A 70,586-nucleotide genomic window follows, 5' to 3' on the forward strand; every position below is an offset into this window, starting at 1 on the left:
CCCCAAGCTCACATGGACACTCTGGAAGCTGCTGTCCTCTGTTCTGAGCATTTGCTAGATTGTTGTAAGAAGCCAAAGAAACAAAATGCAGAAAAAAAAACTTTCAACATGTTGATCTGACAAAAGCAGGAAATCCATAGTTAATGCTGCTGCTTGGATTTTCAAGTTGTTTATTTTGTCTTGCACTGTAGGAATCTGAAGTGTGTGAGATCTCACATGCTGTAGGTGGGTGGATTATGGGTGCAGTTTCCTCTTCCCTGGCTGTGTGTGCCTGGCAGATTGGTACCATGTGGCTGTTCTATGAAACTGGAAAAGGCAAATGTATTAGGCTTATAAAACTTGATCCTAATTTTATGGCAGGTTTATGATTCCAGTGCTGAATGACTCAGAATAGGCAAATCAGATTTAATGCTGACATCATCTGAGGCTGTGGAATAAATGGCTTCTTCCTCCTCTCATTTGCTCCTCCAGGGATGTAGTGTTTTCTGGCCCAGATGCGTGTGCAGAAAGGAGAGCTGCTGGAGAGATTATCAAGTGCAAGGAATTTTTCCAATTTGGACAATGAAGAAAACTATTTTGCAGCAAACAGAGCAGCAAGGCAGGTGAGCGAGACCAACCAAAGGGCTGCACAGACCCTAGTGTAATGTATCTGTGTGGTTTTCCCATTTTAGTAGCAGTACGAATTCTTAGCACAGATATAATGCTTGGCATTCAAACACAGTCGAACTGAAATAACTCTTTTTTCCTTTTTTTGATTTGGGTTTTTTCTTCCCCATGTTTTCTTTCCCTTTTATAAAATCTGAAATATGTTCATTTTGATTCCATTCACTTCAACTCAGCATGAAAGATATATTTTTAATTTGAATTGCTTTCTCAAAAAATTAGAGGATTTCGGTACATTTATTTATTTTATTTTTTTAATTTTGTTTGAAAATTTTCAGGGAAAAGAGCTTTTTGCGGGGGATGGGGGGACCACCTCTAGATCCAAGCTTAAAAATACTAGTTTCTTAATATGATACCTTAAATTGCCTTCTCCTGCCTTTGAAAGCTAGTTTATAACTGTGTAATTGCCTTATCAGCTTTACTGTCTATCTTTGTTTATGATTCTGGATAAGATGGAGTTGTTATCCTCCAGGTTCTGCACCAGCTAAAGAGACTTGGCAAAGTATAGCAAGATGTGCTTCCGATCAACATCTACTGCAAGGCTATGGGGACATTACTGAACACAGCACTCAGCGAGATCATTAATAGAATCAGTGCCCTAGAGGTAAGGGAGGATTGCATGTGCTCTGCATACCAAGGATCAAATGTTGTTGTAAGGGTATGGCTACACTCAAAACTTCAAAGCGCTGCCGCGGGAGTGCTGCCGCAACAGCGCTTTGAAGTGTGAGTGTGGTCGCAGCGCCAGCGCTGGGAGTGAACTCTCCCAGCACTGCACGTACTCCACATCCTCGTGGGGTTTAGCTTGCAGCCCTGGGAGCCGCACTCCCAGCGCTGTGGCACTGTTTACACTGAGGCTTTACAGCACTGTATCTTGCAGCGCTCAGGGGGGTGTTTTTTTAACACCCCTGAGCGAGAAAGTTGCAGCGCTGTAAAGCGCCAGTGTAGTCAAGGCCTAAATAAGGCACTTGTTTACCTTACAGATGAGCTTTCAAGAACCAACTTTCAGGGCCACTCTTGACTTTCACTGATATCTAGGATCCAGTGCAACAGAAATACTTCAAGCTTCCATCATCCAGAACCAACTGAGACCACACACACACACAAAATGAAATCCTGGCACCATTGAAGCCAATGGAAAAACTCCTATTCACTTTAGTGGAGTAGCTGGATTTCACCTTTTAGAGTTGAATTGAGTGTGTGGTGCACCTTAGGACTTGGCAAAGCTTAGTAGGATGATGGAGTTTGTAATGTGTTCGCGAAGTTTCAGAGTGGTTTATCTGAGTCTTGCTTAGAGCAGATTTAGTCATTTTGAAATTTCCTGCAAACCAGGGAATCTGAAAATTTTTGTTTCAGAAACATCAAAAACACAAGGATTCCAAAATGAAATATACTTCTGGGATCTCCAGTAAAAAGAGCATATTAAATCGTTTAAAGGAAATACCATTTTGTACCAAATGACTGAAGTGTGTTTATCCATCTGATCCAATTGTGATCTGTACACAAGTCTACCTGAAAAGAATTAGACCGATAATTCATCTCTTCTTTGTATGAGCTTCTTTACAGGAAGATTGCTATGGCTGCGTCTGCCAATAAACATAAAGCTTACATTTATTAGGCCGGCATAGTCTGAGCGATTTCCCTCTAAAGTGTTCAAGCCTTTATAGCAATGTTCCTTGCTTCTCAGCAAGATGTTCTGCATTCCATTAAGACGTATGTGCTCTTTGAAGCAGACACAGATACTGTGCTGAGCAGATGCCAAGAGCTTGTTGAAATGCACACATTCAAAAGTAAGTCCTTTTGGGCTAGGAAGAGTGGCAGATAGGAAGCTGAAGAAACCTAGTGTCTCCCGTGGTATGTTTAGTATGGTTCAGATCACTGATTTATCTTCACAAAGCTTTCTGGTCCTTTCATGTCACTTTCTGCTCTAAGCACCAGAAAATGCTTAATTGTTCCTTTGAATAGGGCTCCCCATTTGTGCAATTCCAGGATATCTCTGCTGAGGATGCCGACAGATTGCACTCCCTGTGCAGGATCATGCTGGAAGAAGGACCTCTGGTGTTCACTCCATTACTGGAAGAGAACAAAAATAAGAAATACCAGGAGGAGGTTCCAGTCTATGTGCAGAAATGGATGATGTTCAAAGAGCTGATAATTATCCTGCAGGCCAATCTCCAAGAAATAGTAGATCGGTAGGTGTCTTTCCTTTCTTCTAATACCCGCAGGAATTCTTTCACAAATGTCTGGGGTTGATCGATAATGCAGTGTTCTCAGTTGAAGGAACGCTGTCCGCTTGAAATCGAGTTAGTTTTAATAAATGCATGTAAAGTACTTTTGGGTATTGCACCTGCCAATATTCCCCCCTTTTTGTTTTTTGTGATTTTTGTGTGTTTTCCTTTTGTTGTTTCTTTGCAAAAGACCAATCCAAATGGGAAAATGACGGACTGTGCAGGGGAGGAGTGAAAGTGACTATCCACAAAATACTGCCCAATGCCCGAAGGCAGAAAAGTGTAAAACTTGACCAATATGTTTCTCTCTATTCTCTCATAAGTCAGCGTAATCTTAGGCCTGCCTTGTGTATCTCATTGCAGCCACCTCGGCACTCTGCCCGTCACTTGTGATGTTATCTGTGCCTACTTGCTGTTTACTGCAGTTTTACCAAAGAGTCAGGCTTTCCTGTCTGGCCAGTTTGAACTTTCAAATGCCATGGCTTGCTCCTTTAGACTGGCATGGGAGACTCGCATGCATTTTACATGAGGGTGGGGCCCACGTACCTCTGAGTGCAACACTAACTGGCTGTAGATGTCTGGAACCAGACAGTCCCCATCCACACTTGTGCTACAAGCACCTTGGAGGGGTGTGGATCGCCTGCTGTCTTGGGCAGCCTTCGCTTAGAGGCCCAAAGCGTGTGGAGAGCAAACAGAAAAATCAGCTTCTCCCCTGTATCAGAGAGCTCTGTCACAGCCTGCACTGTGAGCTACTGACAGCTGCTGTCGGAGCAGGTGGAGATATTCGGGAATGCTCTGCTTCCACCCCAGGCCTTTTCTGTCCCGGGAGATGCTGACTTGGTCGGACCCAGTAAATACATGCAGAGCAGGCTGTGAGTTTATTCTGAGCTAGATGCAAAGCAGAGAGAGCCCTGTCTGTAGTGAAAACCCCCCAGAGCAGCTCCTGCCGTTCCATCGGGTGCTCTATAAATATGACTGTTTTAATAGTGGACCGGTGGGCAGCGGGTCAGTAATCAGATACATTTGAAGCTGTTGGAGCAGGCAGTGGCTCATTGCCCTAGAATTAGTTGTAACAATACCCAAACTTCACTAGGGTGAGAGGAAGTTCTGCAGGTGAGAACTGTGCTTGTAAACTAAGCAGAGTTGAAATATTCAGGAGTGTAGGACTGGTTGTGGGGAGCAAGATCCGGAGAACTGCATTGGTTTCATTAAAGGGGTCAGAAGAGCGGTGGTAGAAATAGATCTTGGTATTAACCTGTAGTTATATAGCTCAGGCAAACGATTGCCTTTTCCTCTCTTCCAGATGGGCGGCGGCAAAGGGCCCCTTGCAGCTGAATTCTCCCCCACTGAGGTAAAGAGTTTAATCTGAGCCTTGTTCCAGAACACAGAGAGGAGAGCAGCGGTCCTTGCGAAAATTAAATAGTCTTGTGTTTACTCCTGTGCAATAGACCTTTTCCTGGGAAAGCCACAGTAAATCAGGTTTCAAACTCTTATTTGGATTTAACCCTTTTTTCTAATCAGTTTAGCTTTATGAAAGCACTTCCTAAAGGCCTGGCGAATGGGAAAAAAACTTCATCCATTCAGCATCTATACAATAAATGTAGCAATTTAATGCAGCTTGGCCTCCAAAAGCAAAGGAGAGTAACTCCTTGGCACTAACCGGTGCTACTTCGTCCACTACCCAGAGAAGTAGTGTGCTGTAAAACTCTGGCTCCTGACATGTAGTCTACCAGCCCGGACCCATTTCGGGCAATACTGAGTAACGTATCAGCTAGACAAATTTCATTGCTACCCTGTTAAGCACTTTTGTGGAGTTCATCACTGTGGTGGCGGTAGATTCCGGAAGCGGCGCAGATTTTCTAGGTCATACAATGTTTAAATTGGACCGGGCACCAAATTTGTAAACATCTGAAAATCACAAGAAGGGCCGTAACTCAGATACATAGTTTAATTTTGACCAAAACCGTCAGTCTTCTAAACACAAATCGTACTGGTTTGGGAGGTTTGGGAAACATTTAACCCCAGGTGGTCAGTTTTCTGCATGTTCCTGTACTCTTTTACCTTTGGTTAAAGCAAGTCTGTAGTCACACGACAGTAAGAGCTTGTTTGTACCATATAATACATCAAAATATTTGTCATTATCTGTAGAATAGACTGATCTGAGAAGTTTTTTCTGTCTGCTATTTTTATTAAGTTATACAGATGACAAGATCCCCACCCTCTAATAATAAAACATAGATTTATGATGTTCTCTGCTCGGCCAGAGACATAAGCCTAAAGCACACATGGTACAAATATAATTTCAATAATATTACATGTAAACTCCTTATAGAGCAGTAAAGACTCTTAGTAGAAGGGCTGTAGAGTGTTGTTTGAATATGTCATGTGAATACCAAACTATAGCCATGTGCTGTCAATGTAACCCCTACATCTAACGATGGGCTATTGAATGCCTAATGCAGCACCCCTTTGAGCTATATTTACTCACAGACATAGTCTCAGTAATTTGCAGATAGTTGAAACATTTCTGCTCCCCCCAGAGTCTCCACTGTGTTCGATACTCTGCTGCTACACTCGTGCCTGTCACGGCTGCACGCATGAGAGCACAGCAGATCTTCCCTGCAGCGGTCACATCTCCTTGTTGCATGGGCACTCTCACAGTCTCGCTGCACAAAGGGAAGGTGGCTTTTGAAGCTGGCAGCAGCACCACCATGGTAGGGACGACACATCCCCTGCTGTCTGTCACCCATAGGGAGTGCCCTAATGATTGGGTCTGGGGCTGCTCAATAGTGCCTGTTGAAGCTGTTCCACTTTATTTAAATAGCACTGGGGTGAGGTGAGGTGAAACGCGAGGCTCCCTCTCTAATCCAGTGGTTGGGCTTCTCCTGGGGGCTGTGAGAGCTGCTGGTTCAAATCAGCCTTTCTGCCACCCCCCTGAAAGGGGTGTGCGGGAAGAGCGACCTGCTGCAGCAGCCCAGGTATGTGTCCTGGTTATACAACTAGAGCGATGAAGGCTGTGCCCCTTTCATTAAAGAGCAACTGGGAAAGGTATGTACTGTGAATTCCTCTCTAGTTCAGTGGCTTGGGCACTTACCCAGCATGTGGATGATGTAGGTTCAACTGCTTCCTCACTTTGCTGAGAAGGGACTTGAACTCTTGGCTCCAAAGTGAACATGCAGCTGCTGGACTAAAAGGGCTTCTCATTGGGGTGTGGTGGCAGCATCCAATTTTTCTGCTGCAGTTGTTCCACTTTCGTTACATATTTATTGAGTCGCAAGTTTAGCAAGCAGCCCTGTATGGTCTAGTGGTTTGGGATTATGGCAGATTGGGATTCAAATCCTGGTTGAGATGGGATTTGAACCTTGATCTCTTAGTGAATGGCCTAAGCGGTGGGCTTAGGCAGTATTCTGCCTCTGGGGCTCCCTTGCTCTTTTCTGTTGAAGTCGCTGCACTTTCATTACATGTTCATTGGGCCAAAGCACACACAAGCAGACCTTGTCTACATAAACCTTTGACCAGAAGCCATGAGTGGACAACCAGGTGGAGTTCTCCATAACTGCCTTGTTCTATGCACTCTCCTCTTGAATGGGCCATGGTCAGAGACAGGATGCTGGGCAAGGTGGACCATGGTCTGACCCAGTCTGGAAGCTCTTATGTTCTTTGAGGCAGGGGCCATCTTTTTGTTCTGTGTTTAGCAGAATGGGATCCTGGACCACGACTGGGGCTCCGAGGTGCTACCATAACACAAATAATAAATAATAGTTCTTCCCAGTCCCTCCCTAAAAGACCGAGGGGTACAGATGGTGTTAGTTCTTTTATTGTTGCTTCTCATTTAGGGCATGTTGCAAACATGAAATGAACAATTGACAAGGGTGTAGGTTGGATGTCTTTTTTTAACCCAGGCTTGAGTACATCCAAGAGTTCTCTTCTCCAGTGGCCACCATACTCTGTGTCTTACAGGTCCTATCTCCTTCCATGATCAAGTTTGAGTTGCAACATCACGTTGCACTTTGGGGGCGGAGAGGGAGATGAGACAGAGCAGCAGAGGGTGGAACTGGGGAGGGGATGATCCTGGAAGCTCTGGGATGAGTGACAACAGCAGGGGGCACATTTGGGCGGAAACCTTTATATTTTTCTACGCAATGCCCATTGGAGTTGCCAAATGGAGAGAGATTCTAAATTAATTATGCATGCCACTTAGGTCCGTCTTGCCAAGGCTTGAAAATGTTAGTCTCTGAGATGCCACAAGTACTTCTGTTCTCTTTTCTTTGTAACCATAACAGCGAGGGAGTTTTTTTTTTAAAGTGAGATTCTGGAGAACAAGATACTGTAGAACCTCAGAGTTACAAACACCAGTTACGAACTGACCAGTCAAGTACACACCTCGTGTGGAGCTGGAAGTATGCAATCAGACAGCAGCAGAGACAAAAACAAACAAAAAACCAAAAAGCAAATACAGTACAGAACTGTGTTAAACCTAAACTACTAAAAAAACAAAAGATTTGACAAGGTAAGGAAACTGTTTCTGTGCTTGTTTCATTTAAATTAAGATGGTTAAAAGCAGCATTTTTCTTCTGCAGCATAAAGTTTCAAGCTGTATTAAGTCAATGTTTAGTTGTAAACTTTTGAAAGAACACCCATAACTTTCTATTCAGAGTTGTGAACATTTCAGAGTTACAAACAACCTCCGTTCCCAGGGTGTCCATAACTCCCAGATTCTACAGTAGTAGCTTTAGAAAGGTATGAGTGTATGGGTGCACGCTTGATGAGAGCTCTGCTGGAAAACATAAAGGACACTGTCAACCTGAAAATCATGCTTTGTTTGAACATTTTGACTTGCTCTTATTACAGGTCCCGCCTAAGGGTCCTATAGCTCAGAGAGATCAGGGGAAAAATACATTCCCCCCTGTTTTCAGTGTGTTATTTTGTACACATGCCAGTGCTGTGGATAGCATCATTTTCCCCTGTTGTTTGCAGGCCTGCAGACAGCAATTCTGGGCCCCAGAGGCATCCCTAGGGGGGTGCAGGGCCTGTGGCAGAAATGACGAATACGTCACTTTCAGGACCAACCGTAGGTGCCTAGGAGCCCTGTGGCCCGTCAGGCGCAGCAGTGGTGGCCAGGAGCCCTGGGCCCTTTTAAATCACCTGGGCCTCTGGGCAATTGCCCCCATTGCTGCCACATTGGCAGGCCCGGTTATTTGTGTGAGTCTTTCACACAGGACCAAGGAGGAGAGAAACCTTTACAAATAGGACACTGATGGGAAAGACCCACCCAGACAGGGGCAAGGGGTAGTGGTGTGGGGAAGGCAGAGGATGTAAGGGCTCCTTTTAATGCATGTTTGAAGGTGACAAGTCTCTCTCAAGGCCTGGTGTGTCACAGGAGCTCATGCCCCTGGGGCAGTGGGAAGGGAGATGGGGAGCACTGAGGGATAGGGGTCCCTGAGAGGCAGGAGACAGGGGTCGGGATGGGAGTCCCTGGGGTGAGGACAGGGTCACTTAGGGGCAGGAGAGGGAGGCGAAGGGGGTGTCTGATGTGATGAGGCTGGGGCTAAGGAGGGAGCAGGCACTGAGGGGGGGATTCCCAAGGGGCAGGGCAGGGGGATCACTGGGTGCAGGGCAGGGCCAAAGGAGAGTCCCGGAGGTGCAGGAAGCAGGCGTGCTGGGGGGGGGTTTGAGGCAAAGGAGGCGGGTCCAGAGGCGGGATGGGGGGGTCCCCGAGAAGCAGAGCAGGAGGTGTGTGTGTGGGTGCCTAAGGAGCAGGGGGCGGGGACAGGGCTGGAGGCGGGGGGGGGGCCCCTCAGGAGCAGGGGGTGGGGCCAGAGGCGTGTGGGGGGGGTCCCCGAGGAGCAGGGGCCAAAGGTAGGGGGATCCCCGAGGACCAGGGGCCAGGTGGGGGGTCCCATCTCCCCGAGGCGCAGGAGGAGGAGCCAGAGGCGGGGGGGTTCCCCGAGGAGCAGGGGAGGTCCCTGAGGCGCAGGCTGCGGAGCCGGGGGGGGGGGGGTCCCATCTCCCCGAGGCGCAGGGGGCGGGGTCGAGAGGCGGGGGGGGTCCCTGAGGCTCAGGGGGCGGGGTCGAGAGGCGGGGGGGGGGGCTCCCCGAGGCTCAGGGGGCGGGGTCGAGAGGCGGGGGGGGTCCCCGAGCCGCAGGGGGGCGAAGGCGCAGGGGGGTGCCCGAAGCGCAGGGGGCGGGGCCAGAGGCGAGGGGGTCCCCGAGGCGCAGGGGGCGGGGTCGAGAGGCGGGGGGGTCCCCGAGGCGCAGGGGGCGGAGCCGGGGGGGTCCCATCTCCCCGAGGCGCAGGGGGCGGGGCCAGAGGCGGGGGGTCCCTGAGGCGCAGGGGGCAGGGTCAGAGGCGGGGGGGGGGTCCCCGAGCCGCAGGGGGCGAAGGCGCAGGGGGTGCCCGAGGCGCAGGGGGCGGGGCCAGAGGCGGCGGGGGTCCCTGAGGCGCAGGGGGCGGGGCCAGAGGCGAGGGGGTCCCCGAGGCGCAGGGGGCGGGGTCGAGAGGCGGGGGGGGGTCCCCGAGGCTCAGGGGGCGGGGTCGAGAGGCGGGGGGGGGGTCCCCGAGGCTCAGGGGGCGGGGTCGAGAGGCGGGGGGGGTCCCCGAGGCGCAGGGGGCGGGGCCAGAGGCGGGGGGGCCCTGAGGCGCAGGGGGCAGGGCCAGAGGCGGGGGGGGGGTCCCCGAGCCGCAGGGGGCGAAGGCGCAGGGGGTGCCCGAGGCGCAGGGGGCGGGGCCAGAGGCGGCGGGGGTCCCTGAGGCGCAGGGGGCGGGGCCAGAGGCGAGGGGGTCCCCGAGGCGCAGGGGGCGGGGTCGAGAGGCGGGGGGGTCTCATCTCCCCGAGGCGCAGGGGGCGGGGTCGAGAGGCGGGGGGGGTCTCATCTCCCCGCGGCGCAGGGACACTAACGGCCCCGCGGCGGGCGGGGGGAGGAGGGTGCCCCGGGATGCCCGGATGTAGGGCCCGTCCGCCCTCCCCACGCAGGCGCCGAGCCGGCCGGTCCCCTCCGTCCCCCGGTTCCCGGCCCCGCTGCTGCGATGCCGCCTCCCCCCGCCGGGACCCCGGCCCGCACCGCGCGGGTCTCCCGCTGCCTCAGCTTCAGCGCCTGCCACCGGCTGCACAGGTGAGGGGCCTGGATCGGGGGCCCGGCCCCACCCCCATCGCACTGGGTCAGGGGGGACCCCAGGGTGCTCCCCATCGCACTGGGTCAGGGGGGATCCCAGGGTGCCCCATCGCACTTGGTTGGGGTGGTTCAGTCACTGCGAATCTCCCAGCAATGACAGCTCATAGCGACCTGCCAAGAGGAGACCCTGCCCCTCCCCATGGACTCAGGTCAATTCCCAGGTTAGAAATCCCCAGTGTGTTGGGAAGGGAGGGGTTATTCATCCTGGGGGAGCTATCCCTGGTTCTTACCTGGGGCTCCTTAGTTCCTATCCCATGTGGACAGGAGAGCCATTTGCTCTCCGGTCTGGCAACGTGTCCAGCGATATACTGGATCCAGAATCCAGATGGTCCCCGTATCTAAGAGCTCACACTGTACAAGGGGGAGACAGAGAAAATGAACCTCAGCCTGCAGCTGGCTATGCCTTGCTCTCCCAGCTGCTGGGAAGGTGGGGTCGCTCCCTTTTCAACAGCCCATGTGTTTGGGGCTGTTTCTTGTTATTTTTATTACAGTAGCACCTAGAGGCCTCAAAGATTGTGGCTCTGTTGTGCTAGGCACGGTACATACCACTTAGTAAAACAGTCCAGTCCTTGCCCCAAAGAGCTTACAGTCTGGTCATTGTTATTAGAGATGACAAAGGATAGGCGAAGGGAAGGAAAATACTGTAATCCATCTGTTTCCCTCACTCCCTCATCATCCTGCACATTTCTTCTGCTCCCTTTTGGGGGCTTTCTCCTGCCTCTCCTTCCCCCTTGCTGTCTTGAGTGCAGCTCTCTCACCTCATTTTTTGGTTCTCTCCTCCCCCTGTACCACTTGCCTGGCTAATGTTTTGTGTGCGCTTGTGCTCACCAAACCACCCCTCCACCAGCAAAAGTGAAGTTGATGCAAGTCAGTTCAGATTCAGTACCATTCAATACCTTGGGAATGGCAGCAGTGAAGTTGGTCAGAGCTCAGAAAATTCTCCTGCGGATGGAGGCTCTGGGAGTGGAGAGTAGGGGGAGAGAAAAAGGAGTGACTCCCCTTCCTTTCCCCAGCGTGCCCTACTAAACAGGAGCATTTTTAAACAACAGCAGAATGAAATTGGGACAAGACTCCGGTTAGTTTCAAGATTATGCTGCAGGCAAACCTGATTCTGACCAGAATCTTGTCTATTTCACCCTGAGTAGCATGAGGTTTTTCATGGCTGGTGGATGAGAACAGCAGCACCAAAGGCAGTTTTCAAGCTCTGTCTGTGAGACCAAAAATCTGACTTCTTTGTTCAGTGGACAGCTATGGACTTTGATAGATTGTACTTTACACACTTAAGGTCAAATCACTTATTTCCCCAGCAATTATCTAAGATGCTTCATCTCCTGCTTTTCCTGAAGCAAAGGGGACTTGATGGTAAGTGGTGTCTTCTGTTTTCACGTAAAATGTGAATCACATATTTCAGATGTGCCCTTCTGCCTGGCCTACACTGATCACCACCTATTCATCCCTAGACTTCACATCCTTTGGGAGAGTTGTTGGTACAATGTGAAAGTCAGAAGGGATGACAGTAAACTTAGCGATGGTCCCACTGATCTCTTAAATATCTCCATGATCCTGGATACTACAGCCTGCAATGTTTGTGTTCAGAAACTAGGTGGTTCTACCAGACATCCGGTCCCTTTTGTGAACAGCTGGAACTCTTGTGGTGTTTCAAACTCTGATTGATACACTTTTCACAGTAGGAGTGAATACTTGGCAACAGTACACAGTCCTGTACTGAGAAGTCAGGATACTACAATGAAACGATCAGCAGCATCCAGACTAATAGACCCCAAATCTCGTAACTGGGCTCCTTCAACTCTCCAATGCCATTTCTTTAGCCAGTAATGCTTTACAGAATCTGTAGAGAAACACAATACCTGGATGAATGTTCATTATAATAGAGTAAAAAAAAATGTAATCGTACTTCCCCAGTCTAATCCATCTGTTTAAAAAGGAGAAAGTGACTAGAGTACATTATGTTGGATCACTAGTACACACAGTAATGTATTAACTTTTAAAAAACAAATTACATAAAATGTTTAAGGATTCGCCACCTGCTTTTCAGGGCTTGTTATAGACAAGGATAGGCTATGGGTAATGTCTTGATCCAATGAATAATGAGACCACAAACTAAAAAGTGAGTGGAGGACAAATCTTTCATGCACAGGGCCTGGACTAACTCAGGCAGTGGGTACAGAATCTGAGTAGACAGTCTGTGAATGAGATGTTTCTTTGCTGTGCCTACTAAGGAGATCAGGGGGAGCTAAAAACCAGTCCCAGTTGAAATGAAAACCTAAATGTTTGTAATTGGCCCTCAACTGCAGTAGTTAATTTCTTTTACAGTAAGTCACTGAGTGATGAAGAAAACCTGAAACTCTTTGGGAAATGCAACAATCCAAACGGACATGGACACAACTATAAAGGTGAGGGGCTGACTGGCCTGAGTGCTATACTTATTCATCCAGACCCGGAGAGAATTAGTTCACATGGTTGTATGAGAGAGACATTTGGATGGGATCGACCCTTAGCCATGTTACTGCGAACACTTATGTAACTGAGAGCAGAATCTGGAGCGTTTGTTTTTTTGATGACCGATGGTGCAAAGAGAAATAAGAGTGATCATCAACAGGAGACAGTGCAAACTGCAAATCTGCCTTTTAGGCAATTACATAAAGAGTAAATCTTATTTTAAAATGTTACTGAATGAACCAAATCTGCTTATACTCAAGATGATAGTAAATCTTAATGGTGGTTTCCACTTGGCAAACAAATGTTATCGAAAACGAACAAACCTTCTTCAAGAGATTGTCCACATGGATTCCATTCTTAGTGTGCATGGGCCCCATGCATGCAAGACTGGATCCTTTTGGTCAGTGTATCTGTCAGGGCCATGCCTGCTCCTAGGTGCCCTGACACCTCCCATCTGAGGGCATAAAGGACAGAGCGACCCAGGTGTTCCTCAGTTTCTTCTGAGTGCCCTTGAGAGTCAGGCAGTACCCCGCAGCGTCTGCTTACTCTGTGTCCTGTGTGATTTTCCTTAGCCTTGCATATAATAATTAGATAGTCAAGTTAGTGTGATTAGTGTAATTTTTTCTTTTATGTGCCCAATGGGCAAATATATAATGTTTCTGTTAGCTTAGACCCCCACCGCCCAACTACCCCACAGAGAACTGGCATTACAGCAGACCAGCATTAATGCCATTAGTGATGGGCAATCCTGGTGTCTGCTCTCTCTGCAAGGAGGGCATGTCCTGGGTCGGGGGAGTTCTGTCTGTTGTTCTTTCTCTGAGTGCACTCAGAGAGCAAGGTAGGTGCATCTGAAGCTGTTCCTTCTAAGAGAAGGTCACCAAATGAAATGAATAGTTAGCAGGTTTAAAACAAATAAAAGGAAGTATTTCTTCACACAACGCACAGTCAATCTGTGGAACTCCTTGCCAGAGGATGTTGCGAAGGGGGTCCCCGAGAAGATACATTCATGGAGGATAGGTCCATCAAAGGCTATTAGCCAGGATGGGCAGGGATGGTGTCCCTAGCCTCTGTTTGCCAGAAGCTGGGAATGAGGGACAGGAGATGGATCACTTGATGATTACCTATTATGTTCATTGCCTCTGGGGCACCTGGCACTGGCCACTGTCAGAAGACAGGATACTGGGCTAGATGGACCTTTGGTCTGACCTGGTAGGGCCATTCTTATGTTCTTAAGAGATTGATGCAAGCCTCCATGGACACCAAGAGGAGAGCTGCAATTAGGGCTCAGCCATCATATCAGTCTCTCTCTGTTAGACCTATGATCCCACTCTGAGCACCCAGGCCGCATCCACTCAGAGGCCCCACTTGTCCATCACTTCATCTGCATTGACATCTGATGGGCACAAAGGAGCGGTGCTCTAAAGATGAGCCTAGGCACAGTTCGCTGTCCCTGACACCTAGCAAATTGAGATCAAAGGGTCATCGGCCACATGACTAGTCATTCATCCAAGGGCCAAAAGCCTAAGAAGGCCCGTTCATGTGCCCTGGCACTGACTTCCTAGTCAGTTCATGCAGTATCCTCTAAATCAGCACCTCCGGTGCCCTCAGTTCTGATCCTTCAGCACCAACACCGTACCTGGTACCTGGAGCCCCTCAGCATTGAGTGCCTCTGTGGTCATACACCCTGATACAAATTACCTTCTTGGTACAGATTAGGGTACCCACTCCTTGGCACTAACTGTCCTGGCACCTAAATCATAACGTGGTGCTGAATGACTTATCGGTGGGCCCAGTACCAGAGTGACCTCTTCTGGTGATGACATCCAAGCCACCAGCTTCAGGTCATTGGTATCCTGGGTTAGAGAGGTGTCCCTGGTACTGAACTGTTCTCTATAGAGATGGGGCACACCGGACAGAGCGGCCCTTCCCTTGGAGAAGGTGTGCTCCTTTTCAAACCCCCAGGTTTCAGTAATACCAACCAGATCAAACGAATGCCCATAAATGAGCAATTCCATTTCCTCATTTGTTACCCAAGCTTCTAGCATTGGGTATAGGCAAGTAAAGAGTTTCTTCTCTTCAGGTCCTTTGGTTTTTTCTCAACATCTCAGATTTGTGCTAAATGAGTACTCATTTCTTCCCTCTTTTCACCTCCTCCTTTGTTATTAGTTTAATGCCCTGAAGCTAAATGGAGGAACTTTTCTATTTGGGCATCTGTCTCCCTCGATGTTTGCAGTCTCTACAATACTGGATTATTTGCTAGCCCTGAAACAATCTGCACTTTCCATCAGCTCCATAAGGGTCCATCTTGAAGCAATATCTGCTCCTCACCCTCCTATCCAGGGCTGTATTGAATTTCCTATGCTGTAGAGGCAAAATTCCTGAAGGGCCCTGTCTCAGCTCAGAGCAACTGTACCTGTCTTCCCCCTCTGGGGTCCATCAGGGGCACCCACTGCAGACTCCCAGCTCCTCAGCCATCAGATCTCTTAGACAGGGACTCGTATCTCTCTTCCTCTTGTCTGGGTTTTTTCCCAAGGCTGCACAGTTCTCTGCCAGCAAGCCAGACTGCCTTAACAGGCCAGTTTGTGCTTTCCTTCCGCTCCAGGGATTATGAACAACTATAATTGCCAGCAGTGACAAGTCACCACACAGCCCCTTGCAAGCAAGCACATTTAATCTTAAAGCAAAAGCATTACATTAAAAACAGATTAAAAACAACAAAAGAACCTGCATGCATGCTAAAAAGCTAATCAGAGATCACCCTGGCTCCCACAGGGGCTCTGTTAGGAATCAGTCCTTCAAACCCCACAGTGGGGTTTTTCTGTGGTTACAAGTTCCTATGAGCCTTAGCTCAGAACAAGCTCAGATCCCTCAGTAGCTCTGTCTTTCTTTTATACAGCCTGGGCCTTTGACCTTGAGACTCTGGGAAGAGATAATCGGCAGACAATGGTCCTCGCTTCAGGGTGTAGCTTCAAAAGGCTGGGGATTTGCATAACCAGAGGTGGGAAATTTGCATTCAGATTCCCAGGAAAACCATTTAACCCTGTCCCAAAAGTCTCTTCTTGTCAGGCACAGTGCTCAATATAGTCCTTTGAAGTTCATACATTTCCATGGGTTCACATCAGATACCCCCCGGAAAGTTATGTACGAGCCCAGCCCACAATCATACAGAACATTTGCATTTAATACAATGGACTCCAAAGATACTTAACCTTAATTCAACACAGTTTTTTTAGGATACTGCAGGAAATTGCCATATCTATCACAGGCCTTATGCATGTTTTCTCCCCAAGAGCTGTCTCCCTCTTGGGATATCACTGTAGAGTATTAGCAGAGTTGATGGGTCCTCTGGTAAAGTTCCCTGTTCCCTATATCACCTCTGCCTTTCAGATTGCCATGGCAGCAGCTTGAAGGGTTGGGGAAATTCAGGCCCTTCTTATATAGTTATTCATAGGACAGTGTCACTCTTAAGTTTCTGCCCAAGGTTGCCTCAGAGTAACACTCAGTCCATTCATCTGTCTGTTTTCTTCCCCAAGCCTCACTCAACCCTGGAGGAAGTTAGACTTCATACACCTGATACAGTAGGGGCACTGTCTTTGTACTTAGAACAGAATCAGTCAGGAACTTGCCTGACTATCCATGGACAGATTTAAGGGGCAACCTAGATCCTCACAGAGATATCTAAAGTTTCAGAGTAGCAGCTGTGTTAGTCTGTATCCACAAAAAGAACAGGAGTACTTGTGGCACCTTAGAGACTAATAAATTTGTTAGTCTCTAAGGTGCCACTAGAGAGATCTAAATGGGTATCCACCTGTATAAGGACATGATATGGGTTAGCCAGGTTAGATGCACCTAGCCACATCAGAGCTTATTCCACTAGAACTCAGGCAGCCTCTGCTGCTTGTTTGACGAGCGTCCCTGTATCTGACATTTGTTGAGCAGCTACATTCCTCACATTTACAAGATTCCATTCCTTAGTAGAGGCTTCCGGATCAGATGCCCATTCTGGTAGGACCCCGCTGTGGGACGGTTGAGCCTGTCCCAGCCTTTATACCCTCCGGTGCAGGGGTGCAGGCATAGTCCCAGTGGACACTGCTGACCTAAAGAATCCAATCTTGTGTCCATCTTGGAGAACCGCCATTACTGTAGGGTCAGTTACCGTTCTTTATACAATGGATATTGTTTTAAAGAGTAACACCTATGATGCTATTAACCCACGTCCTGGGGCTGATTCATGCTGTGTGGGCTCTCTGATCTGCTGCTAATGTGAGTTGTTCTCGTGTACATTGGATCACATTTATGACTTGGTGTTTTTCTCCCTCTAGTTGTAGTGACTGTGCGTGGAGAGGTAAGTGCAATCATTATTTCCTTCCTTTTTCCTTCTTGGAGGTATCAGAGTGTGGTTTCCATCTGCAAATTCTGCAGATCTTTTAAAAAACCCAACCCTCTAGGTGTTTGCCTTTGTAGAATTGCTAAAAATCCTGCATTGCTTGAAAACCCTCTGTTCCATCAATTATAAAGAGAAAGATTTTCTGTAATCATTTGTGTGCGAGAGATGGGTCCAGCGAAGGCAGCTCTTCTTCTCACGCTGTCTTTCCCAAAGACATGCTGGAGGCCACATTTCAGCCCCAGTCTTGCAATGAGCTTCATGTGGCTTCAGGGGTCCACCCACACAGAGCTCATTGCAGGATCTCAGCCTTAACTTCCGCTCTCAAATCCATCCTGAGTGAAAGCAGGCTGAACTCTGTACCCTGCAAAATGGTGGGAGGCCACAGTCCTGCACTTAGCTCTCAGCCAACTTGTTCCAGAGAGATCTGGGCCACAGAACAATTGCTCTTAATTCTGTGGTTGCTGATTGTGGGAGTTAACATGACAATGACATACTGGGTCGGACGAATGATCCATCTCACCCCATCTCACCCAGTGTCTTGTCCTCTGACAGTGGCCAGTGCCAGATGCTTCAGAGGCAATGAAAGGAACAGGGCAATTTCAAGTGGTCCTTCCCCAGTCATCCAGTCCAAGCTTCTGGTAGCCAGAGGTTCCTGCTAGACAGTCCCAGACTGGGGAACAATGGCCATCAGCCTACAGAACAGCAGTTAATTCAGGAGAAAGCCAGATTACCTGTGCATTGTGGTTAGGCCCCACTGGTGCTCATGGTTTGTGCCTGACCCTTACTAGCTAGCAGTTGTGTCTCAGGTTGGTAAAACAACCGATTAAATCCTTGTTCCTGCCTAGTGAGCTGCTTCTCTGTGTGGCTGATGGGCTCTGCCCAAGCACTGCTTAGTAACTATGTGTGCTGGGGAGCTTTCTTCCTGGTGTCGACATTATGAACTTCACTGATCTCTTGAGAGTTGTTGATACTCCATATATAGCCAGCAGGGTGTGTTCTTCATGGTGTTACTGAAGTAGGGCGGAGTCTCAGACAGCGTCTGACAGCGGAGAGAGAGATTTTCTTATGGGTCAGGATTCCCAGCTGGTCTGGGTTTGTGCCATCTAAAGCTTTTGGTGGGATTGGTAACACAACGGGGTAGTGAGGGTTAGTAGATGTGCTTCTAATCTCCTTTCGCTCTTTGCCCTGTAGATTGATCCTACATCAGGAATGGTTATAAACCTGACGGACCTGAAAGAATATATGCAGGTAGTAACACTGTGCTCATGGAGCTCTCACATGGAAATTAGTGATAGCGTAATGGGCTAGTGAGGGCGTGGGGAAATGGGGAGTAGATATTGTTAGGAGTGGAGAATTAGGGAGTGGTTTATGAGCTAAAAATGCATCAGCGCAGTGCCCTGTTGCAGTTTAAAGTCCCCTGCTAGCCCCCACACTGGCCTGTGATGTGCAAGGTCTTTGACTTCCTCTCACCAGCTGCACAATGTGTTGCTGTCTCTCTCCAATAGTGCTGCCCTGGTACCTTCCTACCAACTCTGGGTACCTAGGACCTCTCCAGAAAAGGCCAGCATCGGCCCCAGTGACATTTCACTTCCCAGTGTGTGTGTCTGGAATTGCTCGACAGACACACAAGGGCCCTTCCCAAGTCCAAGCAGGATAGTTAGAACCTGCTATTCATTGTGCCCCCTTGACATGCCCTATTGATGTAGCTACCAGTGTCAGAGAATCACAGAACTGGAAGGGACCTCAAGAGGTCATCGAGTCCAGTCCCCTGCACTCATGGCAGGACTACATATTATCTAGATCATCCCTAACAGGTGTTTGTCCACACTGCTCTTAAAAATCCCCAATGATGGAGATTCCACAACCTCTTTAGGCAATTTATTCCAGTGCTTAACCACCCTGACAGTTAGGAAGCTTTTCCTAATGTCCAACCTAAACCTCCCTGGTTGGAATCTAAGCCCATTGCTTCTTGTCCTATCCTCAGCAGTTAAGAAGAACAATTTTTCTCCCTCCTTGTAACAACTTTTTATGTACTTGAAAACTGTTATCATGTCCCCTTCTCTTTTCCAGACTAAACACACCTGATTTTTTCAATCTTCCCCATAGCTCATGTTTTCTAGACTTTTCATGATTTTTGTGCTCTCCTCTGGGGTTTCTCCAATTTGTCCACATCTTTCCTGAAATGTGGCGCCCAGAATTGGACAGAATACTCTAGGTGAGGCCTAATCAGCACGGAGTACAGCAGAAGAATTACTTTTCATGTCTTGCTTACAACACTCCTGCTAATACATCCCAGAATGTTTGCTTTTTTTTGCAACAATGTTACACTGTTGACTCATATTTAGCTTGTGGTCCACTATGACCCCCAATCCCTTTCCACAGTACTCCTTCCTAGGCAGTCATTTCCCATTTTGTATGTGTGCAACTGATTGTTCCTTCCTAAGTGTGGTATATTTTTCATTTGTCCTTCTTGAATTTCATCCTATTTACTTCAGACCATTTCTCCAGTTTGTCCAGATTATTTGGAATTTTAATCCTATCGTCCAAAGCACTTTCAACCTGTCCCAGCTTGGTATTGTCTGCAAACTTTATCAGTGTACTCTCTATGCCATTATCTAAATCATTGATGAAGATACTGAACAGAACTGGACCCCAGAACTGATCCCTGCGGGACCCCACTTGTTATGCCCTTTCAGTATGACTGTGAACCACTGATGATTACTTTGTGGGAACAGTTTTTCAGCCAGTTATGCATCCACCTTATAGTAGCTCCATCTAGATTGCATTTCCCTAGTTTGTTTATGAGAAGGTCATGCGAGACAATATCAAAAGCTTTACTGAAGTCAAGATATACCATGTCTACTGCTTCCCCACTATCCACAAGGCTTGTTACCCTGTCAAAGAAAGCTGTTAGGTTGGTCTGACGTGATTTGTTCTTGACAAATCTATTATGACTGTTCCCTATCACCTCATTATCTTCTTGACATTTGCAAATTGATTGCTTAATTATTTGCTCCATTATCTTTCCTAGTACAGAAGTTAAGCTGACTGGTCTGTAATTCCCCGGGTTGTTTTTATTACCCTTTTTATAGATTGGCACTATATTTGCCCTTTTCCAGTCTTCTGGAATCTCTCCCATCTTCCATGACTTTTCAGAGATAATTGCTAGTGGCTCAGATATCTCCTCAGTCAACTCCTTGAGTATTCTAGGATGCATTTCTTGGTGAAAACCAAAACAAGTCATTAAGCACCTCTGCCATTTCCACATATTTTGTCATTGTTTTGGTCCTACATGTTTTGTTGTTCATGTCCTTCTTCTCTGCCCTCAGGAAGCCATCCTGGAGCCACTTGACCACAAGAACCTGGATAAAGACGTGGCTTACTTTGCTGATGTTGTCAGGTGGGTAGAACTAGAACTGGTACGAGGGTCCAGCCTGTGTTGTTTTATGGATCATAACAGGTGCCAAGTATCTTCTCTGGCACCAGTTCAAATGTCATTAATTCTCCAGGTGTCATTTAATTTAAGTTGATCAATTACCTCCCCATCCTCCTTCTCTATCATCCACCATTATATGTGTGTGTTGTCGCATGTAGGAGAGATCAGTGTGCCTTGGCTGCTTCATGTCTAATGTCAGCCCTGTTTCCCCTGCAGTACGACTGAGAATGTGGCAGTGTACATCTGGGAAAACCTCCAGAAGCGCCTGCCTGCGGGAACTCTTTATAAAGTCAAAGTGTATGAAACGGACCAGAACATCGTTGTGTACAAGGGGGAAGAGATGACTCTTGAGAAATGAAATTCAACTCTGCTGATCATAATCTTCTGAGGAATTATTCAAACCAGTATATCAATGGAGTATACCATGGTGTATCAATGACATGTAGACTGATTTTGTAGAGTTTTTTTTTTTAATAAGGTCATTTTTAGGTAATTAAAGACAATTATTGTGGCAAGCTAATGAGGTTTTCTATTTAATTTGGAGTTCTCAGAATTTACAACCTCTTATTTGCTTTTAATCAAGTGGAGACTGAGAAATGACTTCTCCTCCTTTTTGTGCTGCAGGCTTGCTCCTTCCTGTGGCTGGGGTCTCTGTTTTCTCCATAAGATAAGGGACTGGTGGTAGTGGTGAGCGTAACTGTTTTTTGCTTTGTTTCTCCTATGCCGTAGTCTGGTTCTCAGTAACACTTTGATCTAAGACAACTAGGGGTTTCATGCAAACTGGCTGCTATAAACCACAAGGTCAGAGAATGCTTTTGTTTGTATAACTGTTCTGCTGATAAAACTTTGCTAGTGAATGCCAGCCTGCAGTCCTGCTGCACGCGACGCTATGGTGAAGCGAGGAGGCAGAGCTGGAGGGGAAAGGAAAACACTGTTACCCATTTGACCTGAGCAGTTAGCTGAAATTCAGGGTATAGCGAGTTGTTTCTGCTAGATGGAGAAATTGATGGTAGAGTTGGGTATTTCTTTGGTGCAGTGCTGTTTATTTACAATGAAGGTACATAAAATGCAGTTTCCCTGAACACGGCAGGAATCAAACAGCAGAAGACAGTTTCTTTGCTCACAATTCCAAGCCTCTTTCCAGCCAGCACTTAGCCTAAAAGTTCTCTCTCTCTTTGTCTCAGGATCATGCTACCAGTGCTTCTGTGGCTCTGTCTTTGGCTTTTGATGCCTCTCTCCCAGTTTCTCTGCTGTTTTTTGGCTGCTTTTCTCACACGTACAGACACACTAATCAATGCCCCAGTCCCCTGCATTTATTAGATCAGTCTCCAGGGAAAGCCTGTGGGCCAGATGGTTCAGCTTCAACTCAAGCTTTGTCATGTGCCTGTGTTTTAGGTGGTGGCTCTGGTCCATATAGGAGTTCTGGTCCAAGCTGTGTCACAGACCATGGGCCCAATTCATTGTTGCGCTCATCTAGGGTCAAAGAGGTGACAGGGCAGGAGCAAGCTCCCACCTCGTCCCAGAGTTATCCCTGATACAATGGACTTCTATGCTCCGCAAGAGCCGCCAAAGCAAGGCATGTGCTAAAATGCACCAGACGGACGGCTGGCACGTGTCGGGGTGGACCTGCATCCCAGCAATTTTGCACGCTTACAAAGCCTCATGGGGCCTGTTTCAGCAGAGGCACAAGGAAGGGCTACCCTGGGCTGCACTAGCCTGCAGCAATCCCTGAAATGAGGAGGTGCAAACTACCGCCCTTGTGTCCCTGCATCAGCACAGAGATGTGTCAGGCCCCATGTGTATAGAGAGGGCTCCTCCCTTTCCTTGTTGCTGGAACTCAACGCAAATGCTCCAGTTACACATCACCAAGTGATGAACAACTCACTCAGTGGTGATATAGAGAGCAGTGGGAGTAAGACCAGTGCCGAGACGCTTCACTAATGAGTTTGGAAATCAAGGCCTGCTGCCTTTCGTCTGTCATTTATACCGTACCAAGCACACCGGTACCTGAGGGCCAGCGATCTGTAACAGTCTGCTAGTGAATTCTGCAGCAGAGTCAGGTAAATGACTTTTTAAATAAGATTTTTATCAAATTAGATAACATAATTTATTTATTTTTAATATCGAATCCAATTGTAGGCTGTCTGCTCCTTTTCAGTGTGCCCCAGTTTTTTGCTAGTGCAGAGCTGCCTAGGAGGAGGTGGAAGGTTGTGATGGGCTCAGATACATGGCGATGGAGGCCATTCGTGCGCTATAGGTAGGGGAAAGTTGGAGGATTTGGCAGCTGGGTGTTGGGGTTTTGAGCACCCAGGAGTCACAGCCTCCGTATAGGCCACTTCACTGATCTTTTAATTCCGTAAGGCGGCTGAATGCCACAGGGATGGGCAGAGCTACGTAAACATAAGGCTGGATGCTCCGTTTCAGCTGAACATGGGGACATCTGCCTGGTCTCCATTGTAAAGAAGGATCTGCTGGCTTTAGAACCAGGATGCGCGGTCAGGTCACGTGTCAGGATTAAATTGGATAGAGAGGAGGCAGCTGATTCTTGTGGATTGTGTTGGAGCTGACTTGAAATAGGATGGGGCCTAAACACCCAGTTCCCCATCACCTCTCCCTACCCACCCCGTTCACCCACAGTGATGAAGAAGGCACTGTAGCCTGACGCTCCTGCTGTGGTGATCTGCAATGAGTTGTCATCTTTATCCTCAGGCTTCAGAGTTAACATGGCCTGGTAGAGGAAAGGAGCATGTGGTATGTCTTCGGGCTGTTGCTTCAGGCTGTCTGTGTTGCTGACTCAGAGCCAGTGCTGCATTTGGGCACTGCGGTTTGTTGTGGTTTTTAATGCGGCAAGAGTGGTTTTTGCAGCATCACGAACATGCAGGATAAGTCAAGAAATCAAGTGCATACTGTGAAAACTAAGCAGTAAGACACGACGCATCAGCTGGGGGACAGTTACCATACAGCAGTCGTTTTCAACCTGTGGTCTGCGAGCTATGTCTAAGGGGTCCCCAAAAGATTCAGCCTGAAAACTGACTGAACAGAATTCAACTATATACACAGACACTAGATTTCCAAAGAGGCCCATACCTCCATTCGACATGTTTTAGGGGTTCGCAAATGCAAAAAGGTTGAAAACCACGGCCATACAGCTATTGTTTGTTGTTCTGTGGCCTTTGACTATGTCTGTTACCACCCCACAAAGGACACAGGTTATGCCACTGCATAGATCTACAAAAAGATAAGATGGGTGAGGTAATATCTTTTATTGAACCAGCTTCTGTCTGTGAGAGAGACAAGCTTTGGAGCTTACACAGAGCTCTTCTTCAGGTCTGGGAAGAGTGTGACAGCTAAATATAAGGTGGAACAGGATGTTTAGCATAAAGAATTAACACATATTTCAACGGACCATTCAACTGGTAACACCTCTTCAGTCACAGGAAGAAAAACAAAAAGGGGTGGGGCCAGTGGTTTATAGATCATTGTACTAAATCACAAAGCCGGTGTCTCTGCTAAATCCAGGATTTTTAGGCCTGGTCTGCACTAGGCGATTAGGTGGATTTAACTACATCACTCAGGAGTGCGAAAAATCCACGCCATGGAGTGGGGCAGTTACACTGAACTAATCCCGGATGCAGAGAGCACTAGGTGGATGGGAGAATTCTCCCCTCAATCTAGCCTTCACCTCTCAGGGAGGTGGAGTACCTGTGCTGACGGGAGAAGCCTTCCTGTTGGCGTAGGTCTTCACTGAAGCACCATAGCAGTGATGCTGCTGCATCATTTTAAGTGTAGACAAGCCCTTAGCGTCTAGCAAAGTTATGAATTTAAGCTCCCAGGCACGTGCAGGTTTCCTTGGAGGATGACTGAGGCCATGTCTACATCTAAAATTTTGCAGCGCTGGTTGTTACAGCTGTATTAGTACAGCTGTATAGGGCCAGTGCTGCAGAGTGGCCACACTTACAGCAACCAGCGCTGCAAGTGGTGTTAGATGTGGCCACACTGCAGCGCTGTTGGGCGGCTTCAAGGGGTTTCGGGGAATGCGAGAGCAAACCGGGAAAGGAGACCAGCTTCGCCGCGGTTTGCTCTCGCGTTCCGCGAACCACCCTGCAAACCGCAGGGAAGGAGACCTGCTTGCTCGGGTTCGGGGAACGCGAGAGCAAACCGGGAAAGGAGACCAGCTTCGCCGCGGTTTGCTCTCGCGTTCCGCGAACCACCCTGCAAACCGCAGGGAAGGAGACCTGCTTGTTCGGGGAACGCGAGAGCAAACCGCGGCGAAGCTGGTCTCCTTCCCCGGTTTGCTCTCGCGTTCCCGGAACCACCCTGCAAACCGCAGGGAAGGAGACCTGCTTGCTCGGGGTTCGGGGAACGCGAGAGCAAGCCGGGGAAGGAGACCAGCTTGATTACCAGAGGCTTCCTCAGGTATGCTGGGATACCTGCTTATTCCACGGAGGTCAAGAAAAGCGCTGGTAAGTGTCTATACTTGATTACCAGCGCTGGATCACCAGCGCTGGATCCTCTACACCCGAGACAAAACGGGAGTACGGCCAGCGCTGCAAACAGGGAGTTGCAGCGCTGGTGGTGCCCTGCAGATGTGTACACCTCCTAAGTTGCAGCGCTGTAACTCCCTCACCAGCGCTGCAACTTTCTGATGTAGACAAGCCCTGAGAGGTCAGATATGGAGCGATTGTTCTGTGAAAAGTGTTTGCCCGCAGGTGACAGGGTGTTTTTGTATTTTATCATTTTAATTTGTGAGTTCATTTGAGAGCATGGTGATTGTCTGGTTTCACCCACACAGTTGTTACTGGGGCATCTAGTGCACCAGATAAGATACACCACATGTTGTGACAGACATGTGTAGGACCTGTGGATGTTGAAAGGTGAGTTGTGGGGAGTATCGATCAGCATAGCAGTTGAGATATGTATACAAGTTTTGCATCTATTGTTATGGCAGGGTCTGGTGCCGCTTGGATTTGGTGGGTCCTGTCTGTTGACAGTTTGAATCTGATGATGAGCTCGGAGAAGCTGGGGGTTGTTTGAAGGCCAGAGAGGGAGTTCAGAAAATATTTCTTTCAGGATGTGGTCCCCATCGAGTTTGGGTTGTAATTGTTTAATGATACCCTGTAGGAGTTCCATTGTGGAGTGGTAGGGGACAACGAGGGGTGTGTGGTCCGAGAGGGTTTTATTTCTGTATTGAAGCAGGTTTCCTTGGGGTATTTGGGTGGCTTGTTCCATGATGATCTACTTCCCTGGTGGAATGTCTTTGTTTGAGGAAGGCAGTTTTAAAGGGTCTTACGGTGCATTGCTATGCGACATTTCCTTGATCACATGAAAATTAGCCTAAACGGCAGCAAGAGTGAGCAGAAGATAAGACCAGGACGAGATTACGGGTAATTCACAAGTACAGTTTCAAAATAAGGTGAGACGGGGCAATCGTTTTATAGTCAGACACAGAAATACGTGTACCACAAAGGAATAATAAATCAAAATGAATTAGAAAGGTTTAATGAGGCTTATCTAATATTTAACCTTGACCTCAGTTTAACACTGGTGGAGGGAGGGGGGACGCTTTTATGCTCATCAGCTATGCTAAACCTTGTATTCATAGCCATGAAAAATACCTAGACTGCTTCCTTTTAAGCTGTAACAGCTTAAACAGAGCTGTGTGCTATGCCGCTGCCTGAGCTGTCTTTGCGTAGCTTTCCTGCTGGGCCTCCATCAGCTGCAAAGGAGCAGGGGAGAAGGGAATGTTCTCCTCCATTGTTCAATTTTGGCAGAGAGAAAGCTCCCATTGTCAGAGCTCCCTTGTGTATTTTGCTCCTAGTACAGCTGCCACATTAGGGTGTAACTGGCTGCAAATTCCTGCCAGCACCATGCGGAGGGAGAGCATTCTGCACCCATTGGCCTTATCAGATGAATTGAGCTTTTCCTCCAGTTTTGTTTCCTTTGAAGTTGCACCTCAGCCAGCGCCTTTCACTATGGACTGTGGCTAGAAAAGGGGTTTGCAATGCAGCTGCAGTTCTTGCCAGTCTGATGGGGTAGGGTAATGGATTGTTCTCATTCGCTGCCACGGAGGTCACTGTGACATAGCTGGGCAGGATCAGAACAGCCATTAAGCCTTTGATTCACAAAGCCTTTCTGTTTCTCAGAACCCTGCAGAGAGGAATGCAGAGCATGGGATACCCTTTTCAGAGCGCTAATGAAGTTGTTGATTGCTCCCACAAATACTTTAAAGGAGATTGGAAATGCCCTGGGCCCCTAGAGATCTACATATGACAAAGCAGGGGTTCCCGTAACCTTGCCATTAAATGAGATCCAGGAAGGGCATATGTAACCTTTTACCTTCAGGTCACCTGTGTGTGTGTGTTTTCTGTGTGCTGTTTTTTGAGTATTGGCTACTGTGCAATGATTCCTGCTCTGGCAACTGATGTTAATACAGCATAGCCCACGGTGAAATATTTTCAGGATATGTTCCACTCTCTGGGCCAAGACTGCTTCATCATGCGGGATGTAGCTCCAATTGATTACAAAGCACAATTGATTAAATCAAATGGAGGCATCAAAGCAACACTCTTGCCTGTTGAAGCTGTTCCACTTTAGTTAAAAGCACTGGGGTAGGGTGAGGTGAAACACGAGGATCCCTCTCTAAGCCAGTGGTTGGGCTTCTCCTGGGGGCCGTGAGAGCTGCTGGTTCAAATCAGCCTTTCTGCCACCCCCCTGAAAGGGGTGTGCGGGAAGAGCGACCTGCTACAGCAGCCCAGGTGTGTGTCTTGGTTACACAGCTAGAGTGATGGAGGCTGTGCCCCTTTCATTAAAGAGCAACTGGGAAAAGCCTTTACTATCAATCCCTCTGTGGTGCAGTGGTTTGGGTCTTTGCCCAGTATGTGGATGATGCAGGTTCAACTCCTTCCTCAGCTTGCTGAGAAAGGACTTGAAGAGCCCTCTCCTGCCTCCAAAGTGAACATGCAGCTGCTGAGTTGAGAGGGGGTCTCTTTGGGGCCTAGCAGCAGCATCCAATTTTTCTGCTGCAGTTGTTCCACTTTCCTTACATATTCATTGGGTCAGAAGCTCAACAAATAGCCCTGGGTGGTGGTCTAGTGGTTGGAGTATGTGTCTAGCCTGGGGGAGGCTAAAGTTCAAACCCCCTTTATGCTGCCTGAGACGGGATTCGAATCTTGATCTCTTACCTGGCAAGTGAATGGCCTATAAGTGCTGGGCTAGGCAGTATTTTGCTCCGTGGGCTCCCTTGCTCTTGTCTGGTGAAGGTGCTGCACTTTCATTACCCAAGGGGAGTTCAAAATTCCTCTCGGCCTGTGTTAAAACGGACTTTGGATGGCTGTCAGCTGTAATCTTGCTGCACGTCCCCTGTGGGGCTTCATCTTTCTTGCTGGTGGAAGTTGTTCCACTTTAATTAAATGCTGTTTAGGTCAACACTGCTTTCAGGTCTCCTCGGTAGCCCAGTGGTTAGGCTATGGGTTTAACCTCGGGGAGCCAGGGGTTCAAATCTACCTGTTCCTGTGCTCTCCACTTTCCAGGGGAGGGATGGGCTTGCTCTTGCTCTCCTCTTGCCTGTTGAAGCTGTTCCACTTTAGTTAAATGTGCTCCAGGCCAACCTCCCAGCAACTCTCACTCTCTAGTCCAGTGGTTAGGATACTCACCCGGGTTGTAGGAGATCCTGGTTCAAATCCCCCAGCTGCCTGTTCAGCAGGGATTTGCACAGGGATTTCCTGCCTCCTAGGTGACTGTCCTTTGCGGTGGGCCATCCTTGTCTGAACCCCCTCTCTTGCTCAAGAGGCCATTGTCTTCTTGGGACGGAGAGGGGATTTGGACAGGGATCGCTCACCAGTGACTCTCCCCAGGAGGCGGCAGCCCCCAGTTCACACCCCTCAAAAGAGCAGGGGAGTGCCCTGGGGTCTGCCACAACCTGGGTGTGTATCCTGATCATGGTGGACGAGAGAGAGGGGGTTTTACTGCTCAGCAGCAAAGCCCCTTTAATTAAAAGAGCAAGAGGCCCTGTGACAGGCCTCTTGCTCAGCTAGGAGGAGTCTTCTCTCACCCACCAGAGGCCCTCCTGTCCCACAGAGCAGGGAGTTGAACCAGGGTCACCCACAATCTAAGCAAGCACCCTAACCCCTGCACCACAGAGGGACTTGAGAGCTTTTCTTGCTCCGGTTAATATATAGTTAAAGTGGGACGCTTGAGCGGTAAGAGATCAAGGTGCCCCTCCCATCTCAGAGAAGAAATTGGATTTGAACCAACTTCTCTTTGCTTCTTGGGTAAGTACCCAAAGCACAAGACTGCAGTGGGAATCACGCAAAGCAGCTGGGCCAATTTTCATGTCCTATTTACTGAATGTGGCCTACCTGCAACAGAAAGGACTGAGGGAGACTCCACAGCCCACTACCTCCTAGCCAGGCACTTAGGCCATTCGGTTAAGAGGTAGGCAATCACCCTTCAAATCTCATCTCAGCCAGCATAAAGGGGATTTGAACCCCCACTGGCCCCCTTCTAAAGAAAGGGATACAAACCACTGGACCACACAAGGAGTCAGGGTGCAGATTTGGCTCAGTGGCTGTTTAATTACCTAATGACATTGGCTCCCCTTCAATAGGAAACACTGAGGGAGCCAGCCCATTGGAATATCTCCTAGTCCAGCACTTAGAGCTTTTACTTGCCAGGTAAGAGATCAAGGTTCAAATCCCGTCTCAGGCAGCATAAAGGGGACTTGAAACCCCAACCTCCCACAGACTGGGTACAACCCCAACCACTAGACCACACAGGGCTGTTTGGTGTCTTTTTGGCCCAATGAATATGTAATGAAAGTGCAGCAGCTTCAACAGACAAGAGGAAAGGAGCCCCAGGGGCAGAATACTGCCTAGCCCAGCACTTAGGCCCTTTACTTGCCAGGTAAGAGATGAAGGTTCAAATCCTGTCTCAGGCAGCATAAAGAGGATTCAAACCCCAGCATTCTACAGACTAGCCACAACCCCCAACCACTACACCACACAAGCTTGCTTGGGAGAGTTGTGACCCAGTGAATATGTAATGAAAACGGAACAACTGCAGCAGAAAAATCAGAGGCACCACTACCACCAGGCTGCAGTGAGAATCCCTTTTAATCCAGCAGCTGCATGTTCACTTTGGAGGCAGGAGACAGCTGTTCAGGTCCTTTCTCAAGAAGCTGAGGAAGGAGTTGAACCTGCATCATCCACATGCTGGGCACAGACCCAAGCCACTAGACTAGAGAGGGATTCATGAGGGCCCTTTCCCAACTGCTCTTTAATGGAAGTGGCCCAGCCTCAAGCTGCTACAAAGAGCAACCCAGCTCCGACTATCCCTTACTGGGGCTCACACTTGCAACAATGCAGAGCCCTACTGAAATCCCGCCTCATTGGGCAGGGAGAAGGAAATTGAACCAGTGTCTACCCCTCCCCGGTATGAAATGATTCTTGCCAGCCACAGCCAGGAACCCCTCAGGTGACTAAACCGTTTCTTTTGAGCTTGTTCAGTACCTGCGAATGCCCCACAAAAGAGCTGAGGAGAGAGAGGGAAGGAGACTGAGGCCTAGCATGTAACTTTCAGCCTAGCAGTTAGGGTCCTTGCCTTTGATTGTGGGAGGGGGCCCTGGTCTCACTTCAGCATGGATGAGCCATGCCGAAGCGGGGAGGTGACAGAGCTCTATAAAAGGTGTGACGTGACAGGACGTGTTAGTTACCCCTGCACGTAGCACACGAGTCGGGGTGACCCAAGGACACGAATACCAAACATTAAACCTAACCAAAGGCCGCATGTCTTCCCACAATGCACAGTCAGCCTGTGGAGCTCGTTGCCAGTTGATGTGGTGAAGGCCAAACTGTAAGTGGAGGGTCGAAAAGAATGAGTGAGATTGTGGAGAATAGTTCCACCAAAGCTATTAGCCAAGAGCGTCAGGGACGCAGGCCAGTGCTCCAGGTGTCCTGAGACCTCAGGGCTGGCAGGGGGGTGGGCGTAGCTCGCTGGTTAATTGCCCTCTTCTGGTCACTGCCGTTGAAGCAGCTGCCATTGTGGGAAGAGCTGCAACTAGGCTGGAAGGCTCATTGGCTTGGCCCCAGCCTGGCCGTTCTTATGGGCTTAATTTCCCCCTGGCCTGCTGGGAAGGGATTTGAAGAGGCCTCACCTACTGCCCCAGGGAGTGCTCCAATCACTGGGTCCTGGGCTGCTCAGTGGTGCCTGTTGAAGCTGCTCCACTTTATTTAAATAGCACCGGGGTGAGGTGAGGTGAAACGCGAGGCTCCCTCTCTAATCCAGTGGTTGGGCTTCTCCTGGGGGCCATGAGAGCTGCTGGTTCAAATCAGCCTTTCTGCCACCCCCCCTGAAAGGGGTGTGCGGGAAGAGCGACCTGCTGCAGCAGCCCATGTCTGTGTCCTGGTTATATAGCTAGAGCAATGGAGGCTGTGCCCCTTTCATTAAGGAGCAACTGGGAAAGGAACTTACTGTTAATCCCTCTCTCATCCAGTGGTTTGGGTCTTTACCCAGCCTGTGGATGATGCAGGTTCAACTCCTTCCTCTGCTTGCTGAGAAGGGACTTGAAGAGCCCTCTCCTACCTCCAAAGTGAACATGCAGCTGCTGAGTTGAGAGGGGGTCTCTTTGGGGCCTAGCAGCAGCATCCAATTTTTCTGCTGCAGTTGTTCCACTTTCATTACATATTCATTGGGTCAGAAGTTTAACAAATAGCCCTCGGTGGTGGTCTAGTGGTTGGGGTGTGTTCCTAGCTTGTGGGAGGCTAAAGTTCCAACCCCCTTTATGCTGCCTGAGACGGGATTCAAAGCTTGATCTGTTACCTGGCAAGTGAATGGCCGAAGTGCTGGGCTAGGCAGTATTTTGCTCCGTGGGCTCCCTTGCTCTTGTCTGGTGAAGGTGCTGCACTTTCATTACCCAAGGGGTGTTCAAAATTCCCCTCGGCCTGTGTTAAAACGGACTTTGGATGGCTGTCAGCTGTAATCTTGCTGCACGTCCCCTGTGGGGCTTCATCTTTCTTGCTGATGGAAGTTGTTCCACTTTAATTGAATGCTGTTTAGGTCAACATTATTTTCAGGTTTCCTTGGTAGCCCAGTGGATTGGCTTTAGGCTTAGTCTGTAGAAGATAGAGGTTCAAGTCTGCCCCAGTCCCTGTCTGTGCTGTGCCCTCCCCTTTCAGGGATAGGGATGGGCTTGGTGTTGCCTGTTGAAGCTCTTCCACTTGAGTTAAATGTGCTGTGGGCAAGGCTCACAGCAACCCTTGCTCTCTAGTCCACTGGTTAGGATACTTGCCCAGGTTGTATGAGATTTTGGTTCAAATCCCCCAGCTGCTTGTTCAGCAGGGATTTGCATAGGGATTTACCTGTCTCCTAGGTGACTGCCCTTTATGTTGGGCCATTCTTGTACGAACCCACTCTCTTTCTCAAGAGGCCATTGTCTTCTTGGGACGGAGAGGGGATTTGGACAGGGATCGCTCACCAGTGACTCTCCCCAGGAGGTGGCAGCCCCCAGTTCACGCCCCTCAAAAGAGCAGGGGAGTGCCCTGGGGTCTGCCAAAACCTGGGCGTGTATCCTGATCATGGTGGACGAGAGAGAGAGGAGGTTTTACTGCTCAGCAGCAAAGCCCCTTTAATTAAAAGAGCAAGAAACCCAGTGACAGGCCTCTTCTCAGCCACCAGAGGTCCTCCTGTTCCACACAATGGGGAGTTGAACCAGGGTCACCCAAAATCCAAGCAAGCACCCTAACCCCTGCACCACAGAGGGAGTTGAGAGGTTACTTTACTCCGGTTAATATATAGTTAAAGTGGAACGCTTGCGCCGTAAGTGATTGAGACACCTATCCCTTCTCAACCAACACAGAGGAGAGTCAAACCAGGGTTGCCCACAATCCAAGTGAGTGCCCTAACTTCTGTACCATAGAGGGATTTAGGACTGTCTTTTGCCCTAGTTAATATATAGTGAAAGTGGAAGACTTGTGCGGTGAGAGATCAAGGTGCCAATCTCTAACCAACAGGCTAACAGGGGAGTCAAACGAGCATTACACCACATCCAAAGCAAGTACTCAAACCACGTGGTTACAGAGGGAGTCACAGGCACCTACTTCCAGTTAAACAGTATGTGAGATAGAAATACTGCACCACTGCCAGCATCTACCTGCATCTTGAGGATGACTAACAGCTATGTGTCTAATGTAGTGGCAATGACCTTTTTCTAGCTGATGGGTTATCCTTTAATGCCCAAAATGGGTCTAGGCTGGTAGACTACTCTTTCCTCAGGGCTATTTCAATGGTCATGAGACAGAGTCCCGGTGTTCTTGCCCCTGGAAAAGGAAAAGTATCAGCAACTGCAGATCCAGGACAAATGCTATATCTAATTCTGCAGTGGTATGTCCGAGTCACATAAATAAGGGCAATAAATACAAGTAGCCTTTGGAACGGATTGATTAGCACTCATAGTAAACTTTCACCTTGCAAAAGGTTTTTTTTTCCCCAAATGACTTTTACAAATCCCTTCCATTTTCTCCTGTGTTGCTTATTAAGAAATATCAGCTGGAAAGTCAAGTTTGGAGCCAGGAACATCAGGGTTGTTATGATGATTGGTGTAACACAAATGTTTCATTTGCAAAATAATCACAAGACATTTCAATAGCTAGTAAAGTTCATGAATCACAAGCAACTAATCTGATGGGAAACCCTTTAATGCAGCTTTATGACTTATATTAAGGACTTTGCAACAATCATTTCTATTAATTGTTAAATGTTCTTTTGACTGAAAGTTTGCAATATCAGAGTCATGCTTACCAATTACACAACCCACGGGGGTTTAGGCTTCAGGATGCATCTTAATATCCTCAGATCCTTCTATTCGCCCTTAAAGACAATCAAGTTTTTGTCAGATTCACAGATCTTTGACTTTGTACAGACATCCCTCTGGAAGGCGTTTCTGGAGGCTGTCCCAGATATACGCAGCTAGGTTCTTTGTTGTGCTGTGGAGGAAAGAGAGGCTTGATGGTGAGAAGAGGAGCACGTCAAGGGAAGAAGTGTGCTGTCTAAGGCTGGAGAACTGCACTGTTTCAGGTAAAACTAGGTGTTGCCAGAAATATCTGAGCTTGCAGAAGATTCCACATGTCCAGTGCTTTGCAGCCTGGTGTACAGTGTCTGCAAATGGCACTCTCTCCAACCAGTGCTCTGCCTGTGCTTCATAGCCCCTACCCCAGCACCTCTGGAGGGAGTGCACTGTGCTGTCCTTGCGTTACTGAATAGCCACCTACTATAACCAACCCTTCCTAGACAACAAACTAAACCAGTATGTTAAGTACCCGATAATAGGCACTAGGTATTTGGATGTGTTTGTAGTTTGTCTTACACTTTGATGGGGGATTGTAATCAAAGTCTCTCTGTCCCAGTCTCACTGTACACCTGGCTCATCACCATCTCCTTGTGCATTTCCATAGTGCTTTGCAAACATCTATGAAAATGAGGGGCTTGGTTCCTCCTCTTGCTGGCAGGGCCACCCAGGAGATTCAGGGGGCCTGGGGAAAGCAATTTCGGGGGTCCCTTCCATAAAAAAAAAGTTGCAATACTATATTCTCATGGGGGCCCCTGCGGGGCCTGGGGCAAATTGCCCCACTTGTCCCCCCCTCTGGGCGGCCCTGCTTGCTGGCAACGTGTGACTCCAGCAATTTCAATAGACTTTATTTGCTCATTTCCCTGGGTGTAAATCAGGAGTGTCAGCTCAAGGTCTCTTCCCCAAGGACTTTTCTCCAAATGTGGCGATGACTAATCGAGGCACAAGGGACTGATCCCACAACTCAGAAAATCCCAACAATTTGCTGATCATTGAAATTCCTGTTGAACCATTCATTTCACAAAGATACCCTATCTCTGTTATATATAGGTCTACCCTCCCACTAACCCACACACCAATAGACTATATACAATCAACTCCCTGATCTAATCTGATCAGTGGATTAGATGTTAAGGGTTGCTATAAAGAAAACAATTCTTTTGTTCTTTTGATCAATTGCTCTCAAGGTCCACTGAAAGTAGGACAAGAAATAATGAGGTTAAATTTACAGCAACGGAGATTTCTAACTCTAGTTAAGCTCTGGAACTGGCTTCCGAGGGAGACTGTGGAATCCCCATCATTGGAAGTTTTTAAGAAGAGGTCAGACAAGCACCCGTCAGGGATGATCTAGGTTTACTTGGTCCAGCCTCAGTGCAGGGGGCTGGACTTGATGACCTCCTGAGGTCCCTACCACCCCTACATTTCTATGAATCTGTGGTTTTTCTAACACTCAAGGCTATGCACTTAAACATGAGATCTGAAAATTCAGCTGTGTTTTTCCTGCCTGTTACATGGAGTCACAAATGAGCCAAGTAGTTTGTTGAATACAAAACCACACCCTATGGGCTTCGCCTCTTAGAGTGTAGAAATGTTCCAATAAAGAGACTTATTCTGCTGTTTTGGCCTGTCTGTAAAGATTCAGTAAATCCTCGTAGATTTACTGACCCAGAGACTGTGACATGTTTTTGCAGTGCCAACCCCATTGCGGCCCTGATCCTTGATCTGGCCCCTTGGCACTGCCAACAATAAATTGTGCATTCAGGTTCAAGAATTCTGAACAGCTGACAGAGCACAGAAGATCCTTAGGAAGCAGGTTAGAAATTCCAGAGAGAGAGAGAGATTGGCCAGTTTCCATGGACATTGGATAGAATTGGATGTCCATGGAAGTGTGGTAAGAATTTGCACCAAAAGAACATCCTCCCAAGTGGGGCCTTTTACATTAGGCTGACAGGACAGGACAGGACAGGACAGGACAGGACAGAGAGATGCAGTTGCAGATGATGGCTTCTGAGAGAAAGATCTGTCTTAAATAGAATGGAGCCACTTGTCCCTAAAATTCCCAAGCACTGAACTTAGTTCTGCCACAAAACCCCGCTACTCACCTTACAACATCAGCAAAATGGAGCACATCCTGATCCAGGTTCTTGTGGTCAAGTGGCTCCAGGATGGTCTCCTGGAGCAGAGAGGAAGGACATTAGTGGGTACATCTGTGTAGCTCATTCCTGGTGCCGGGGACTCAGAGCTGACTGCCCAGGGAAGGCCCTATGACACCTTTAGAGGAATCCCAGACACTTTAATGTGGGGATCTTTAATGATGCTGAGCCGTTGGCTCAGTCTTTTCCTGTGAGGCCCTAGAGATTTGATGTTGGCGGGAAGATACCAGGGTGAAACTGCTAACGGGAGACTGCAGCATGTTATGCAGCTGGTGAGGGGAAGTCATATAGCTCCTCTCCACATCATGAGCTAGCCAGGGGACTGGTAGTGAGAATATTTCCCACCAGCAGGACATGGGGCTTCACATAATTCAGCCCCTAACTGACCTCGGGTCTTCATACAAAGCACAAATGTCACAGGCTTTGCAATCTATCCATAGCTTTCATGCTCTGCTCTGGAAAGTTCAGAGCACACAGCGATTCAGCCTGCTCCCCACATTGCAGTGATGTTATCTCTGATCCTAGAGGAGGCTTCCTGAATTTCAGAGCACTAGGAAATGTCACAGAGGGAACTGAAATCACAGGCACTGCACAGCACACTCCTCTCCCTTCTGGCCCTCCAAACATAGTGCTGCTACCTGTGAAATCCCGCCAATGATCAGAGAGGATTGTAAGCAGCATGAAAGGAACTATCCATAACATTATTACCTTCATGTATTCCTGACATGTGAGAATGTTCATAAACATGCCACTGGTGGGGTTTATCTACAGGACAAATAGAGAGCGGAACCTCAATCCAATGCTGTAAAATGCTCTGTGGTGACGATTAAAACGCAGAAACATGGCAACTGCAGTTTACACTGGAACATGGAGCAAAAAGCAAGTTCATATGTGCAATATAGACCTAGTGCCTTGCCTGTCTGGTCGCACTCAGACCTGATATGCAAATAAATAAGGAGTTTAATGTTATGCTCTATAATTCTACTCTAATTAGCTCCTTATCCTGGGCCCATCACGGTGATATTTCTTATGCTACATAGCAATTAGCCTACCCACAACAGGAGCTGTTTTCAGTTGCATGGTAATGAAATCTTTTCTCACTCAGGTATAGGGTGACCAGACAGCAAATGTGAAAAATCGGGATGGGGGGTGGGTAACAGGTACTTATATAAGAAAAAGTTCCAACTATCGGGACTGTTCCTATAAAATCAGGACATCTGTTCACCTCACTGAGCAGCTCAAGGGAAACACATTTGTGAGTTTGCCACTGGGTAGTTCAGCTTAGTCAGTGACATTGTGTATTGCATTGGGAAGTTCTTGTCTGGTGCAAAGTGATATATTTGCATAACACAGGGACAGGAAAAGAAGTTGAAAGCCAATATAAACCAAACTGTGGTTCACATTGTTACTTGGAAGGCTAACAGGAGTTGTCCAACAGGGAGAAAGGTGATGAGTTTTACTGTGGCTTGATGCAGGCCATGTTGTAGTGAGCTGGGTAAACACTTCATTACTGTTAGCAAGGGAATAGGGCTTCAGGGAGCATGAGAGAGGCAATCCTTGCTGGGCTGTGCCCCAGGAGTAAGGCCTTGTCTGCACTTGGGGTTCAGCAGTCAGTGGCCCACCAACATTGGGTTCAATCTCCAAGAGCAGACAAAAGCACTGGCTTTGCTATTCTCTCCTTGAAATCAAGGAAAACTCCACTGGTGTAAATTGCTGTTTTCCTTGTCTACCCTCAGAGCCTGGGCCTGCTGGCTCAGGGACAATCCCAAGCTTAGGCCATGTCTACATCTAAAATTTTGCAGCGCTGGTTGTTACAGCTGTATTAGTACAGCTTTATAGGGCCAGCACTGCAGAGTGGCCACACTTACAGCAACCAGCGCTGCAAGTGGTGTTAGATGTGGCCACACTGCAGCGCTGTTGGGCGGCTTCAAGGGGGGTTCGGGGAACGCGAGAGCAAACTGGGAAAGGAGACCAGCTTCGCCGCGGTTTGCTCTCGCGTTCCCCAAACCACCCTGCAAACCGCAGGGAAGGAGACCTGCTTGTTCGGGGAACGCGAGAGCAAACCGCGGCGAAGCTGGTCTCCTTTCCCGGTTTGCTCTCTCGTTCCCCGAACCCCCGAGCAAGCAGGTCTCCTTCCCTGCGGTTTGCAGGGTGGTTCGGGGAACGCGAGAGCAAACCGGGAAAGGAGACCAGCTTCGCCGCAGTTTGCTCTCGCGTTCCCCGAACCACCCTGCAAACCGCAGGGAAGGAGACCTGCTTGCTCGGGGGTTCGGGGAACGAGAGAGCAAACCGGGAAAGGAGACCAGCTTCGCCGCGGTTTGCTCTCGCGTTCCCCGAACCACCCTGCAAACCGCAGGGAAGGAGACCTGCTTGCTCGGGGGTTCGGGGAAGGAGACCAGCTTCGCCGCGGTTTGCTCTCGCGTTCCCGGAACCACCCAGCAAACCTCAGGGAAGGAGACCTGCTTGCTCGGGGTTCGGGGAACGCGAGAGCAAGCCGGGGAAGGAGACCAGCTTGATTACCAGAGGCTTCCTCAGGTATGCTGGGATACCTGCTTATTCCACGGAGGTCAAGAAAAGCGCTGGTAAGTGTCTATACTTGATTACCAGCGCTGGATCACCAGCGCTGGATCCTCTACACCCGAGACAAAACGGGAGTACGGCCAGCGCTGCAAACAGGGAGTTGCAGCGCTGGTGGTGCCCTGCAGATGTGTACACCTCCTAAGTTGCAGCACTGTAACTCCCTCACCAGCGCTGCAACTTTCTGATGTAGACAAGCCCTTAGACAAGGCCTGAGTTAGCTAGAATTCCAATGAAGCTAAACACAGCCTGGATAAATGGGAAATGAGCAGAAGCACCTACCTCCTCACGCACGACCACGGTCACTGCAAAGCAAACAGATGGCAATAGTTGTGAATAGACCCCCTCTGCTTTTGCCTCTGCCACACACAGGTTTTGGGGAAAGTAGGAGTTGGGGGGAAGAGGGGAAAAGAAGGGGAATATTGCTGCAGTAGGGATCTTTAAATGATAGTCTGCATTTTGGAGACTGCTGGGCGTGGCAGCCTTGCTGATGAGACACATCTTTGACTGCATGTCCAATACTTCCCTTACCAGCAGTACTTGGGGGCTTCCTGGGGACAGGAAGGCAATGGAAGAAAGCATGTTTTGTCTCTCCTGATGCCCCATAAAAGAGGCACAGATAGTGCCACGGAGAGACGAAGCAGCAATTCTAACCCTAAATCATTGCTGCTCTTTGGAAAGAGGTGGCCTCCTCTGCTAAAAGGCCTGATTTACAGAAACCCCGAGTAGTTACAACTCCAGGTGAAGTTAGGGTGGGAATTGCAGAGCTCCTGCCTCCCTGAAAATCAGGCCCTGAACCTGGAGGGTTAGGTCCACAATAATACCTTGAAATTATTACCCATCCATTTTATGTTAGCAACTGAAAGGGGAGAGGAGTGGCTGCTGTTTCAAGGATCAGATGCAGAGCATTCATTCCCTGGATAGGATTTTTAAATAATAGTACTAAGCCCTTCTGTAGCATTTTTCATTCATACAACTCCAAGCATGTAACAAAGGAAGATAAGAAGAACTGTTATATCCTGACTCCCAGTCTGGTGCCCTATTTGCTCAACCACACCACCCCTTTGCTCACAATTTTCCGTGGAGAGAAAACTCTCCAGTTTTGGATTCTTTGCTTTGAATGTGAGACAGAAGCTGTTAGCTTGGAGGGGGAACAGGAAAGCATGTTTTTAGCCACTGACCCCAATTTCCCTTTCACTGATCCTTCCCTAGACCAGGGGAACATGTAGGGCTGCCCCTCATCTTTATAGTTGTGTCAGTGACTGTGGTTGCATTTCCTAAAGAGTTCCTTGTTTTCATCATCACTTCATGATTTGCTGGGGGGGAAAAAAGCCAGCTGTGGGAAGCCAATGGCAAGACAACTTCCATCAAACACTCTGTGCCCTGCCCCATGTCACCTTCAGCCCCTGGGCTGTCACCCTTCTGAGGGATCAGAGCAGAACCTTACAGAACCATTTTTCAGGTCCTTGATGGCAGCGGTGTCTGTATTTGCCATTGGATAGCAAAAAAACTGATGAGAGAGGAAAGAGAAACTCCATCTCACTTATATACCTAAAAATGGAAGGAGAAGCCAGGAAAACCTGCATGGAAGATGCTGTCCCACTTTCCCATCTTCTCCTGCCCGGAGCTTCTCTACTTTCCTAATGTTCTTGTTCTCTGCTACTCAGCTTAATCCTGCCCTGCAGCTTTACACGTGGTCCCCTGCTTTCCCAGCTCCCAGCTGTGCTCTGCTCCCTGGCTCAAACCTGCCCTGCTTTTATCTTCCTGCTGATCACAGGAACATAGAAATTGCCAGACTAGATAGAGCACCCGTCTAAGCCAGTCAATATCTGGTCACGCCACAGCGGCCTGCCCCAGCTGTTTCAGAGGAAGATGCAAAAAACTCTGCCCTCCCAAGTTCCACCCCCTCCCACAATCCCATCACTGAGGGAAACTTGAGGACTTAATTCCTTCCAAAATTCTAGCCCCATCATGTCTTGCGAAGCTAGTTCCACATGCTAATTGTGTACCATTGTACAATGCACTTGAGATCTCGGTCTCAGAATATAGATTCTGCCATGACCCATATTTAAATATCACATAAACTCTGTAATGGTTTGTTAAGCAGAAATTGCTACATACAATCTGGCTACACATACAAACAATCCCCTAAAGCACTGACCTGGCCTATGGAATCTCAGCCTTCTCTGGACAAAAAAAAAAAATAAAAAAAATAAAAAAAAGGTCTCAGGATTGACAAATCTCCTTTAAAGTCCAAACTGAGAGAAGGCCCACCTCTTTCACTATATATTGCCCCTTGCCTGGGCCTATCAGCAGAAAACCAGACACCTGCCCCTTCTGTGGCGTGAGCAGGGCCGGCGCTTCCATTTAGGCGACCTAGGCGGTTGCCTAGGACACTAGGATTTGGGAGGGTGGCATTTTGCCGCTTTCGGTGGCAATTCGGCGGCGGAGGGTCCTTCCACGCTCTGGGTCTTTGGCGGCAATTCTGCAGTGGGTCCTTCACTCGCTCTGGGACCCGCCGCTGAAGTGCCCCGAAGACCGGGAGCACGGAAGGACCCCCCCCTCCACCGAATTGCTGCCGCCGACCGGGAGCGCGGAAGGACCCCTGCCCAGGGCGCCAAAAACCCTGGTGCCGCTCCTAGGCGTAAGGGAGACCCTGGCGCATTTTTACTTAGAGTGCGCCAGGTTGCAGCCCCTATACTGGCTCCTCACCAATATCCTCTTACATTTCTGGCTGCACTTTTCCCCTCAACTCCTTTATGCACTCCCTATCCGTGGCCCCACAAAGTCGCGGGACCTCCTGGTCAACCTCCTCCTCGCCCTGGCTAAAATGGCCATCTACGCAACCAGGGAGAGGAGGTTGGCCAATGGGGACTCCTGTGACTGTGGGGCTTGTTTCCGGTCCTCAGTCCGTTCACGTATCCGGGCAGAGTTCCTCTGGGCGGCGTCCACTGGCTCCCTTGACACCTTCGAGGAGCAGTGGGCGCTGTCCGGGGTTCTCTGCTCGGTGTCCCCATCAGGCTCCCTTCTTATCACCCTTTGACCGCACTCCTGTCCCTGTTCTTTTATTAGTTGTCCCCTGAAATCAGTTGGGTTCTGAAGAAACAAACAAACAAAAAAAGCAGAGAAGTTACCTGCAAAAGTCATTTGTCCCCTTGCTGGTGGCTCAAGATGCTGCCCTGGTCGAATAGGAAATCATGGGTAACAAACAGGCTTGACCCATCTTTGCCAGACAACAACCGTCAAAGTGGCTGGGGGGATACAAAAATTTTCCCCCCAAAAGGCTGATTGTGCCCTATTACCTGCTCAGCCCGTGAGAGGCAAAGGAAGGCCACCTTACTAGCAGGACTGAGCTTGCCATTTCTAGTTCTGCTCTGCATCGTTGGAGCCAAGGAGCACAGTCACTGCTGAAATGGAAACTGTTCCACGCTGGACCTCAAAGCCCCAATAAACGCAGCCCCATGACATCATGTGTGTCACAGGAAAGCAACCAGGCAGATGGAACGGTTAAAGTAATTTCCCAGATGACTCTGCTCCAAGTGCATGACTACATTATCTGGGAGGTTTTTTCCAGTTAATTTGGCTTATTTCCCTTACCTTCTGGGACAATGAATGAAGACCACAAGAAGTCATCTCCCATTAGACAAGATTCATTCACAGCTGGGATGGGACCCTCAGGGAAGGCAGACAAGAGTTCATAAGGGTGATTAGTGCCAGAAAAAAGTTGATACAGTTCAGCTTGGGAGATGCATGTTGTGCTACTGCGTAACGGGGCAAGGAGAGGACAGCTGGGAAAAGGCCTGGAAGACCAAATGGTCTTGTGGTTCAGGCATCATGGAGAGCTAACTTCATCCCTCTGCTCTGCCACAGACTGACCCGGCCAGGGCAAACCAGTTAATCTCTCTGAGCTGCAGTCCCCAACTCTAAACCGGGGATAATAATTCTTCCTCTCTTTGCCTACCTTGCCTCTTTAGCTTGCAAGCTCTTCCGGGCCTTTCTCTTAGTCTGTCCTGGCACAATGGGGCCCCAATGGGTGAGAGTCTCTGGCTTGTGTTACGCAGGATATCAGACTAAATAATCAAAACAGCCCCTTCTGGCCTTAAAACCTATGAATAGGAATCTTGGTGAAGGCCGCTAGCACTATTGTAATACAGAGAATAATAAATAAGTGACGGGAAGAACCAATTGGCACTAGAGGTGGGTGAAGTGCTATTATGCAGCACCCCAGAGCATGCTAGCTACTTATTATTACTTATTTCTATTGCCAGTTATTATCTATCTCCTGTGTAGGTTGCTTCTTCCCCTCCGGGAAACATGCTTGACCCATTTTAAACTAGACTGAACAAAACCATAGTCAATACGCAATATTGTGCAATCTCCCCTGCACTTGGCAAGGGGAAATGGAGTCAACAGAGATTTTCTGTTTCTAGGTGCTATGATTCCTTGAACTGTCCTGGTCTCAGCTTTGTGCAGAAGGGTCTAATACAGAACCTGCCTGGGACCCCCGTGGGATTCAGCCCAAGGCAGCTCATAACATTTCTCCCTGCACTGTGGGTCTGCAGCTCCAGGGCTGTTTACATAGAAGAGCCCTGTAATGGTGGGGCACTCACCTCCTGAGTGCCTCCTGCTGCTGCTGTGAGGTACTGCAGTCCTTTTCCCACTCCTGGCTCCCCCTGTAGGTTGTTGGCCTCACTTGGCAGATCTTCACAGGCTCGGTCCTCGAACTGGGTCACAGCATCAAAATGAGCCCCTTCTGGTAGCAAAGAGTCCAACAAAACTGTCTGTCTGCCCTCACCCAGGTCTTCACTCAGCCCCTGCTCTGGGCTCTTTAAATTCAGCCCTTTGCTTGGGCTTCCAAGCAAGCCTTGTCCCATTATCAGGGCTTACACCACTTCACCGGTGGGGGAGCCCCACGTCCATCCCCTGATCCAGGTTCTGACTCAGGGACCCTATGAACAGCAGCCACACTCTGCTCACTTTGATTAATTGCTGCTACTTATGGATTCATAGACTCTAGGACTGGAAGGGACTTCGAGAGGTCATCGAGTCCAGTCCCCTGCCCTCATGGCAGGACCAAATACTGTCTAGACCATCCCTGATAGACATTTATCTAATCGACTCTTAAATATCTCCAGAGATGGAGATTCCACAACCTCCTTAGGCAATTTATTCCAGTGTTTAACTACCCTGACAGTTAGGAACTTTTCCCTGATGTCCAACCTTAATCTCCCTTGCTGCAGTTTAAGCCCATTGCTTCTTGTTCTATCATTAGAGGCTAAGGTGAACAAGTTTTCTCCTTCCTCCTGATGACACCCTTTTAGATACCTGAAAACTGCTATCATGTCCCCTCTCAGTCTTCTCTTTTCCAAACTAAATAAACCCAATTCCTTCAGCCTTCCTTCATAGGTCATGTTCTCAAGACCTTTAATCATTCTTGTTGCTCTTCTCTGGACCCTCTCCAATTTCTCCACATCTTTCTTGAAATGCGGTGCCCAGAACTGGACACAATATTCCAGTTGAGGCCTAACCAGCGCAGAGTAAAGCAGAAGAATGACTTCTCATGTCTTGTTTACAACACACCTGTTAATGCATCCCAGAATCACGTTTGCTTTTTTTGCAACAGTATCACACTGTTGACTCATATTTAGCTTGTGGTCTACTATGACCCCTAGATCTCTTTCTGCCATACTCCTTCCTAGACAGTCTCTTCCCATTCTGTATTTGTGAAACTGATTGTTCCTTCCTAAGTGGAGCACTTTGCATTTGTCTTTATTGAACTTCATCTGGTTTACCTCAGGCCATTTTTCCAATTTGTCCAGATCATTTTGAATTTTGACCCTGTCCTCCAAAGCAGTTGCAATCCCTCCCAGTTTGGTATCGTCCGCAAACTTAATAAGTGTACTTTCTATGCCAACATCTAAGTCGTTGATGAAGATATTGAACAGAGCTGGTCCTAAAACAGACCCCTGTGGAACCCCACCTTTCCAGCAGGATTGGGAGCCATTAATAACTACTCTCTGAGTACGGTTATCCAGCCAGTTATGCACCCACCTTATAGTAGCCCTATCTAAATTGTATTTGCCTAGTTTATCGATAAGGATATCATGTGAGACCGTATCAAATGGCTTACTAAAGTCTAGGTATACCACATCCACCGCTTCTCCCTTATCCACAAGACTCGTTATGCTATCAAAGAAAGCTATCAGATTAGTTTGACACGATTTGTTCTTTACAAATCCATGCTGGCTATTCCCTATCACCTTACCACCTTCCAAGTGTTTGCAGATGATTTCTTTAATTACTTGCTCCATTATCTTCCCTGGCACAGAAGTTAAACTAACTGGTCTGTAGTTTCCTGGGTTGTTTTTATTTCCCTTTTTATAGATGGGCACTATATTTGCCCTTTTCCAGTCTTCTGGAATCTCTCCCGTCTCCCATGACTTTCCAAAGATAATAGCTAGAGGCTCAGATACCTCCTCTATTAACTCCTTGAGTATTCTAGGATGCATTTCATCAGGCCCTGGTGACTTGCAGGCATCTAACTTTTCTAAGTGAGTTTTACTTCCCTGGACCTTTTCCCACCTGGCCCCTGTATCTTCACTCCTTGCTTCAGTTCCCAGGGCCTGCCTCCCAGCTTAAGCCAGTTCAGCCAGAACCAAACTCTGATCACCCCTCGAGCGCCTATGGCCAGAGAATAGCTCCTAGACCCACCCTTCTGGTCCCTCCAGCGAGGGACTGATCTGCCTGGGCCCTGCAGCTCCTTTTATCTGGAACAGTGGAGATCTGATTGGCTGGCTGCACTGAGGCTTCTCTAGGAAGGCCCAAAGGACCTACCTTCTCGGCTGCTTTCCTGGGGAAGGGTGTAGTAGGACCCTGGGGCCTCCGGCAGGGAGGCAGGAGCACCACCCGTCACAGTCCCCTCTGTTCAGAATCCCCTAGGATGCTGGAGAGATCCTGGAGTTGAGCAGGAGTGAACCTCGAATTCGGGCTCCAATAGGAACATGCTGGAGAATCAGCGGAGTCCAGGTACCAGGAGAAGTGGCCGCTGCAGTGAAAGGAACAAGTTAAACAAGATTCCCGATAGATAACTGGCCTCAGGGAAATACTGATTTGCCATGAGTGCTTCAGAGCGGCTGACTTAGCTGTTTAACTTGGGTGAGGCACACTAGCCACAGGGCTGATATCCTGTCCCACAGGATCCCATGTCTGAAGGCCCCACAGGACCCCATGATATCCTGTCCTCATTGAGCAGGATCCATAGAATCCCATTCCCCATAGAGCAGGTCCCACAAGATCCCATCCCCATGGAGCAGAGTTGCAGCTTGGAGCCTGTGGTTTTGCCTCAGCTGCTTCCCATTTTGAGGTGAAGTGGGGGAAGTGAGACCCACCCCCAGCATGATGGAAGACACAGCACTGGCACAGGCTGCTTTCCCTTTGCTTTTCCAAGGCAGGTTTCCCCTCTGTGTTGGCTCTGCTCACAGCAGGAGGAGAACAGAGCGTCAGTGTGTCTGAAGCACCATGAGAAGCCATCAGCCTGTCCCGGAGACTTGTCACAAGATTCAGTCAGTGTCAAAGGGCCTGTTCTCTGAACTGGGCTGAGATGTGAGGTTTCTGGTCTTGTCTTCACACCCAGCTGCCTGAAGAAGGCTCTGCAGACAAGCAGCCTCCTTTCACGGTCAACCTCTGCCAGTCAATTTAGCAGAGCTACTTTCTTTGGCAGCTGCTTGTCATGGGTTCTGGGTGGTGTGTGAATTGATTTCCTGAACCCCCCCTCGGCTGGAGGGCGGGGAGTGAGGGTGTGGCAGCTGACTGTCTGGTGTTTGCTCTGAACTCACTGTTCTGCGCACAACAGCCTGCTATTCCTCACACCAAAGGCTCCCCTTAACAACACAGTGCGACGTTAGTGTGGGACGTCTTCTCTTCTGCATCCCTGTGGGCCCCACAGCATCTAGCAGAGAGGATCTGAGAGGCCATTCCTTGTCCCCCTGTGGTAGCACATGCCACATGCAGGAGCTGCAGCTGCTCTCCGGCTGAGATGGAGCTCACAGAGCAGCCCGATAGCCACCCTGCACCTAGGCCACAGCTGCCCGGCTCTCGCCACCTGCGCTGGCCACTGCTCTTTGCAGGCACCATTTCAGTTTCTGTAATAAACACAATGCAGAAGGCCCTATGTGCTTTCTCACAGCTCTTCTGTGCATTCAGAAGCGGGCAGGCCAGGCTGCCACATGGGAGCCAGGTGGTTCCTCTATGTCACCGTTCTCCAGTTATTGCTGAAGGAAGATGAATGTTTAGCAAGGAAGGGAATAACCTGTTTACCTGCCCCAAGAACGGGCCAGTGGGTGCTTTGCAGACAGATTTCTTTGTATTTCAGGGTAGCTAGTCCATTTAATCGCACTGTTGGAAAATCACTTTGAGAAGGAACAAAGCCAGAGGGAAGACAATTGCTGTCTCTACTCAGGCCTGTTTTTCTGGTTGTGATGAGAGATTAGTGCACAAGTTGTAGTTTTTGGGGGCGGGGGGGGGGGAGGAGGGACATGGAAGATGCTTCTGCTTTATTTTCCCAGGCTGCAATGAGTCACCAGACAGGAGTATTATTATTATTTATCATTTGTATTATCATAGCACCTAGGAGCTCTGAGTCCCAGACCAGGATCCCGGTGTACCAGGGTGCTGCACAAACACAGAACGAAAAGACGGCCCCTGCTCTGGAGAGCCAACAATCTCAGTTTAAGACAAGAGACGACAAATGGACCCAGAGACCATTAGGGGAGCACAAGGATACAATGAGTCCATCCTGGCCAGCGTAATAGGCAGTGGTCTTCGCTCACCAGCCGTCTAAGTGTTGTCACGTTGTTGGTAGGCATCACAGCCAAGGGGAAAAGGTGTTAAGAAGGGATTGGAAGGAGGACACTGAAGCAGTTTTTCAGATGTCTATTGGGAGCTCCTCCCAGCTGTCAGGCGCAGCACAGGAGACGGCACAAAGGTGTTTGTTGGAAATTGTAGCAAGTGGGTGATGATGCTAGCATCACAGGCCAGTCGGAGGTGGGTGTTGACCTTCTGATAGCATGGAATAGGTTGGCCAAGATTCCTGGATGCTAACCCAGGGCAGACAGCTCCTCTTAAGGGATTCATAGATTCCAAGGCCAGAAGAGATCAAGGGAATCATCTAGTCTGACCTCCTGTATAGCACAGACCGTAGAACTTCCCCATCCTAATTCCTAGTGCCGATCTATTAGAACAAACATCCATTAAAAATCACTAGTCATGGAGAATCCACCACGCCCTTTGGCAAATGGTTTTAAACATTAATTAGCTTGACTGTTAAAAACGTGCACCTTATTTCCAGTCTGAGTTTGTCTTGCTTCAACTTCCAGCCACTGGATTGTGTTCTACCTTTGTCTGATAGACCGAAGAGCTTGCTATTAAATATTTGTTCCCCATGAACATACTTACAGACTGTAATCAAATCGCCCCTTGCCCTTCTCTTTGTTAAGCTAAATACATTGAGCTCCTGGAGTATTTCACTATAAGGCATGTTTTCTATTCGTGGCTCTTCTCCGAACCTTCTCCAGTTTATCAACATTCTTCTTGAACTGTGGACACCAGAACAGGACACAGGATTCCAGCAGTGGACAGAGGTAAAATAACCTCTCCTACCTGAGAATCCCTTGTTTATGCATCCCATGGAGTGGAGTGTGAGTAATTCCCTTAATGCAGAGGATGCCGCTTTCCAAAGAAAAACCAAACGGAGGGACTGGGATAGCGCAAGGGGGCCTCTGTAACAGTTCCGGGGTCTTCTGTCGACCCTTCTTGTCAGCAGGTGTCAGAAACTTGTGACTGTCTCAGGTGTGCCCTTGATACAGGAAATGTGGGTGGCTCCCTGAGCGTGGAGAGAACCAGGTGTGGTGGATTTGGAGCTGCCTGTAATACTTAGTGAATGCTGTACGTTGAGCTGGTTATTGGGACTCTCCTGGTCTGACTGTATTGGATATAGCAGAGCTGTGGGGAAACAAATAAGAAGGAAAGAATCACCTGAGCTAAGACACCTCTTGCGAGGCTCTCCTGTGCTCTCAATATAGAATTGGGGTCACCCAGGCTCTCTGTCCAGCTCAGTCCTTTCCACCTTGGGTTTATACATACCAGGCTTTGCTCCTAGCTGGGCACTCCTAAAGGTCACATTGCCCAATGTGGAATGTCCACTGGGAGTCTGCAGCCTTCTTTATGCTGCAGCAACGTCAGAGATAGGGCATTGCTGCTCGCACTCTGCCACAGGGCCCATAAAAATCTATATAGACTAGAGTAGAATCACCTCCATGCTCTGCTAGGTGCTGTAATGGTGAGCCGCCACCAGCATCTAAACCCTGCAGCAAATTTTGATTTCCCACTTGCTAAACAGTAAGATTTTCCCTTGGGAATGGAGGGGATATTTTTAGCCGTAACCCAGGATAAAACAGGCTCCTGAGAACGAACACTTGCTGAGGGAACAGCCCATCCCTCCTAAGCATTGAGGGGCCCTGGCAGCTGGGCTCGTAGCCAGCTTGTCAGAGATCAGCTCTAGCGTCATCATCTGAAAGTTGTAGGAGGGCAGAGTGTGCTTCGCTCTAACTACGTGAAGGCCATAAATGAAGATTATGAGCCCATTTTGTGACTGACAAAGCCATTTATTGCTTAAAGAGAGGGATCAGCATCTATTAGTCTATTGCTGAGTCATTGCTTAATGCAAAAATAAAGACACTGCTTCTGGCAGAGCAAGTTGGTTCATCAATAAGGTGAAGACAGAATTTATGGCTCTCAGTGTTCCAAAAGCAACCATCAGAGTAGAGGGAGAAACTAAGTAATAAGTCACTTTACCTACCTAGGGAGTGAGATGTGCAAGGATACTGGCACCAGGCTAGATGTCAAGCAACAAACATCAAAAGCAAAAACCAACTTTCATAAATTGAAAAGATTTGGGAAAGTAGCGTGACTGGCGCCGACACAAAAATACAAATTTTTAGCACTGGCATCATGTTTCTCCTCCTTCACAGAGCAGAGTCATGGAAATCTACAAGAAGATCAGTTCATTCCTGAGTAAATGCCTGTGAAAAATCTTCAGTCCCTTTGAAAGAGTTTCGTGCAACATCAGAAATTCTAAGGAGCCACAAACATGGTAAGAAGATGATGAGGGATGTATTTAAGGGACACGTTAAGGATGCCACTACCATGATTTCTACATCACATGATATGCGAACACCACCTGGGAAGAGGGTGACTTAGAGAAACATTACATGGAACAATAGAGAGAGAAGCCAAATCCATGAATATGACACTCAGAAGTCTGAAGAGACCAGCACAAGACCAAAATAAATGGCAGAAATTGTAGGCCACCCTATATGCCTAAGGCTACAGGAGGATAAAGAAAGAAAAAATATAACAACAGTCAACACATTAATCCTCAACCCTTTTCCAGCACCTTCCTCTACTGATCTCAAAGCACTTTCCTGGTATTAATACACAACATCCCCCTGCAGGAGTGCTGAGGAGACTCCCCCTTATACAGAGAAGCAGGTGCTGGTGGGAGGAAAAATTAGCATGGGCGCAGACAGCCTGGCTGGGTCCTCCAGGAACCCAATGGGCAGCATCCCAGTGCAGTCCATCCTCCCCATGATGAGCCAGGCAGAGCTTGGTCAAATAACCAACCAGTGCCAGAATATGACGGTGCTCATCCCTGGGGAAAATATCCTGTTCCTCCTGGAACAGGCCACATGATTTCATCTATGAGTGGTGAGAAAGTTTTGCATGTTCTGAGTTTGGGGAAAAGGCTTGTTAAAAGTTCCTGGCATGATTAAACATTAGCTCTGATGTTCCTTTGTATTAATTTTTTGTCTCCACTATGTAGCACAAGAATAATGGTCATTTTGTAACAATGAAGACGGAAAACGGGGGAGTGCACTGGGGATAGGTAATGCTCATGGGAATCTCCATCTCAAGGGAAATTCTTCCTTCCTGAATGCCAGAAGGATGCATCTAAAGTTCTGTCCCCAACCTTTGATGATAACCCAACAATGCTTTAGCTGCTCAAATGAAGGAGCTATTGAAATGCAAAACACATTGCAAACAATTAGTTGAGCCTCACAAGAGCTCTGCAATCTAGATACTATTATCCCAATTTTCAGATGCAGCACAGATCAAGGAAGCACCTTGCCCAGGGTCACAGAGCAAATCAGTGTGATATCTGGGACTAGAATCCCAATTTTGAATCCCTTGCTCTTATCAGCAAGCAATACAGAGGTGGCGTTAATTTAGGTCCGAAGCACTGGATAAACATCTAGAAAGCTCCAGGTGGTCTACAGGGCACAGCATGAGTCTGGTAGTGGGCATTTTAGGAGAAATCACATCATCTGATTGGGAGGGATCTTTGGGGTAACCACAAACTCACCGGCACCCGTCTGGATCTGCATGTTCTGCAAGAAAGCGTGGTTTTACGGAGCCCGGAAATGTATACATGCCCATTGTCAAGATCAGTAGGTGACAGCTGAAAGCTGGCCTGAGAGCCCTGCAGTCTAGATAGTTATTTATATTGTGGTACTGGATGGGGGCCCTATGGTGCTAGGTGCTGCACAAACAGAAAGTCAGAGGGGGTCCCTACCCTGAAATGCAATAGGAAAGAAGCAGCACCAAGTGTATGTGACCAACCCAAGGAAGAATAGTGGGAACTATAATTAGATCATTTGGTAGTTCTGAATCATTCAAGCCTCTGCAATAAGCCGTCCCTGTGTGCCGTACAACATGGCCACCATTGGAGACAGATTTCTGGTGGGTGTCACATCAGAGATGGGGCTTGAGGTGGTACTGGAAGGAAGCGAGGGGCAGAAGTGCTAGGAATCAGTTTTGTAAAGAGATAATTTCATCCCTAAGTGATAATCTGCAAAAAAGTTCCCAGAATGAGCATCACTGAAAGAGCAGAGGGGAGTGGGCAATGTGATAAGAGCAGCAGATAATTAAGGGAGTGAAGCTGGCAAGCCTGAAAGCATATCACGTGACAGATACTATCAATCAGGTTACTCCTGAGCCTTTGTTTTGAAAGCTCGCAGTGAATCAGGTATTTACACTTCGCTGGAGGCGCCAGTTGCTAAAGGGGAAGACTCTGGCCTGTTTTTGCAGCTGCAACTCTTGAGGTCAGAATAACCCTTCAAGGTAGAAATGCAAGACAATAGCCCCACCTGTTTACCTTTGTGTTTTGATGTCACTGGAGATGAGGGGTGCAGGGAAAACGAGCGGGCAGCATTCAGTGGATGGAAAATTCCAAAATCAGAGTTGATTATCCTGGAGGTTCCCCCTGAAGGCCTTCCTTCGGGAACACCCTCTCCCTAATGAGGCCATCATTTGACAGTTCTCCCCATGCTGAAAGACTCTCTGGCCTTCAAGCCCAGCGTCTCTGAGACCCATGGAACCCACAAGCCAGGCTGGGGTTTGTCACTATGGTTCAGAGGCCTGGAGGTGGCTGGGTAGCCCTCCATACTGCAGGGTCCTGAGGTGCCGCTCTCTCGCAGCCTGTTGCCTGCTAGCCCCATCTGATCATGCATTTATTGCTGCAGTTCAGCCAAGGTGAGTCTCGGAAATGCAAGTCCTGGAGTGTAAGGTTCAGATTCACCATGGAACTGACTGTTCACAAATCCCATGAATATTAAGTCAGAGGCTAATCCGGCCTCACATGTCCCTTTAAAACAGCTCTGACTCCTTCACTCAGAGCCTCAGCAGTACAGGGGAGGGAGACAGTGAGAGGTAACATCCTTTAATCCCCCCCGCCCCTGCTACCATTATTTGGGAGGAAGAAGTGCTGAAGCACAGAGAAAAGCATAACGAATGAGTGGCTGGGATCACAAAACCACCCTTCCTAAGTTGTGAGCTGGCCAAGAGACAATGGAATATATTTAAGTAACAAACAAATGCATGTCAGAAGCAACACCTGCCTCTCCAGCTGGGTGGTGACAGTCCCGGGGGGGTTTGAATCATGCCTGTTCTGTTTTAGGCTATAAATGTTGAACATGTTTTCTTTAGCAAAAAAGTCCCACCTTTCGTAAGAACACCAATGTCCTGATGACTGAGGAGTCAATATGCAGAAGGTAGGAACAACAGGAATCAACTGTTCCTGGGTATTCCATCTCCTTGGAAACATGGTGTTTCTTTTCCCAGCTCCATCCCCCTGCCTGCAACCTGCCCAGGTTCACAGTGCTCTGGGGCACTCTGGCTTGAACCTTTAACCATTTAGTCCACTTCAAATTGAAAATGACTAATTAACACTAAATTCCACCCAAACTGAATGTGGGCTCATGAGAGGGAGGGGGACTAGCTGTATGGATAATAAGGGCAGTTTACCTCCTGTTCACTTTGGGATACCAAGAAGTGAGAGATTTAGTTAAATCTTTGGCCCAGGGAATATATAAATACTGTCATGTTTTGGATCCCAGTATCCTGGGGTGGAAGGGAATGGCAGATGGATTATGGAGCTGTGTTACTGCCTCTCTGAGCATCCTGCATGAATCGGTGCCATTTTGTAGCATACACTCCAGATGCCTCACAATGCCTTATTGTTTCTGGAAACAGTCCATTCCCCACACTGCACGTTCACACATCAAAATGATTAGATGTAGCCAGCCAGCAACTAAACATTTTGCAGTTGAGATGCGCCACAAGCTTTGGAGGAAACAATTCACCCCTAGTTACACCCGATTGGCTTGACCAAGATTACCAGGGAGCAACTAAAGGGAGATTTTGAACCTTGGTCTTTCACTGTAACATTTAAGTGCTCATCGACAGGCAGAAACCAAACATTTTGCAGTATTTAGAGTTATTTCTGTCACCCAGCTCTTCCAAGAAAGGTCACGGAAAAGCCAAGAAAGAGCCCCAGGCACAATCTGAAGGATTTTATTCATTCATTTATTTAGATTTGTGTGAGAAAATCTACTTCTCTCCAGCCACTTAACAATTTCTAAATGAACACACTCAATACAAAACTCCCCCCCCAAATCTAAACAAGAAAATTTATCAACATATATTCAATGGCACATTCCAGCCAACATGGCAGTGAAAATCATCTGCTGTCTATGAAAAAAAAATCCTATTCATTTCAGAGACCTAACCCTTCCTTCATCTCAGGGTCCTGCCCCAAAACACCAGAGAGAAATCAAGAGCGGTATTGCAGGGTGCCCTGAAGTATAACAGAATTGAAACTGGCAGTGAATTCCAGTCAGGGGGCCTTCATGGAGAAGGCCCTGCCAGCAGGGGTTCTAGCTTGATTTATGGAAGGGACTTGCCTTCATATGGCAGGCTAGCCTGAAAAACAGAGTGTATTTACTTCTTTCATGATCATTTAAATTTGGATCTCATTCAGGCTGTAATCAGTCTGAACTGTGTTTAAATCTGCCCTGCCCTTCGCAATTCTCTGCAAGTCCGACTGATTACAATGCCCCATCTCAGTCAGGGCCCTGTAAGCGACTGTCGATGAGCTCAGAAAAGACACTGGCTCCATTCCCTGTGTGCACAGCAAATGGGATGCAGCAGCAGCTGTGGAAGACCCTCACCCATGCCCGTTATCAACCTGCAGTGCCCTAGTGTGGAAAGCAGCTTAGCCCGCCTGGTGGGGGAGACATGCTGTCTCTGCTTCATAGAACTGTAGGAGATCAGGATGGAAGGAACCCCCAGTGTTCCCTTGTTCAGTCACCTTGTCAGACTACTCTATCCGACGCTATTCTGCACGCTACGAATGTATCAAATCCTGACTTGCTACAGAACATTTCAGCTCATGAAAACTCTCGAGACAAGTATGTGCCGGAATTTCTTCATGTGTTTCCTGCTGCTGGCAATAGGGTTGGGTGTCAGCTCTCTGGTCAAGTAGGGTGTAAAAGAAAGTGCAGTCATCATTTTTAAATACATAACAGTAGAAGAGAGACTTCCTGAGTATATCAGCCCTCCACCCTTGCATCCAGCAGGAAAGCAAAGATGGCAGAGCATGGCTTGACTGGTGTGCTGTTTTCCACTAGGAGAACAGTTTGCAGGTAACAAAGACTGACAGCAGGTGGACGGCTGCTAGGAATAAGGAGCTGGCCTGCACTGTAGAGACGGAATTGGGGGTGCTGGAGGATGTGATTTTGGAGCTGGTGGTGGGTGTCTCTGTTGTCGATCCAGGTGAGGCTGTAGATGCTGAAATGCAGAAGCAAAACTAGGATTAGAAATCGGCGGAGTGGATGGGCTGCGGGCTCACCGCAAGATGGTGCGTCAATTCCTGTTGTTGCAAGCATGTCTCAGAAACTGGGGTCAGATCTGCCTCTGGCGTAAACTGGCATTGCTCCATTGAATTCAGTGGAACTTTGCAGATTAAAAGGATTTGAATTTCCTGTCCTAGTTGCCTTTGGGCAAGGGAGGAGGAGGGGAAGATGTCTCTCCCTTCCATGGAATAAATATAAAAGGGATCAAGGACAGCAGAAAGAGATGGAATCGATTCTTATCTCATAAAAGCCACAATAAAAAAATGAATCCGTTCAACCGCTTTGTCATTTGACACATGCATATTAGGTGGATTTACCTGTATTTAGGGTTGTCTTCTGGAGCAGGGTAGAGCTATTGGAAAGAGTCACAAATACCCTGTGGAAAATAAAGGAACAACAGACATCAAGGGGTTGGTCTCACTAATCTGTCTGTTCCCTAGAATAATGTAGGCCACAACCATAAAGTCATAAAGAGATTACATTTATTGAGCGAATATGATAAATTTCCCTATTATCTTTTGTTTCTATGACACATTTTGTTACTCACTATTTGCCATCAATACTCCTGTCATTTATTGCTTTACAGCACTTTCCAGTGTTTGTCGCAAGCGATAATTCTGTTGATACCAGCCATTACAATTAAATATAGAACTAGCCATTGTAAATAACCACTGCACTCCCGCCTCTCTCAGTCATTAGCCTGATAGGCCTTATCTCTGGCTTTCTTTGGTCAGTATTTCCCATTGATGCAACTCCATTAACTTGAGTATTACTGTACATCAGGCTGGTACAAGTCCATTTGTTTTGGTCAAGTCACTCTGGATTGTCACCCACTGGGGGTAAATACAGTCGAATGAGAATTGGGAGCACACAAAGCTGTTTGTTCCAACTCCAGCTCTAACAGAGGAGTCACAGGACAGATGCCTCGTTAGAATGGCCTGCAAAGGCATAAGCTGTGTGATCAGCCACAACTGAATACTTAAGGACTTTGGGGCAGGGTTTCTCGGTGTGTGCGTTTACATGCAGTGCCTAGCACAATAAAGTTCTAGTCCATGCTTACAGCTCATCGGTGATATGTTAATGCCAATACATAATAATAAGATGGAATGATGATGGGACCTGCTGGATTTGCATTTCAGCTCCATTTTGAATTTCCTACATGGTTGAGCTGCACTCCACTCCCCCCAAAAACAAATAAAATAAAAAAAGTTTTCCCATGAAACTTTCTAATGAAAGCAGACTTTGCTCTGCTGCCATTTCATGCACCCCTCCTGCAGAATGTAGCTCTGCTCCCCATACGCTGTCTCCTCTCCCAGGTAAGGAAGAGCATTACCTTATTTCCACCGGGGCTGACTCATTGTCTGGAGAGCTCCATTGTACTGTGGCTGTGGCTTTGTTGGTGATATTTTCCTGCGCTGCTGATAGGCCGTCGCTGCAGTTCACAACTTGTCCTCCCCACCGGCCTACAGAGGAGTTCTGGGAATTGAGGGCCTGCAGGAGAAGTGAGCTGCCATCCACGAGTCCACTGATGGTTACTAGACAGAATGCAGAGGAGGGAAAAGTAAGTTCTCTGTGCTGACAAACAGCACCCACAAAACCCCACCAGGACCCAGCCAGGGATTTTGAGAAAAGCAGAGAATGCTGTGCTCTATGGGGTGAGGGCTTTGGTGCCTCATGATGCGCCCCCTGCCAGAGGGAAATGTAAAGTTCCAAAGAGGAATAGCCACTCATCCAACTTCAGGAGTTCCCTTCACATGGGGCCGAAAGAAGAGTCACACACAAGGGGAGCAGGACAACTGCTTTTAGCCTAAAAATCTAAGCAGCAGAAGACTCTGGAGCCCAGAGCCCTCACATTCTCCTCTAAGCCGAAAGGACCAGGCCCTGTCATTTCTCCTTGGTACCTTGTACAGTTCTACTGCACCTCAGGGCAAAGACTGGGGCTGTCAGTCTGAGCAGTACTCCTAACTGCAGCATCTTTGTTACAAAGCCCATCTAGTCACTGTCCAAGGAAAGCTACTTCCTAAGCAGCAAAGCAGGCTCCAAGGTGTCTCACTGTAACTGACAATGGAAATTCTCAGCCAGAGGGAGAGTTTATCCTGAAACACTGTTTCAAAGAAACCAGCCAGACTGCCAGGGGCCCAACAACATACATGTTAACTAGCAGCAGACGTGTGTGTGCGCGCGCTGCACTCATGTTAATTAGAGCAAAGTTTGGTTGCAAGTGGCATTGGGAATGAAATTAATCTGCAGTTGTGTTCAATCCTTTTTTGGTACAGAAATGAAAAAACAGACCTAGAATCCTCCCTAACTTTACAAAGGGGCTGCTCATTGTGTCAGATCCTGACCTAGAAGCATAGCTCCACTGCTTCAGACGGAGAGACGCAGCCCAGGGTAAACCCCTGATGTGTCCGAACCAGAGTGTCTGTCAATCCAGACATTTATTCAGCACCGGGGCTTTGATCCTACTCACTCTGAAGTCGATGGAAGATTTGTTATTGGATGACACGAATAGGATCAGGCTACTAATCACTGTATCAGAGGGTGCATAAAAAGCAGTGAAAGCAGCTTCAGGGCTGGTTTTCAGCGCCTAACACGAAAGGTACATGCACCCGAACAGAACAGCCCCAAACAGCCTCCAGCAGCGCATACATGATCTGAAAGGGGGTGGGGTGGGGCAGCGCGGAGCAGCTTTGGTAAAACAATGCAACCCAGCTCAGTTTAAAATGTATTTATTTTTCTGGATCTGTGACCCCTTGTGATCCCTGCCCTCGCCCCCTTTAAGCCCTGGCCTCCACAGCTTTGTCCTTCCTTCTATTTCCCAGGGAAAGGGTGAATTCTCATAGTGATGGGGGGAAAATCACTCCAAATATCATGACTTTTCAAACAACCAGTTTCCAAGTTTTGCTGCGCAGTTTTGGCAGATATAAAAAAATCAGAATCCCAGCTGCAGGCAAGGAGAGAGCATCTGCCAGTGACCCTGGAGGGCATTGACATTAAAACGCAAACGATTATTGCTACCTTTCTTTATGTTTCCCACCTGCAATAAAACCTCTCAGATACATGCTCAGTCTTGCACATTGCAGACACCATGAAACTCAAGAGAACATCCAGGCAAAGCGATATCTATGCAGGAGGAAAGTTCCTAAATCCAGAGAGAGTCAACTTACCATTGTAGCTTGTGTTTGCCATGTAGTTAGCAGGGTTCACAGATAGATTGTAAGAGCCAGAAGCAGTGGCATTCTGGATAGGGTGACAAACATCCTCCAAATAGACGGGAGAAATCAGAGCCCCGAGGAAGAGCAATTGCAGTGTGGAGATAAGGGCTGCCATGATAGGCTTTGCTAGTCTCTCTGCTTCTGCTAAGGACACACCTGTACTGGGGAGCTGCACCAGATGCATGGCTATTTATACTAGCTTCTTGATGAGGCAGATGCAGATTTCTCCTCCCTCTCCTGCTCACTCACCCTGAATGGGAGGTTCCACATGGTCACATTTTTGGAGTTTACTTCCTTCTACCTGCTCAGCATCATAATGAACGATCTGGCTTGAAAAGGGGAACTAGCTAGTCTCTAAGGTGCCACAAGTACTCGTGTTCTTTTAGCTGCTAAGAGTTACTTTAGCACTGGGATTTGAACATCTCATTGATGCATCTGTGGACTTGAAGAGCAAGTCTGCCCCCCGCCCCTCGAAGCCCTTTAAGCCAGCCCTTTGCACAGGGGAGGGTTGATGCTTCACCCAAGCAGCTGCAGAAGTGTGAGACTGAGGGAGGGAATGGCATACATGTGTCTCAGTGTCCAGGCCAACGTGGCTTCAGCTCCCAATGAGGGCAAAGCACAAAGTGGAGAATTCTTCCCCGTGAAGAGATACAGGCCAGTTCAATCACCAAGGCTTTGGCTACACTGGAGCTTTACAGCGCTGCAACTTTCTCGCTCAGAGGTGTGATAAAAACACCCCCGAGTGCTGCAAGATACAGAGCTGCAAAGCGCCAGTGTAAACAGTGCCCCAGCATCCCCATGAGGAGGTGGAGTACGTGCAGCACTGGGAGAGCTCTCTCCCAGCACTGGTGCCCCGACCACACACACACTTCAAAGCGCTGCCGCAGCAGCACTTTGAAGTTTCGAGTGTAGCTAAGCCCCAAATCTGTTTGGAGTAAGAGAGAGTGAAGGGCTGGGCCCTCAGTGGCCCTTCTTGGGAGCCATGTGAAAAGGCTGTGTGTGCTGAATTGGCAGGGTCACATGCACCCTGCAGATCTCAGTCCCACAGCAGTGCAAAGAGCCAATGTGGAGGTCTCACACTTTCCCATACTGTGGCCCTCTACTGAAGCTAGAGATCCTGTTGTAAAGTACTCTAGAAAGAAATAAGGATAAAACCAAGAGGGGTCAACAGAAAGTCAAGAAGATTCTTGGGAAATTGCTCTAAAAGCCTACAGAGATGGAGCCTCAGCCAGTGTAAATCAACCTCGCTCAGTTGGAGGATCTGGGCCCATAGAACAGAATACAGCAGATAGATTTTTCCCCCTTAGATTCTAGTGGTTCTTTTGACATTCTCTGCCCCCTAGAATTCTATAGCAAGGATAAAAAGATCTCTTCAATTATAGAAGGTTGTTCAATAAACCTATAGCACAGAGATCATTTTCTGTTACAAGCTATAGGACTTTCCATCCTCTTCCCCTCTCACTTCCAACTCCAGTGCCACAAAATTTGGTGGATGGTAGCCAGAGACTTTGGTGACATGCAAGAGGTTCCTATTCAGTCATGAGTCCTATTAGTCGTATTAAAGAGGATGAAAGTAAATGGCCTTTAATGGGATGCTTGGTTCAACGCCATGATCTCTGTGCAAAAACCTGACTCACTGTGGTGGCAATTTTATTTTCTCCTTTTTTTTTTTAAGTTTTGCAAAGGTTATATTCTTTCATTTTCTGGCTGTGATGGGATAGGGAAGCAACAGACCAGGGATTTACAGAACCGGTTCAGAACATCCCTTTACAGCCATCCAAGTCCTTCTGTATATGGAGAGGAATTTGATGTCTCCCCAGCCCTTGTTGCAACATCAGGAGGAGGAACTTTAACAATCTGTGAAATTTCATGTACACAAGAGTTGGCTAATTGGTGACTTTGCGGTGGGAGACAGAAGAGAAAGAGCTTCTCTTTTTGAACGGAAGTAAGATGAGTTTTTCACTGCTGAGATCAGGCTGATAGCTTGTGGTATCTGCTTCAGCAACTGGTCTCCTGGATTAGTCGACTTGACGTTGATTGGCAACATGATAAATTGCATTTTTTTAATGAGTCTATCTCAATGAGGAACTATTCTATTCTGCAGTTTAATGCATGTCCTTAAACCACACCTATATGAACAGTGACTAATTTGCCAGATATCTCTCAAACCTCCAGTTCTCAAGACTTCCCCTGCACATCCTGCATGTATCCTGAAAGTACTGAAATAGGATCCTGATTCAGACCAGAGCTCTGAGACTCTACAAAGGTACTAGGATAATTACGGGATCTTTGTATACCAAATGTCCTGCAAGAGCTGTTTCTTATGGGACCTTTATGATGACACAGAGATAATCCAAACAGGGAGTATATGTAATGTAATGTATATTTACCCTTTAATTGACATTAACGGGATAATGACTCTTATGTAGAGACTGAAGCCCAGATACCAGAGCAGAAATCTCAGAAGCTCGCATACAGCCTAGCGTCTGATACACTCCCAACTGATACTCTGAAAACTGTTTGAGGAATAACCCAAATGTGCCAACAATTGGTTTGCTGATATTACTATTAGTTTAACATGGTTTTTTGGGGGGGAAGGGGAGGGAGGATGGGAGGGTTTGGAGACTAAGGACTAAGGTCCAACTCAGTGGACTCAGGCAGTTTCGATTTAGGTGTCTAACTTGAGGCTGTCCAGTTTGACACGTTGGACCTACTTTCTTTGCCACAGTTCGTGGCTTGGAAGCCAGCTGTGAAAGGATGGATTCCAGAGACCCGGGGATGAGTCCCATATTCCAGGTACAGGGGTGTTCGTGTCAGTGCTGCGTTTTATGGACTCCGGCTGGGAGGTTTGTACAACTTGTCATGAACAGACAGGGCAGCATGACAGGGTAGGGGGGACTTGTTCTACTTAGATGTGATTTCTGTCACAAACCCCTAAAGAAAACCCCAGAATGAGAGGGGAATGACACAAATTATTCTTGCAGGAAAATGCCAAATGCTGTGGGATTGGTTCCTTTAACATCAAAGACTTTTTGGAACTCTGTCTCATGAGCCTACTTTTCTGATATAAATAATTCTCAGCAACAAAAGGCAGGGGCACACCAACCTATGCGGAACACAAAGACTAAGCAGAGTCACATCCCTCAAAATGAAGGGGATATTGGACAGGTTTCTTCCGTTTCCTTCTTCCCCTCACGCAGGGGATATCCCTTAGCGCCTCCCAGGATACGTAGGCTTTTTCCATGACCTCATTCGAGGCCTTGTTATTCCTGACGTTCCCTGTTATCCCCAGCTTTGTTAATCATTAACTTGTCATTTCTATTTATTCACTTAGTGACTTTCCAACTGACTGGGCTAATTAACTTGGGTGCAAGGAAGGCTGTGACTTACTGGTAGATGCGCAGACTCCTTCCTGCACCCACACCTCTGCACAGCACTTCAGTAAGGCAACACTGGAGTCCAAACGAGGAAGTTCAAACTCCCAATTTCATAGTTTCAGGCCAGAAGGCTCCATGGGTTCCCCTTGTTTGACCTCCTGTGTCACACAGGCCATTGTTTTTCATCCAGATCCACCTATATTGAGCCCAAAGACTTTAGACAAAAGCATTTCAGCCCTCAGGAGACTAAACTGTGTGCCATATTGGGAGAGACCCTGGCCCCAGCAATGGCAGGGAATTGATTAGGTGAGATATACCCAGTTGATCCCAGCAAGTTCGATCTTGCATACATGATTCCCATGCCGCAGAGGAAAGTGAAGTCTTCCGTCTCCCCTGCCCAAGTCCCAGCCAATCTGATCTCAGGGAAAATTCCTTCCTGACCTCAAATCTGACAATGAGTGTGACCCTGAGCATGTGAGCAAGATCTACCAGCCAGGCAGCTAGAAACGGGATTCTCTGTGCCACCTCAGGGTGTCTTGTGTGTCTCTACCTGTGGTCAATCTCTGATGTTTCAGGCTGCCCAACTGGCCACTCTCACCACATCCAGCCAACTGAGTACTTACTGGGGAAAAACACTCCTTCCTGACCCCTGCAGGTGACCAGCTGAAGCCCCGAAGCATGATTTGATTATCGTCATTATCTCAGTGCACAGCTGCTAGTGTATAATGAGAGCATTGCACGTGATCTGGCCTAAGCCTTCCACCTCCCAACACAGATGAGTCCCAGCCAGCGATATTAGAGCTCCACATCCTGCCCCAGCCAGCTGATTTATGCAGCAGCTTGTTTGCAAAACAAGTAACTGATTCAGAGAAAAGAAGGTGAACCCCCCCTCTCTCCCACACACAAAAGGACAAATGCCAAGGACAATGTGCAGGCAAAGCCGTCCATTGGTGGGGCACCTGGAAAGTCCTGATTAAGAGAACAGAAAAGGGGCAGGAAAGCCACCCTGAAACAATGAGGCAGAAGACATGGTGGAGAGTTATGCACAAGTGAACAATGCTGACCGATCCCAGCTTGGAATGGACATGAATTCCTCACCGAAGAGAGCTGGAGGCAGTGAGAGACTGAGCAGCGAAAAGAATTCTCAGTCGTACCTACAGTTCCAGAGGGCTGTCACTGAAAAGGAAGCTGGCAGCTTTTAAAAGCATTTGAAATGGAGAGAGGCAGTTTGTAGGGACCAGACTGGGAACAAGGGGATCCAGGTTCAATCTCAAATTCTGCAACAGCCTCTCTGAGTGACCCTGGGGCAAGTCACTTAGCCTCTTTGGGTCTCAGTTCCCCACCTGTAACATGGGGGTGTTAATGCTCCTGTTCTCCCTTGCAAGCTTCTCAGGGCCAGGAAGGTCTCTTCCTGTGTCTACGTACTGTGCCAGTGCAATGGGGCCATGATCTCAGTCCTTGCCTTTAGGTGTGAGTTTAATACAAACAACCATAGCTATGGTCATACAGATTGGCATGAAGGAATCTCTGGGCTTGAAAATCTACTTGGAAATAGCAACTCAGGTAGCGGTCCCCTTGCAGGATGGGGCTGTGTAAATTGTAGGCTCATCCCTGCTTACCCTCCGCGACCCCTTCCTCTCCCAGTACCTTGAGGCACAAGAGCGGGTGTGAGTCCTAACAAGGACATGCTTTGAGGTGAACAGGAAACAACATTAAACGCAAATGACTTGGCAACAAAACAGAATGGAAAAGAACAGCTGAGGAAGGTGCTTGTCGATTTTGCAAGAACAGCTCCACCTTGGACCAGATTCCCCCAGGTTGGTTTCGTCTGACCCAGCCACGTCAGAGCCCCGCCCTGTCCTCTGGCCAATAGCAATGACTAACATATGAAGTCAGAGGAGCAGGTGAAGCTGGAAACAGATACAAAATCTGAGTCCTCTGCCCTAGGGTAGGAGGTTAATTCCTAAAAGGGAAATACCCCTACAGCTCACATCAGAGAACCACGACAATGAGCACATGACATAAGATGAGACTTTACAGCCATAAATCCAAGAACACGCTGTGTCTGTGGATGTCTCGGGCCCTTTAGTGCTGCTGAGAGTACAAGTTCCCCAAGAGTATTCTCACCCAGATTGTGCAACAGAATCTGAGAGTCCTGTTAGTGAATCTGAACGGGGCGCCCCACCTTTCTGGAGCAGTCTCGAGGCCTGAGTCAATGTAAGTTACTCAATCTTCCCAGCTATAGGCGCCAACTCCATGGGTGCTCTGGTATTCAAACACCCACATTAAAAAAATAGTGCTTAGCACCCATCAGCCACAGTGGTTCTGGCTTAGGGCTGGCTGCCAATCAAAAGAAAAGTCAGCACTTGTCTCCTAACTCCTGCCTCTTCCACTGCTCCCCGAGGCTCTTGTAGCAGTCTGTGACTCCTGCTGTATAACAGAGGTGCAGGAATTTCCACCTGGGCCTTCCCCACAATTCCTTAGGTGAGGTAGGGGAAATGCAGGGAGAAAGGACAAGTGACGTGCCCGTGGTCAGGAGGGGAATGCGGGCAGTGTTTGCCTCCCAGTCCCATGCTCAGAGCATCCCCCGACCACGACACCCTTTTCCCCTCGGATGGTCCCAGACGCATCCCAAAGGGAAAATGTAGCCTGTAGGAAATTGACCTTGTCACCTCGCTGGCTAAGTCTATTGCTGATATAGCGTTAGCGCTTCCAGGCCTCTCTCAATCGCTGTGGCCTGTGGTTCCCAGAGGAAACACTGCTGGTCTGGAGAATCCAGTGAAGAGCTGGGGCTATCTGTGAATTAATGGAGCCACCTGAAAAGAGCCTTTGCAGAGAGCAATGGGGAGTATTTTTGGGGTCACGAATGCTAAGGGGGAGTAAAGGGAGCTGCTGGCAGGACCAGCCCCAAAGCCACAGGGAAGGGTCTCATTTTCAGTGAATTTCAGCAACTCTCAGCAGCAGATATTCCTCCAAACCATCAGCCAAAGAATACCAGCTCCATTTCCTCCGAGGGACACCAGGCCAGGGCCCCGCTCTGCACTGAGCCCAGGAGGGGAACTTTTAAGAACATTTTAATGTCTTGCGTGGGCTTTTTGGAATTAAATGAAAACAACAGCCATGGGATGTAAGCTGCAGGATCCTCTCTCCCCAGGGCAGACAGCAGGAGAGTGAGTCTTCCAAACTTCCCTTCAAACCGCCTCTGTGTCCAACAGCCTCACGGCTCGTGCCCCACAACTAAGAAGCATTTTCAAAATGAAGCTCAACAGCAGTTTATCTCTGAAGAAGGGATTTGGGGAGGTGTCTCCCCCCCCCCCCCCCCCGTGGGGCACTGCACCAGGCCACATTCCAGGTGTCTTTTCTGTTTGGCTTTAGCCATTTTAGATAAAGATTCTCATTAGAGTTCTTATACCTCTTCTCTCTCTCTCTAAAACTTTTGGTTTCTCTACCCATTGTCCACTAACGTTTTTTTTGGGTAAAACTAAAGGAAGGAGCTAAATTTTTGCAAACTTTGGGAATGTTGGAGCAGTGGCAAAGTTTTCCCATTTTTAAGCAAACTCATGCACCCTGCAACCCGCATCTCTGGAAGTGGCAGAAGCTGCCTCTTGCATGTTCACGGAGCCCCTGGTGACTGCCCGAGTGGGGCAATGGGAATCGCACCTATTCATAAACAAACTCAGCAATGACTTCCCCATACACTGGTTACATCCAATGTGCACATAAAGTCAGAAGGGAGGGAGCAGCAGCTAGGAGCCCTCAGACTGTCAGCACGCCCCAGCTAAATGTGTCCCCGTGTTGAGGAAACAGAGATGAGCCAGGATGACTCAGACTCCAGTGCAATTTTTATATTACTGCGGTTACACAAGAAAGATCAGAGCTCACGCCAGTGGTGTGCTTTGCTGGAGGCACAGAGAGAGGGAGGGTCAATGAGAGAAGCCTCCGCAGTGCCAGCCCCCACATGGAAACGGCTATAATGAAGGAGTCCTGGACTGCGTTACAAAGAGCAATGTGGCCTTTGGGTCTGGCACGGTCTGGGTAGATCACCCCAGGCAGCATTGCTAAGGAAATCTGGCCCACATATCACCCAGATCTTCTCTTTGCACCCTCTCTGGTGTGGCTGGTTGATCCCTTAGTTGTCCTGTTTCTCTGGGAGGAGCTGCAACTGGATAGTGAAACAAGGATTAGAAGCGTGTTCCCACCTGCCACTGAGCTGTGTGTGTGTGTGTTCAGAACTCCTCTGTGTGGCCCAATGCCCTTTTCCCAACCCAAGACTTATGCATCACCCAGAGAACGAGCTGCTCCCAAGAAGACACTGCCTCACTAACAAGCCGCCTGCAGAGTTATCTCCACCTCTGGATTTCCCAGGAGACCCAGAGCTCTTTGGGGCAGATGCCATCTGGATTTAAACAGGATCACCTTCTGGGTGTTTAAATAAGGCCCGTCAGGAACATCCTGCTGGGCACGATAGGGCTGAGTTTGTGCCCTCTCCGGTACTACACAGATCATCCACCCCCGCAGTTCTTGGGTTTCCCTCTACCCTGAGCAGAATCGAATACTACTGGGGCTCTGCCTCAGAGCTTTCCATCTCAGAGATGCTCCCTGTGATCGCTGGGGCACATAAAAGCAGGAGAAGAATGGAAACTGAAAGCTCAACCTTCCCTCTATCCGGGTCCAAGCAGCAGGAGCTGGTCTCAGCTGGGCAAGGCCCTTTGCACTACTGCAGTTATTTCACAGAGAGGAAGTCCTTGTAAAGAGCTGCTTGACATGACATCAGTCTCAGGGCATATCTCCACTTGCCATTTAAAGCGGAAAAGGTCCCTTTTTTGTGCAAAAACCATGAGAGCGTCTACACTTGCCAATGACTTTTTGCAGTGAAACTCAGACCTTTCACCGCAAAAAGAAAACCACCTCCACAAGAGGCGTACAGCTCTTACCGGTGATGCTTTTGTGGTGATGTGCAAGTGAAGACACGTTCTTCCTGTTTACAGAGCTTTTAGCCTCCGCAGGATATCTAGGGTGACCAGATGTCCCAATTTTATAGACACAGTCCTGATTTTTGGGTCTTTTTCTTATAGAGGCTCCTATTACCCCCCACCCTGTCCTGATTTTTCACATTTGCTTCCTGGTCATCCTAAGGCTATCCCACAGTGTCTAGGTGACCACTCTGGCCAGCAGCTCTGCTGGTCTGACACTAGATAAACAGTCATCCACCTCTCCCCCTGTAAAGCCCCGAGAACTTTGAAACTCTCCTTCCTGTTTTCTTGACAAGTGCTCACTTACCATCTAGCCAGGTGACAATGGCTGCTCCACGGAGCAAAGGATCCCCTGCTTGGAGCAATGCTGAGCTACTGAAGCTGATCAGTGTTTGGGGAGAGGGGGCTGTGCAGGGACCCAGGATGCCCCGCGATCATCTCCCCACTTCCCACAAGACCTATTGTCAAAATGGAGAGAGCTGCACTGTGAGATAGCTGCCCTCATGCGCTCATTGGCGATAGAAGTGCTGCAAATGTGAACACGATCTGATGCCTGTGGAAGTAAGTGAGAACACAAACCAGCACTTTTCTTTCACCAGTTCACTATCACCAGTGAAACTGACAGTGCAAAAACTCTGCAAGCGTAGACACAGCCTCAGTATCACATACCCCCAGCCCTCTGAGGGGCTGGGCCAGGCTGAATTGGGCTTTTTTTTCTGTTGGCACCCCTGATGCTATGGAGGCACAGGGCAAATTCCACATGTAACGGGACTCGGTCAAGCAGGGCAATGTACCGCTCCTGCACAGTATCATGATACTCTTTGACAGCACTGCAGGGGCTGCAAATCACAAGCCAGACCCCTGGTCCAATCATGAGATTTGCTTAAAAATCACAAGGTTTAATATAGTGAGTTCTTATTGGCCACCTGGTTTCTGAGCCTGCACTAAGGGTGCACTTGGGTCACGTTTTCAGGATTCTCTCAGTAACCAGGAGAGACAGAAACTTTTAATTTTTTTAAATGAAAGCTGAGATACTCCCCTAATCCCAGGACTCCAGGAGCTGGGCCTTTAACAAAAAACACCACCCCAAATCCGAAGGGCTGATGACACTGCAATTGCCCTGATGTCAGGCTGCATCCATGCACCTGCCTATCTGTTCTGCAGGGCATCGAAAACAAGAGACAAAAATAGCTCTAGCATGTCAAGAGCGGAAGCACAGGAGTCACATACCTAATGCATGCCACTGAGAGATGACTGATTAGGAGAATCTGGCTGTCAGCCTTGGCTGTGAAATGCTCTCAGGCCCCAGGATGTTTCACATGATAACAACTAGGTGTTGACTAAAATCCAGTCCCAGCTTGGCACTTGCTGCCAAGTGCCATTGGAACGGGGCTTCCTCCAGCCCAGCTGCCAAGTGCAGGCCACACCCACTCCACGGCATCGCCCCCAAGAAGGGGCTGGGCTCTCTGCCTTGCCCTCAGGGTGTCAGGAGTGGCAGCCCTGCTTGTGTGTATGGGACGACCCCCAGGAAGGAGGGACTCAGGGCCCACGACTGCCTTGTTTGCTCTGAGGGAAGTCACTTCTGTCTCCCTGCAGTGTTTGCTAAACACTGGGCGCTGCGTTAACTGATATTTACCCACCAGATACATTGTGTTCCCAGAGCTGCGATCCTGCCAGTTACATGCCTCTTGAGCAGGGGCGGTTCCAGGCCCCAGCACGCCAAGCACGTGCTTGGGGCAGCATGCCACGTGGGGCGCTCTGCCGGTCGCCAGGAGGGCAGCAGGCAGGTCTCCGGTGGACCTCCCACAGGTGTGCCTGTGGAGGGTCTGCTGGTCTCGCGGCTCCCTGGTCCCTGCGGGAGGTCCACTGGAACCGCCTGCCGCCCTCCCGGCAATGTCTAGAGTCGCCCCTGCTCTTGAGGGGAGATTACTTATTTATGGGGCATATCTAGGGGCTCCTCCACGCCAGAGGGCTTCTGATGGAGTTTGCAGCGATAAATAGGGAATAGATTAGCCCTGCCACCCATGCTTGGCCTAACTACTACGATCACCTGCTGAGGGGTGAATTTCCCCCACAGAGCCCATCTCCTGCCACTCATGGCCCCCGTGTATCTCCTGCCTGCCACATTCTGTGCTGGGTCTCCATCCTCTGAGCAGCCACATCCCGAAGGCTGGCAACGGCTCTCTAGGCCTCCCCGGTCTCTTCTCCTCCTGGTTTCTCTGGTGGATCAAATTGCCCTTGCCCAGTTGGCAGTTTCCTGAGTTAATCCTGCAGGTATTTAGGGTTCCTGAGAGTGGATCGCCCAGCTTCTTCTCCCCAACTGGCAGCTGCCTTACTTCCTCCTTTGCTGACCTGTAGCTGCATTAGAGTGGTGGTTTTTGCATCACCTCCTTCTGCTTCCTTATCTCTGGGTTCCTCTGTACACATTTTGCAATAGTCACTATTGTTCCCAGGCTGGGGACAGGCTTTCTTCGGGCGTGTCCAGGCAGCATCTGCACTGGGGAGCTGGGGCCTGTGATACAGGGCTTGCGTGGGCTCATGGAGCTGCACACCAGCTCTGTGCCCACCTGAACTAGCCAGATCATTAGTCCTGGAGCTTGGGCTTCTTGGGTAGGAGTTGTGTTACTAAAGCTCACAGTCCCCTACCATCCCAGCTATTCCTATTCTCCTCCAGCCATTGGCTGAGCTGGTTAGCCATTCTCCCTTGCTATTCTCTGATGAGATACCTGACATACACCAATGATAGCTTTTCATCCCCTGGATGGATGACCTAAACTCCCTCACAGATTTCATCACAACTTAGCAACCACCACCCATCCATCAGACTCTCTCTAGAACACTCCCACACCAGCATCAACTTCCTGGACACCAGGATCAGCTTTAACAATGGAAGCTGCAGACAACTATATACCAGATCACCACATATATACCATATATACTATATGCCATGGATCACCACACCAATCTCCAGTAACCACTCCAAACACACTAGAAAATCTTTCTTTACCAGCCAGGCCCTCAGACACCGCGGAATATGCTGCAAGGAGACAGTCTGGGATACACACTTAAAACTGTCTTCATCAAACAGGGACACTCCACCGGAGAAATAGATCATGTCATGGAATGGGTCACCCAAATACCCTGAGAGAACTGCTTTAATACAGAAATAACCCCACTCCAACTGAACATCCCTTGTTACCTACCATCCCACACTGGAAACCATATGGGGTATATTAAACAGTTACAGCCCAGACTCGATGGGGACCACATCCTGAAAGAAATCTTTCCCAAACCCCCTCTTCTGGGCTTCAAACCACCCTCCAGTCTCACCATCAGAAGCAAGGTCCTCACAGACCAGGACTCACCAATTCAAAGCGGCACCAGATGCTGCCAGAACAAACAGATGCAAAACCTGCAGACACATCTCCACTGCTGTAGTGATCAATACCTCCCACAACACACCTTTCAAGATCCATGAATCCAATACATGCCTTTCACAACATGTGGGGGTACCTCATCCAGTGCATGAAACCAGACAATCACTATGCTCTCGAATGAACTCACACAGAAAAATAATAAACACTCAAAAACACCCTATCACTTGTGGGTGAATAGGTCTCACAAAACAATCACTCCATACCTGACCTCTCAGTCCTCATCTTCAATGGAAACCTGCACAACACCTTCAAAAGGTGAGCCCTGGGTGCTTAAATTCATAATTTTGGTAGACAGAAAAATCATGGTCTCAACAGAGACACTGGATTTATGTCTCATTATAACAAATGTGTAGCCCACTCCTCCCCCTTTTTGTCCCATAGCTGGAGAGGTGTGAATGGGCCACTTCACCTTGAATGGATCCTTAGAATGTGTGCTAACTACATGCTGAACAATCTGTTCCAATTCCACCTTGTATTAGCTGTGACACTCTGCCCACCTTCTCCAGATCTGAAGATGACTTTATGCAGTAGCTTTTTACGGACAGAAGTTGGTCCAATAGAAGATATTACCTCTCCCGCCTTGTCTTTCTAATATCTTGGGACTACATGGTTACAAGAACACTACAAACAGCCATTCTTCCTGGCTGTTTAGCCGGCAAGCACTCTGTTCTCTTTCAGAAAGGCTCTTCCAGTTTAGCATTGAGGAAGCTAATCCAGGCCACCAGGACAATCATATCTCTCCATTACAACCAGGGGCGGCTCCAGGCCCCAGCGTGCCAAGCGCGTGCTTGGGGCGGCATGCCGCGGGAGACGCTCTGCCGGTTGCCAGGAGGGTGGCAGGTGGCTCCGGTGGACCTCCCGCACTGGAGCCACGGGACCGGCGAGCGGCAGAGCGCTCCCTGCGGCATGCCGCCGTGCTTGGCTAGAGCCGGCCCTGATTACAACCTCCTCCCGCTTGCTGCCATGAGGACTTGGATATTCCAGGAACTGCAATCACTTTTCTACTGTTCAGGCTAGGAAAGCAGTTGCCCGGAGGCTGACAGAAGCGTGCTGCACCCAGGGGAACTCTCCTGCCAGGGCAATTTTGCCAGTATGCTCAGTTGCCTGCCACACAAGAGGGGTGAAGCCAGCCAGGCTGCAGAAGTGCCACCCCCAATCCCAGGGTGCATGGACACGTAGCATGTTCAGAGGCTGCCTAGCCATCAGTGACGTGAGAGGTCCCTGTTTAGAGCCCACCACCCGGAAGGGCTGATGGTATCAGGCAGGGCCTGAGCAGCAGGGGCAGATGGACGCAGGGAGGGCGGACATGATTTTTTAAGCACCCCAGGGCAAGGGGAGAGGAGATGAGGGAGTCGGGAGTACTGAAGGCCAGGGCAGGATCTGGGCATATCGGATAGTTTGTCATAAGGAGTCAGAGTCTTGTCA

The 70,586-nt window shown here is 48.5% G+C and overlaps 2 protein-coding genes and 2 pseudogenes across 2 annotated transcripts; 2 read left to right on the top strand and 2 right to left on the bottom strand.

Annotated features, from left to right (window-relative positions):
- LOC127033577 (centromere/kinetochore protein zw10 homolog) overlaps window positions 1-4,311 on the top strand; it is a 17,606-nt pseudogene extending 13,295 nt beyond the window's left edge.
- Window positions 4,312-9,894: 5,583 nt separating this feature from the next.
- Window positions 9,895-20,702, top strand: LOC127033733 (6-pyruvoyl tetrahydrobiopterin synthase-like). Its single transcript, XM_050921856.1, has 6 exons — window positions 9,895-10,001; window positions 12,396-12,475; window positions 16,844-16,866; window positions 18,100-18,156; window positions 20,238-20,308; window positions 20,561-20,702. Exons 1-6 carry the CDS (start codon window positions 9,916-9,918, stop codon window positions 20,700-20,702), a joined length of 459 nt encoding a protein of 152 aa, XP_050777813.1. The 5' UTR covers window positions 9,895-9,915.
- A 12,494-nt stretch (window positions 20,703-33,196) lies between these two features.
- On the bottom strand, window positions 33,197-36,963 carry LOC127033578 (6-pyruvoyl tetrahydrobiopterin synthase-like; annotated as a pseudogene).
- A 15,891-nt stretch (window positions 36,964-52,854) lies between these two features.
- LOC127033726 (placenta-expressed transcript 1 protein-like) lies at window positions 52,855-57,595 on the bottom strand. Its single transcript, XM_050921849.1, has 4 exons — window positions 57,327-57,595; window positions 55,493-55,694; window positions 54,477-54,535; window positions 52,855-54,094 (listed from the first exon to the last, which is right to left on the bottom strand). Exons 1-4 carry the CDS (start codon window positions 57,556-57,558, stop codon window positions 53,931-53,933), a joined length of 657 nt encoding a protein of 218 aa, XP_050777806.1. The 5' UTR covers window positions 57,559-57,595; the 3' UTR covers window positions 52,855-53,930.
- Window positions 57,596-70,586: the final 12,991 nt, after the last annotated feature.

The sequence above is a fragment of the Gopherus flavomarginatus genome, chromosome 13 (assembly GCF_025201925.1).
Source record: "Gopherus flavomarginatus isolate rGopFla2 chromosome 13, rGopFla2.mat.asm, whole genome shotgun sequence".
Classification (NCBI taxonomy): Eukaryota; Metazoa; Chordata; order Testudines; family Testudinidae; genus Gopherus; species Gopherus flavomarginatus.

What these genes read in the sequence shown, in the direction of transcription:
- LOC127033733 (XM_050921856.1), top strand. Translation starts at nt 9,916, where the DNA reads ATGCCGCCTCCCCCCGCCGGGACCCCGGCCCGCACCGCGCGGGTCTCC. An exon ending in TAGTGACTGTGCGTGGAGAG is followed by an intron (nt 16,867 to 18,099) that starts GTAAGTGCAATC and finishes TTTGCCCTGTAG; the next exon opens with ATTGATCCTACATCAGGAAT. An exon ending in ACCTGAAAGAATATATGCAG is followed by an intron (nt 18,157 to 20,237) that starts GTAGTAACACTG and finishes CTCTGCCCTCAG; the next exon opens with GAAGCCATCCTGGAGCCACT.
- LOC127033726 (XM_050921849.1), bottom strand. Translation starts at nt 57,558, where the DNA reads ATGCATCTGGTGCAGCTCCCCAGTACAGGTGTGTCCTTAGCAGAAGCA. An exon ending in GGCAAACACAAGCTACAATG is followed by an intron (nt 55,695 to 57,326) that starts GTAAGTTGACTC and finishes CATTCTGTCTAG; the next exon opens with TAACCATCAGTGGACTCGTG. An exon ending in TCAGCCCCGGTGGAAATAAG is followed by an intron (nt 54,536 to 55,492) that starts GTAATGCTCTTC and finishes TATTTTCCACAG; the next exon opens with GGTATTTGTGACTCTTTCCA.